General features: G+C 45.7%; 1 protein-coding gene across 1 annotated transcript; it reads right to left on the reverse strand.

The window, feature by feature from the left end:
• Positions 1-1238: 1238 nt before the first annotated feature.
• LOC122686663 (WD repeat-containing protein 49-like) lies at positions 1239-48995 on the reverse strand. The gene is made up of 20 exons (XM_043891865.1): positions 48960-48995; positions 45133-45194; positions 42849-42954; positions 37745-37896; positions 35710-35812; positions 32695-32801; positions 32534-32613; positions 31246-31300; positions 30481-30526; positions 28613-28672; positions 26024-26189; positions 19135-19227; positions 17710-17771; positions 16907-17048; positions 15095-15134; positions 14391-14476; positions 12500-12687; positions 10424-10515; positions 4725-4799; positions 1239-1278 (listed from the first exon to the last, which is right to left on the reverse strand). Exons 1-20 carry the CDS (start codon positions 48993-48995, stop codon positions 1239-1241), a joined length of 1791 nt encoding a protein of 596 aa, XP_043747800.1.
• Positions 48996-71865: the final 22870 nt, after the last annotated feature.

Genomic DNA, 71865 nt, shown 5'->3' on the forward strand with positions numbered 1-71865 from the left:
TGAGGTGGCCAAAGTAGTGGACTTTCAGCTTCAGCATCAGTCCTTCCAATGAACACCCAGGACTGATCTCCTTTAGGAGGGACTGGTTGGATCTCTTTGCAGTCCAAGGGACTCTCAAGAGTCTTCTCCAACACCATAGTTCAAATGCATCAATTCTTCTGTGCTCAGCTTTCTTCACAGTCCAACTCTCACGTCATACAAGACCACTGGAAAAACCATAGCCTTGACTAGACGGACCTTTGTTGACAAAGTAATGTCTCTGCTTTTTAATATGCTATCTAGGTTGGTCATAACTTTCCTTCCAAGGAGTAAGCGTCTTTTAATTTCACGGCTGCAGTCACCATCTGCAGTGATTTTGGAGCCCAAAAAATGAAGTCTGACACTACTTCCACTGTTTCCCCATCTATTTCCCATGAAGTGATGGGACCAGCTGCCATGATCTTAGTTTTCTGAATGTTGAGCTTTAAGCCAACTTTTTCACTCTCCTCTTTCACTTTCATCAAGAGGCTTTTTAGTTCCTCTTCACTTTATGCCATAAGGGTGGTGTCATCTGCATATCTGAGGTTACTGATATTTCTCCTGGCAATCTTGATTCCAGCTTGTGCTTCTTCTAGCCCAGCGTTTCTCATGATGTACTCTGCATATAAGTTAAATAAGCAGGGTGACAATATACAGCCTTGATGTACTCCTTTTCCTATTTGGAACTAGTCTGTTGGTCCATGTCCAGTTCTAACTGTTGCTTCCTGACCTGCATATAGGTTTCTCAAGAGGTGGGTCAGGTGTCTGGTATTCCCATCTCTTTCAGAATTTTCCAGTTTATTGTGATCCACACAGTCAAAGGCTTTGGCGTAGTCAATAAAGCAGAAATAGATGTTTTTCTGGAACTCTCTTGCTTTTTCGATGATCCAGCGGATGTTGGCAATTTGATCTCTGGTTCCTCTGCCTTTTCTAAAACCAGCTTGAACATCTGAAAGTTCACAGTTCACGTATTGCTGAAGCCTTGCTTGGAGAATTTTGAGCATTATTTTACTAGCACGTGAGATGAGTGCAATTGTGTGATAGGCCCCTATTTTCTACCAAATAGGGGTAGAAAAAACAAACAGCTTGTGTCCTGAGGCTTAGCCAAGAAGTGCTCCTTTGGGTTGTCCAGACAAGAGGAGAGAAGACAGTCTAATCCTGTGATACCACTGATTAGTGACCAGGATCCTGACTAGACTTCATCACTGACGGCAGGTCACTCACACCAGGGCCGTCAGGCTCACAAACTCGGGGTCAGATCTGAGAAGGAGGAGGCAAGACCCCACTCAGGAGCCAGGACAGAGAAAAGTCAGATGTTCACTCCTTTGTTTCATGACTTTGCCTTGTTTTCTTCCAACAAGGCCAGACCAATTGGAAGCGGCATCTGGAAGTATCTGGAATCCTGTTCGGCTTGATTTATAAGATGGGTTTCACTACGAACACCACTGACTTTGTATAACGGCGTTATTTCCTCATGGGATTAGTTAACAGAGGCCACACAGCCCTCAGCGAAACAACGTTAACACTGAGCTCTCAGTTGAAAACAGTACCAGGCAGGCAGGCTAGGACCCTGAGGATTGAACTCTAAATGCTTTGGTTCAAGAAATCAAGGATTAAAAATGAATATTCCATTAAAATAGAAATCCAGTTTAAAGGTTTATGAAAAGTAGGGTGGAAAAAAAGGTCTGGACAAGTTAGGCTGATTGCTCAAAGATCTAGAAACAGAGTGGGGAAACCTGTCTGCTCCCTGACTCCCTTTTTAACAGCTGAAGAAATTAAGGCAGAAGGATGAAGTCATAGTTTGCTCTGGCCCATTAGCAAGTTGATGCCAGAGCTGGGACTGGGTCCCCTCTGTGCCTCTGGAGCCTGGATTCAGTGTGAAGGAGAAAACTCAGGATTCAAACCCAGGTCAGGAAGGAAGGAAAGAGAAGCAGGACGAGGGAAGGCGTAGGCAGATAGACAGAAACAGTCTCATAGTCTGAGACAATGGAACCTGATCACAGACTTTAAGGGACATGCCGAGGACTGTCTGTGTACCCAATGTCCTCTTCTTGTCTTTCTGGGTAACGGTGACCACAGGGCCTTTTCATCCCTATGGCTCTATTTTTTTTTTTTTTTTGGCCCAGTGGCATGTGGGATCTTAATTCCCTGACCAGGGATTGAACGCTTGTCTCCTGCATTGGAAGCTCAAAGTCTTAACTGCTGAACCCCTGGGGCAGCCCCAGAAGAGCCATTATAAAGGAACCAGCCCAAGACTTCAGTTGGCTAGGCCGAAGTAAGTGCGGACCTGGGGATCTGCCAGCAAATGCCTTTGCTAGGAATCTGGGCCTTGGAACCTGAGAGAACTCGAAGTCTGTCTCTCTGTGAAGCTAAGGCTGCAGATTAAGCCTGGAGATTGTTGTGGCCGTGTTTCCTGCAACGTGGAGGGAACTGGTCTGCAGAGAGAAGACAGGCAGCACTGCAGGGGCGAGAGCTGGAAGGACAGTCCTGATGGGGTTTTTTAATTTCTGGTCATAGTTTTTCCCGAAGTTTTAGGAGTCAATACATTTTTTTTTTTTTTGCCTAAGTTTGTTTAGCTTGGATTTCCTTGTGGGTAAGTCCTCCCTGGTGTGAAGGTTCTCCACTAGCACCAGCTGGAGGGGCCCAGGTCTGGGTTCCTGGCTGGTTGGGTCAGAAAGATCATGGGGGAAAGCAGGCAATTTAACTGGTAGCAGAGCAGCCGGCAATTCAGACACATGTGAACTGTCTGTCATGGTGGGGGTGGAGGCAGGGCCGGGACTCCTAAAAAGTGTCCAGTGAGGATCCAGTAATCTTGGCAAGGATGGTCTGTCAAGGAGGATTGAAGTCCCTGGGGTCTTGAGGTGTGGGGTTAGAGGAGTCCGATAAATGAATAGGAAGTCAGGGCAATCTCACCCCTGGTATTTGGGGGATCCAGGACAAGAGTACAGATGGAGATGCAGTTTTTAAATGTTAAGTGTCAAGTTAACAAACTGTGAAATAAAATATTTAGCACATGGTGAGTATTCAGTCTTTCTACCTTGGCCATTCTGTAAAGCCCCAGAAGACCAGTTTGGGTATAGAATTCTTGGGGTCCTCATAGTTCCACGGTGGATATGGCAATGCAGGGACAGCCGGCCCCTGGCTTTCAGCCCTTGGCTGGCTCTCCTCTCTGCACCATGAGGACCTCAGCATGAATATGCAGGCACCCCCAGCCAGAATGTCCAATATCTGTCTGCACCCAGCAAACACTGCCCCTCAGCCACCTTGAGAACTTGGGACCGTGTAGTCCTCTGTGGATGGACAGGTACCGGGGAAGCTGCTCAGGCTCTGAACGTGGACTCGGCCACCTAGGCACGAGATCTCGAGTTCCCGAGATCTGCAGCATGGTCTAGAAGGGGGTGCAGGCTCTGGGGGGACGCTTCTCCTTCGTCCTATAGAAGCCAGGTCCAGTGAAATGGGCCTGGCTAGCACCGTCCTGCCCCTCTGAGAAGGATATGGTCGTGGGCTGACCCAAGGCAGTGAGTTGGTCCTAGAACACGCTGGATCGGGGAGGCGGGCAGGAGACTGCCCAGCTGCGCAGTTGTGGGCTCTCTGCCACGAGGTCTTTGTAAAACGATGGCTCTGAGTCAGAGGTAGAGGTTAATAATCCACTGTTTGGGGCCAAATTTAGGTTTGAATTTTGAGGGCTTTTATCTCTTTGCTGTGTGATTTTGGGCAAAGTATTTAATTTCTCTGAGGATTGATTTTCTCATCTGTAGAGTGCGGACATACCCTCTCCAGGCGGCTTTGAGGATTAAATGATGTCCATGAAGAGATCAGCATAATAAGTGCTCTGTAACCGGCAGCAGCTGTGTTGTTATTCTTTTTCTACCATTGTTGAGATGGCTTACAGCTCTGAAGTGACTGCTCTAGGGCTATGCTTGGAAAGGAGAGACCCATTGGCCCTCTGATGTTATTCCCTCTTCTCTGAGAGTCACTGCTGTTGACAGTCAGGAGCCTGGGCTCTGATTTCCTTGTATCATTTACTTAACTGTGAACCAGTGGCAAGTCACTTTGCTTCCTGGAGCCTCAGTGTCCCTGTTGGAAAAATGGGACAATAACAGCATCTGTTCCTGGTAGTGCTATTAGGAGTGAGTGAGATGATCCATCTAAGATCTTAACCAAGGTTTGCCTGGCACAAAGCAGGCTTTCAAAGCTTTTCTTAATCAATGCCTCCTTTCTCTCTCCTGCTGTCCTCAGCCCGGCCGTGGGCAGCTGCTGTTGTGATATGTGGGGTTCTAGGGGAGCTGTTTCAGGACCCATCTGTCCTGGACAATCTTCACTCCATGGAATAACGGCTTCTGAGGAAGGAAAACCTCAAATCTGATTTGTTTGCTTAAATCCAAGCTCTAATTGCTTTGGGAAAAGGCCCATGTTGGCTGAAATAATTTCTTGTTTTGTTCTTTTTTGGCCCCTGTCGGGCAAAACTTAATCTCAGTCAGACTTCTTGATTAACTGGGGAAGAAGAATTTGCCAAGGAAAGAAAAGAGCAGGCTGGTTTCTTCAGAACTCAAACGAGGAAACTGCTATGTGATCAGTACTCTTTCTGGACAGCTTCACTTCCTTCTTTTTCTTGTGTAAGAAAATCTAAGTTAAACAAATCTGCACCAAGGATGGACAAATCCGGCTTCTCTGGGAGTGCTGATGGGCAGGGGACCTGGTGGCACCGGAGGCTCTGGTAGATGCTGGGGGTCCCCAGCGCAGGTGTGCCCCGGGGAGGCTCGCTCTGCTCCAAGGGCGGCCTGGAGGAGAAGCAGGTGAGTTCAGATTCCTCAGGCACCTGGGGGCTCACTGCTGCCCCCTGCTTCCATGCAAGCCCTTGGTCGAGCACCATGGGCCCCATCATCAAAGCATGTTGCCCACTTGCAAAGACATGTAAACACTGATCCTTTCTACTTGACCCTCCATCACGGGTCTTTCCTCCTGTTTATCTCTGAACACATTGAAAAGCCATCTACTTCTGCCCCTCAAACACCTTCCTTTCATTTCCAGGTCCCTGCCACCGTCACCTTCGCCCAGCTCTGTGCCAACCAAGTTCAGAGCTCCCAGAAGCTCCTCTTTCTGTCTTGCCTGGGGCCTGGCCTCATGCTCCTCCTTTATTTCTCTCTCTTTCTCTCTAATTTTTACTTGGGGTAAAATATGCTTCCCTGGCGGCTCAGATGGTAAAAAAGTCTACCTCCAATGCCAGAGACCTGGATCCAATCCCTGGGGTGGGAAGATACCCCGAAGAAGGGAATGGCAACCCACTCCAGTATTCTGGCCATGAGAATCCCATGGACAGAGGAGCCTGGTGGGCCACAGTCCATGGGGTTGCAGAGTTGGACATGATTGAGCGACTAACACAACACAGAACATAGAATTTACCATCTTAGCCACCTTAAGTGCATAGCTCTGTGGCATTAAGTGCTTTTACATTGTCATGCAACCATCACCACTGTCCGTCTCTGGAACACTTGTCATCTTGCAAAATTGAAACTCTGTAGTCAGTAAAAAAGAATCCACCCTTCTCCTCCCCACCAGCCCCTGGCAACCACCATTCCACTTTTTCACTTTCTGAGAGTTTGACCACTCTAGAAATCTTGTGTAAGTGAAATTACACAGCATTTGTCCTTCTATAACTGGCTTATCTCCCTGAGCACAATGTCCTCATGGTCCATCTATGTTGTAGCAGCTCTTCCTTCTCTTAGGGTTTCCTTTGGAGTGGCTGCATCCTGCCTGTCTTTTGGATCTGAGTGTGAACTCCTTTCTTCCGGGAGGCCTCCTCGACCTCTGCCACTGGTGCTCCCACAACGCTTTGCACCCTCCTTCAGGGAGATCCAGGCAGAGTAGGGGCAGAGCCCAGAGACCCCTCTGCCCTCCCGAGCATAGATCCTCAGGGCACAGGCTCCTCTGCATTCCTGGCCATATCCCAGGGTCCCATCACAGCCCCGTGCCCCGCAGAGCAGAGCGGAGCACAACAAACAGTGCAGAGTGAATGCTGAAAACACTTTTCCTAAAATATTCACTGACAATTTCTCACAAATCTTGAGACCAAATTAGCACATACTTGACCCATCAGGGGCACGGGGAATCTTAGCCAGCACAGGGTTTGTTTCTAAGGCACAACTCAACATCCGCTCACCGATTCTCTGGCCTTTCCCTCAGCTCTGCTCTGTCAGCACCCACGGCTTCTTGGGGAGCCCAGTGGTGTCTCCAGCCCTGAGCTCCGGGCACAGTCCCCGTCACCCACTCGCCTCCTGGTATGTGTTTGCAGAGGTGGTCTCCCTGTCTGCCCTGCCTGGCCTCATGTCACCCTGCACAGCCTGGCCGCCTCTCTACCCCTGGTCACTCCAGGAGCCCCGGCCCTGGTGGTCTCAGCGAGTAACACTGACGGCGTCACTCGGGCCTGCCCTCTGGGGAGGAGTCCTCGTTCCACAGTAACCTGCCCATTGCCAACAGCTGCTACTTCCTTCTTTCCTATGCTCACACAGAAGCCCTTCTCCAGGGCCTGGTCCTTTCATGTGGGGGAGCGGACAGACGGTGGGGGCATGTTCCTGCCTTCCCACTGACCAGTGCTTTGACTTTAGGCAAATCACAATTCGTCCCGAAGGCTTGGTCTCCTCATCTGTAGGTGGAGATAACAAGGAGTATGTACCACACAGACGTCGAGAATGACCTTAACGATTGCCGAGGGGAAGGATGGGAGGAAGGGATAGTTAGGTAGTTTGGGATGGACATGTATACACTGCTGTATTTAAAATGGATAACCAGGGGCTTCCCTGGTGGTTCAATGTAAAGAATCTGCCTGCCGATGCAGGACACATGGATTCAATCCCTGATCCAGGAAGATCCCACATGTCACGGAGCAGTTAATTCTGTGCGCCACAACTATTGAGCCTGCGCTCTAGAGCCTGGGAGCCGCAGCTCCTGAGCCCACGCGTCACAGCTACAGAAGCCTGTACACCCTGGAGCCCGTGTTCTGCACCAAGAGAAGCCCCCTCAGTGAGAAGCCCACGCACCACGAGAGACTAGCCCTGACTCGCCACAACTAGAAAAAGCCCACGCATAACCACAAAGACCCAGCACAGCCAAAAATAAAATGAAAAACTAAAATGAAGTAAAATAAAGTGGATAACCAATAAGGATCAACTGTATAGCACAAGGAACTCTGCTCAGTGTTATGTGGCAGTCTGGATGGGAGGGGAGCTTAGGGGAGAATGGATACCTGTATGACTGCGTCCCTTTGCTATTCACTTGAAACTATCACAACACTGTTTGTTAATTGGCTATACTCCAATACAAAATAAAATTAAAGATAAAGAGGAGTACGTCCCCAGAAGCCTGTGAGGATAAAGCCTAGTCATGCAGCGGTTCCCCACCTTGCCGTCAGTTATGGGCCTGGTGGAAGACTCCGGACAGTGGTTGACAATGAATGAGGCTGGTGCTATTGGAGGAGGTTGGGCTGCACTGAGGTGGAGGTGCTGCAGGTGAGGTAACACTAACCTGGGAGGCTAACCATGAGGACATCACCTGCCTCCTCCCACGTTCTCCTTCCCTGGCCTCTGTGCTGTGGCCAAGCTCTCCAGGGAAAGCACCCATCTGATTTCTAGGGACTCCTTGCTGCTCAGGGGATCACGTGTGGTGGACACTCTGCTGACTGAACTGATGGACTGACCGACTCTGTAAACACCCTGCCAAATGCCCACAGAATGCTCTAGACACTCATGTCTGCTAGATGGTACTTCTGCTCCCAAAGGCTGGGGGTTGAGTCGAGTACTTAACAAGAATCAGCTGTGTTTGCTCTCAAACTTGTGAATGCCAGTTGTACATTTTATTGTGATCATAAACTTATTTAAACAAAATGAAAATCGATGAGATTAGTGTGAGAGAACTTTGTGAAAACTAAGATGAATACTTGGAAAAGATTAGATGAAGGGTCATGTTGAATTGAGGATAGATGAGACAACTGTTAAAGCTTGGGGGAAATTATAAAAAGAAAGAACTAGAAGTCTAGTGCTCTCTCATTGCTTTGCAAATATCTTTAAGTTCTAGCTCTACTTTAAAAAAAGCAGAAACTGAAAACGATAAATAATGCATTTATGGCAGACTGTGCTGAACTTGCCTCTTATGCGAAGAAAAAGCCTTGGCCCTACATCAAAAGATTGGGGATGAATGTACATTCTACTCTTGCAAATTGAAGTAAAATGTTTACAGGATGTATATATCATGTTTTAATGGCCCCTTGCTTTAAAATCTGTATTTTTAAATTAACCCAACAAGCACTGGTGTTGATCCAGCTGGGTGAGAGGGTTTCTGCCGTTCAGCCTCCTGTTTGGGGCCCTCCAAGCAGCCCCATTCTGGCCTCATTCACTGCACACATCTCCCACTTTCCCTTCCACTCATTTAGCCCCTCACTGAAGATTGACTGAGAATCAGCACCAGCTCTGGGTTCAGAGCCGACTTCTCGTGCTGCCTCTACCTGGAGAGGGTGGAAGCAGGAGAGTATGACAGTGTTTCTGGTCCCTCCTGCGTGGGAGCTGCTTGTCTATGGTGCTGTGGAGTCTTTCCCCACCCGACATCCCACCGCACTTTCAGTGCTTTGGATAGAATTGGGCCCCACCCCAAATTTACATGTTGAAGCCCTGTCCCCCAGTGAGATGGTATTTGGAGGTGGGGGGCCTTTGGGAGGTAATTAGGGTTGGTGAGGTCGTGAGGCTGGGGCCCTTCTGATAGAATTCGTGGCTTCACAGGAGGAGGAGGGGATGGAGGTTGCTCTGTCTCCACCCTGTGAGGACACAGAGAAAGTGCCAGCCTGCTGGCCAGGAAGAAGGCCCTCCTGTGCCTGGAACTGAATTGGCAGTGACCATGACCTTGGCCTTCCAGCCTCCAGGACTGTGAGAAGTAAATGTCTGTTTCTTGAGCCACCTAGTCTCTGGTATTTTGTCACGGCAGCCAGGGCAGGCTAACACTCTGAGACCACTAAGACCACAGCAGGTCCTGGGAAGGTATGTAGAAGATGGCAATGATCCTATTGCCACCATTGAGGAAGATGCTGTCGATGATGCCACACCCTCAAACCCCCGAGGATCCCCCTTCCTTCCCAGTCTCAGACTCCAACACACCATCAACACTCACCATCTCATGAGACCACAGACCCACTGGGAGATCTGCAGATGTACAATCAGGGAGTTGATATGTCTCACCTGAGGTCACACTGTTTTTAAAGACAGACCTGTGACTATAACCAAAGCCCATGACACATTCTGATAAGCTGAGTGGTCTCCCAAATAAAACTTTAAATTCACGACTCTCTGCTGTGAAATGCATGATGAATGATGTTTCTATGCATGATACCCTCTGACTCTGATAGCATATAAAGCATTTAACTATTTGACCTCCCAGAACAGAGATTTCTAGTTGGATACCCTAATCCTCTCCTGCCTTCCTCCTTAGTTACAGAACTCCCAGCCTCTCCTGCAGGGAGATGTGGCCATGTGACTAAGTTCTGGCCACCAAGACATGAGCAGAAGTGTTCAGGACATCCTGGAAAAGTCTGTAAAGGGGGTTGATCTGACTAGAACGTGCACCCTCTCTGTTGGGGACCCCTGATTCGCACACCCCTGTTTCTTCCCGCTGCCTGGAGTGTGGATGGAAGCAGGAGGCCCCAGCAGCTGTCTGGACCATATGGCACTGTGAACCTGGAAGCCAGAGCTGAGAGGAGGCAGAAGCATACAGAAGGGGCCTGGGCTCATGACCATGGAGCCGCTGCACCGAGAAAGTGGGAACGTTGAGGTGGGGGGCAGGGGTCATCCCTCATGCAGGTGCATGACCTAGATCTTAGCCCCGTGATGAGAGGAGAGGCAGGGAACACTGAAGGGATCATTTCTATAGTTGCCTTGGTGATGGGACCTCAAGAAGCCTGGTGTGGGGCCCGGGGAACTGGAGTGAGGTATTATTCACTCACATTACTTCTCTTTAGAAGCTAGGCTCCAGTTTGGGGAGAAGGTGGTGCCCCAGGCTCTCTCAGCTTTGGAAGCCCAGGCCCAGACCCCCCACCCTCTCAGGGGCTGCACGGAGTCCCCAAGGAAGGAACAGTGAGATGGTCCAGCCTCACGCAGCCTGGTGGGCAGTAACGATAGCCACAGAGCTCAAGACAAAGACGCTGTGAGGTAGCCCTGACTGCATGTGATGGCCAGACAACACACGGACTTCTGAGAGTGTCCTGAGCTGAGCAGGCAGGACATCAAACTGGTGAGATTTGAGTTGTGACCTCACTGTACTCACAGGCTGTGGGGCTTAGGGACAGATGACTCATGATGATGACAGAGTGGCCTGGATCCCTCAGCCAGGAAAGGCTGCCTTTTATTTCACCTTCAGCCTGGCTCACCTGTCACTGCCGAATCCATCCCCTCCACAGGAGTCTTCCTTCACTTCAAGGATGCAGTCTCCTGGAGAGCGAGGATCAGAGGTCTTTTCAGGCTGGAAGGAGACAGAGCAGATATGGGAAGAGGAACCCAGGATCACACTGTGATGGGGAGCAAGTTTAACTCCAGTTACATGGAGTTTCTGTGTTAGAACAAGACCCTGGCTGGCTGAATCCATGAGATAACAAGAACATTTTCCCCTGAGCTTTCACTCAACTCTCAAAATCATTTGTTATGTTTTCCAGGTGAATTGCTTTCTGCATTCAGTCAATTTATTTTAGTTTGTGGTTGTGTTTGATAGGCTGGTATGCTGGAAAAATCACTCCAGACATCCAGAATCCAATCAAAACATACGTGCAGAGAAACACGTGTTAAGGGCTGAAATGAAACTGGAAAATCAGCCAACCCCACTCCTCATTTTATAAATCAGTGGAAGTGATTCCTGGAGCTCACACAGCTAATGAAGGCGAACTTCAGAGCAGACCTTAGTTAACCCTAACTCATAAACAGTGCTTCAAACACTTTGCTTCTTGGGTTTTTTTTGGGGGGTGGGGCTTTGTTTTTTGCTTGAGTATGCCTCGAGGCATAGGGGATCTTAGCTCCCCAACCAGGCCAGGGATCAAACCAGTGCTCCCTGCAGTGGAAGTGTGGAGTCCTAAGCACTGGGCTGCCAGGGAAGTCCCCTCCAGATATACTATGTAAGAGTGCCTCAGGTTCTTTGTGTGTGTGTGTTCATTTTTCTTGGAAAGAATTTACAGGGTGTTTCCTGAGGCATTTGGAGTCAAGTTGGACAGAACTACAAATGTTGAAGCAGCTTTCCCTACACAAGATCAAGGTCACTCCTGAAGTCTGTTGCTTGACCCTCTTTCACATCATAGGAGTTAGGTATTTGGATTGTGTTGCACTGGGTATCCTTCCTTTCCCCCCTCCCCTTCTCCTGCTTCCTCCTCCTCCTCCACCCTCCTCTCTCCTTCTGCCTGATCCTTCCTGCATCACAGTATGATTTTCTCCGATCCTGGCTCTTGTGCTGATCAGCATATTTCCCTCATTTGCTTCTTCCTTCCTCTCTTCCCACCCCCTCTGTGCTTTTAGTTTCCAAGTTGTGGGCCTATCTAAATTAATGAACTCATTTGTTTTCTCTATACCAAATGCACAGCAAAATGACTGTACTTCTAAACAGGCCGATAGTACCATGTAGACACATTCTGAGCCTCCCTGGAGCTATGAAAACACCATGTTAAGCTCATGAGAACAACATGGGGAAATGAAGGAGCCCCTGACAAGACAGAAGGCTTTCTTGATCAGTGCTTGCCTGGTCCCTCTATTTCCCATGCTGAGTGTGTCTCTATGAGGACATCAGTGACGAGGATCCATTGTGTGATCAGTATTCTAAGAGGCTGCAGATACAAAATCCTAGACATTATTTTGTGGGCAGAGCAGGTGTTCTGCCTTGAGTTGTAACATAACCAGTGAGCAATAGTTCATGAAATGACCTTTTTTTTCAGTTTATTAAAGGGCAAGCATTTCCTGAAAATTCATATATTTCACTGAGCTCTAAATCAAGACTGCATCTACCAGGGTCTTTTCACCATCTCTTGCTCTGACACTGACTTTCATGGACCCAGGCACTAAACCCATTATTCCTTGCTTTCACTCAGGAAGCCCTGTGATAAAATGTATTTCCTAATGGGGACCGTGTGCTGTGGGCTGCAATTTCAGCGTCTGTCTCTCTGATGTGGCATGGGGTCAAGCATGGTGCTGAGTCTCTCTGTGTTCCAAGGCCACAGACAAAAACCTTTTTGCTAATGAGAGACAGGGACAGTCAAGTGATGCTGGGAGATCAGCTCCAACTACCCCCGGATGAACCAATAAGCCCCCTGGCCCTGGTCAGTAGTAGGATCTTAGGATATGCTTTTATTCCTGAGTTGACTTGGTTCTCTGGGCCATGCCTTGACCTCTTCAGGGTGCAGTTTATGACCAGTGCCAATCTGCCTGGAGCTATGAGCAAGCCCAGGTGAACTGTATGTGCCAGGACCAACCTCAGCACTGGCCTTGCCCTCCACCACCTTGTCTTGCTCTTCTCCTCTGCACGTGGCAGAAACACCTCCTTCTAGCACTGGGTGAGCAGGCATGCTCTGGGGGTCTGTCAGGATTTCATGGGGCACTCTAGGGTGGCTCCAGGAGGCAGGAGTGAAAATATCCCAGGGGCTGCTCTGCCCAAAGGTCCCTGGAAAAGTAAATTGGTAAACAGTAAGCATAAGATGGGAGGTCATCTGTCTTCTCTTAACTCTTGTTAGGTCCACTTAATCAAATTCAGTTCTGGTCCTGTAGTTTCATAAGAAACAATTCCAGGAAAATTGGCCCTGGAGGTTCCAGTCCAGAAACACCTCCTACAGAATGTATCACAATGGGGCACAAGCAGCTCAGTATGTACTAAGAACCTGCGCAACAAATCCAAAACAGTTCTGGTACCTTCTTCAAGAAACATCAGCTAGGGAGACAAGAGAGCCTGCTGAAACAGGTAGAGTCCCTCTGAGCAGTAACTTGAGTTAATCTTATCACCACAGCCCACTCAGGCCAGACCTTTCCCATCTCACAGCTCCCTAGTCCTGAATCTTTCCTGTAAAACATCATAACATGTTTCTGTACCAAATTCACTGCCACCAGTCTATCAGAGTTCTCTAAATTTAAATGTATCTAATTTTGATACATTTTGTGAAAGTAAACTGATTTTAAGGTATACACTGAATTTGGTACCCTTCCCCCCAATGCTTATGTTGAAGCCCCAAACCCTAGTGTGACTGTATTAAAACAAGTCTTTTAAAGGAATAATTGTGGTGCTGGAGAAGAGTCTTGAGAGTCCCTTGGACTTCAAGGAGATCAAACCAGTAAATCCTAAAGGAAATCAACCCTGAATATTCATTGGAAGGACAGATGCTGAAGCTGAAGCTCCAATACTCTGTCCACCAGATGTGGAGAGCTGACTCATTGGAAAAGACCCTGATGTTGGGAAAGACTGAGGGCAAGAAGAGAAGGGGGTGGCAGAAGATGAGATGGTTAGATAGCATCACTGACTCAATGGACATGAATCTGAGCAAACTCGGGGAGATGGTGGAGGACAGAGGAGCCTGGCGTGCTGCAGTCCATGGGGCCATAAAGAGTCAGAAACGACTTAGCGACTGAACAACAGCAAAGGTTAAATGAGGTTCTAAGAGTAGGACCCTGATCCAATAGGAACAGTGTTCTTATAAGGAGAGACACCAGAGTGTTCACATTTTCTCTCTCTCTCTTCCTCTCGCTCCAGGCCATAAAGTGAAAGTGAAAGTCACTCAGTCATGTCTGACTCTTTATGACCCCATGGACTATACAGTCCATGGAATTCTTTAGGCCAGAGTACTGGACTGGGGAGCCTTTCCCTTCCCCAGGGGATCTTCCAAACCCAAGGACCGAACCCAGGTCTCCTGCATTGCAGGTGGATTCTTTACCAGCTGAGCCACCAGGGAAGCCCAAGAATATTGGAGTGGGTAGCCTATCCCTTCTCCAGCAGATCTTCCCAACTCAGAAATCGAACTGGTGTCTCGTGCATTGCAGGTGGATTATTTACCAACTGAGCTATCAGGGAAGCCCCTGGGCCATAAAAAGACTCAGCAAAAGTTGTCCATAAAAGGAGCCCATCTGCAAGCCAGGAAAAGCCCCCTAAGCAGCACCTGACCATTCTGGGACCCTGATCTCAGACTTCCAGTCTCCAGGTTGGCACACACGTGACAAACAAAATTCTGTGGCTTAAGCTGCCCAGTCTATGGTAGGTAGTTCATCATGTCAGCCTAATCTGACTAACACCCTAGACCTCAGAGAATTCATGACCCGATGGAGGCTTCAACTGAGGCCCCAAACTGGGACTGAACTGGTGGCCAGGTGGACGGTCCTTACCGCTGAAAGCCCCATCCCTTCTCCACAGGCGCATGATGCGGTCCAGGGAGGATGAGAGCAGAACCTCTTCTTCTATCAGCTCCAAACTAGTGAGATGAAAGGGCAAGGGAGATGTGCTGAGGCTGCCCCAGCAAGAAAGAGCCATTGGCTCAATGCATCAATACCCCTTTAATTACAGCTGGAATATAGAAGCCAGGTTCCTCCCCTGGATTATTCTCGGTACCACCCTCTCCTTGCCTCCTACCATGCCACACCCCCTTCAGATTCCCCAACTCCAGTCCCAAGATAGCAGACAAGATATACTGGAAACATCTTATGGACTGTGGGAACTGATGGGTCTATGGGAACACCAAGAGGTTGGAAAGAAACTTCTGTCCAGGGTCCAGGCCCCATACCACCACTGACTTCTTTTAACTCCAGAAAAAAATCTTAAACATATTAAGCATCTACACTTACACTAAAACACCAGATCAATTCAAGGAAAACAATCATCATTTATAAGAAAAATGACTTCAGATCTCTTCCTATTTACTCTGTATAGGGAACATAAACATCCCTTTCTCACAGCAGCAGCAGAATTATAACACTGCTCTCGTCTTCTGATTAATTCAGAAGGCTTCTGAGAGAATCCATTTACTCAAAGCTGTGAAAAGTAATTTGACAACTTTTATACATTCTTAAACTCTAAAATGGATGGTACTCACGGTGTCACCATGCTGACATGGGCCCTCCAGAATGTCACATCTAAATCAGAGGAAAGAGCACATCTGAGTCAGTGGGAGACGTACACCCTGATGCTAGGTGCTGTCCAACAGTCACTCCAGGGTGGGGTCGGATCTGGATGAGAGTCCAGCAGGGAGAGAGGTACTGGTGTAACAAGTCGTTGGTCTTGCTACATTAATCTGATACAAGTTGATCAAGCCTCTACTATGTGCAAGGCCCTATGCCAGCTCCAAAGGTATATAAAATGGGGCCGTTCGAGGTCCTCACCCTATGGTTTCCTTTAGCGCTTAGGGTTTGGTAAGCATGCAGGAGTGGGAAAGTAATCAAAAATAATTTTTAATATAGCCTGGTGAAAGATACGTTCCCAGAACTCGGAGTAAAGACCAATGCAAGGCCTATCACTCTTCTAAATTCCAATTTCTCACACTTCAGCATTTAAACTTCCCCTATGGTGGAACAGGAAAAAGCGAATAAGGGGAGGTAGGTGAATATTTGCCTCTAAATTGGCTTTACAGAAATATATTTAATGAAATATTATATATCCATTCAAATATGCTAAAAAAAAAACCCCTAAATATGCTTATATGTAAAGCTGGCCAAGATACAAAGGAAAAAATGAGTCCTGAAAGTGATGTATTGTGGGTGTGTGTGTATGTGCGCTTGTATATATTATATATATATATGCATAGAAACTTTCTGGGAGGAAATTGAAATTCATTAACAGTGTTGCTAGGATGCAGAAAAGTCAGGCTGGGTGATGGAGGAGGTCAGAGAAAAACTACTGCTTTTCATTTTATATTCTATCATGCTGCTTGATTTTTTTCCTAAACATGAGCATTTCTACAACTGTATGAAAGGCTTTTTAACACTTTAAACATATTCTGTTATTACCAAAGCATTATATCTCCAGAAAAATTAGAAAAGACAGATTTTTAAAAAGAAGAAAATAAAAGCATAACTAAAACTTCAATGTGGGCTTCCCTTGTGGTTCAGCTGGTAAAGAATATGCCTGCAGTGTGGGACACCTGGGTACAATCCCTGGGTTGGAAGATTCCCTGGAGAAGGGAAAGGCTACCCACTCTAGTACTTCTGCCTGGAGAATTCTGTGGACTGTATAGTCCATGGGGTCACAAAGAGTCGGACACGACTGAGTGATTTTCACTTTTCAAAACCTCATACAAAGGATAAGGATTTGTTACATCCTTGATGTATATTTTTCCAGACTTTCAATCTTCCATGTATGTCTTCGTTTTAACAAGGGTTGCATTATTGCTTTGTGACCTAATTTTTCACTGAAAAATTTTATCATGAACAGTCTCCCTATAAATACATTTTCATATATGGCATCCTTACATCATAACTCAATGATATTTTAATATGTTATATTTTATACCATCCCATATTTAATTATTCCCCTTACACTGGACAGTTGGGTTTCTCTATTATTTTCTTCTGCCTCTCTTATAAACAATATGCTGATTCACACAGCCTTATAATTAAGTCTTTGTTTATGCTTCTTACTCTTTTTTTTGGCCAAATCCTTAGAAGTAGAATTGCTGGTTCAAAGTTTTAATGCACATTGTCCACTTGCCCTTCATGCTCTTCAGACAGGATCTGCCAACTCACCCTCCATCCAAGAGCGTGAGTCCCATTTCCCTCTCACCTTGTCAATATTGAATACTTTCATGAAAACATTTTTCTCTAGAAAAATATTAAATTTTATTTAATCTAATATTTAACTAAAACTGAAGCTATGCTCATCACAGCGTCTCACGTGGACAGCTCATGCCCACTCGTGGGAGGTTGCAGCTCCTGTCCCTGCAGGCCGTGCTCCTCGACGTCACAGACGTGCACAAAGCCGCGCTGGTCAGCCACGTAGGCACAGGCATCTCCCGCTGTCACCACCGTGCTGCTGACCTGGGCTTTGTCCCTGGACTGAAGACACGTACACACAGGGATCATTACACACACACACACACACACACACACACAGGGTCCATCACAGACAGACACACAGATACATGCACACACACACACAGAGGGCCCATTCCATACACACACGCACACACACACGCATAGAGTCCATCACACATACACACACACACACACACACACAGGGTCCATCACAGACAGACAGACAGACACACACAGGGTCCATCACACACATACAGACACACAGACACACACAGGGTCCATCACAGACAGACAGACAGACACGCACACACAAGGTCCATCACATACATACAGACACACAGACACACACACAGGGTCCATCACAGACAGACAGACACACACACAGGGTCCATCACAGACAGACGCACAGACACACACAGGGTCCATCATAGACAGACAGACACGCACACACAGGGTCCATCACAGACATACAGACACACAGACACACACACAGGGTCCATCACAGACAGACACAGACACACAGCGCCCATCAGCGGTAAAGCTTACCTGTCAGACAATAGCAAGTGAAACGCATTCTCCTTAATGAGAGAGACACCAGTTTTTTGACACAGGTGAGTGTCAAAAAACAAACCAACCCAGACATGAGATATGGGACTTATTTCCAACCCGCTGTCCAACTTACAGGAGCAAAGTTTGCAATGGGACGGGCTCCACTGAACAGCCTCCAGAAGGTGACAGAACCTGGGAGGAGGGAAGCAGAAGAGGGCACTTGGGTGTTGGTGCTTTGCAGTTCCGGAGCTCCCAGGCGGAGTCTGGGAGTCTCTGTTGAGAGGCACTGCAGTCTCAGGACTCCAGGGCGGCGCCTGGGTTGCTTGGCTCAATCTGACCAGCTACGGAGGGGAGGTGTGGAAGTTTGTGCTATGGCGACAATTAACGTGTGTGCATATGTGTGCACGCAGGCACTTGTGTGTATAGGCACGTCTTTTAAACACACTGTGAGACTTGTCTAGTTGAAGGAATTCTCTGGGACCTCTTCTGGCCTGTCAGTCACAATTCTTGAGTCTTTTGCCGGTGGGTGTTCACAGCAAGCCCTTGAAGTGGCAACCCCATGCATAACTTGTCGCCTCAGGAGCTCCCTAAATCACAGACTGTGGGATCCTCCTCTTCTCTCAGGGGAGGGGGTCTTGTGCTGCTGACAGGTAAAGCAGAAGCGAGGGATGCCCAGGGTGGAGGGCGCCTGGTGCCAACAGGCCAGAAGCTTCGGGGCTGGGCCAAGGTCGGGCATCGGGAGGAGGCGGTCCCCTGGAGAGTAGCAGCAGAGCGGGGAGGCAGTCTCCTTCTCTAGCGAGGAGACTACAAACAACCACATGCCCTGGGACTTGGACTCTTGCAATCAGAATAACACAGGTGGCTGCTTCTAACTCACTGTTTAAAATAAAATTCCTGTGCTTTGGAGCAGGACACTGGCCCACTCCTTACAGTTTACTGAAGCCAGAGGTCCTGTCATCTATGTGACATCACCAAGCTAGTTAGTGGTGGAGGCGGCCTCGGGAAACGTCCTCTACCCCAGGAGTCCCCAGCCTCCGGGATCTAATGCCTGATGATCTGAGATGGAGCTGATGTAACAATAATAGAAATAAACTGCCCAATAGATCATCCCGAAACCATCTCCTACCTCCCGGTCTGTGGAAAAATTGTCTTCCACAAAACCGGTCCCTGGTGCCAAAACAGGCTGGGTATGACTGCATCCCTGCAGGCTGACCCCCGTTACATGACTCTCAGCTCTTCTGTCAGGCCTCCCGTGGGTGCTGTGGCAGTCTGCCCCTCCCTGGCTAAATAAACATTTGATGTTTATTTAACCTCACTACACAACATCCTGTGAGCCCTATGTCCCTTCAGGAATCACCAGGGGCCTCTGGGGAGGCAGCAGGCAGGGAGACTCAACTGGGAGGAAGCTGCCCTTCCCCAGCTGGCAGGCTGGGCTGAGTCAGCCAGGGAGTGCCTGGGGAGTCCCGAGTGCCTGGGGGTCCTTCCTGTTGGGACCCGGGCCTGCGGTGGCCACTTCTTAGACACGAGCCAACGGCCAGTGAGGGCTCCATCCTTACCTCGGGGCCCGTTGCCATCAGGGAAGCGGAGGCTGATTCCAAGTTGGCTGCCCGAGTCTTGAGGAAGGCGAGGCAGGACACACTTCTTTCTGGGCCTGGAGACAAGGAGAGGGTTTTGGTTGTGCTCCCCATGCAGCTCCCAGCTCTCCTCTCGTCCTCTCAGACGAGAGTGTCAGAGCTGCCCCTGGACGTGGGTTGAAGTGATCGAGGCGTACAAAGGAGCACAGATGGCCTCGCTGGTTGGGAAGCAGCCCAGCCTGGCTTGGGGGTAAAGTCAGATGTGAAGGTAATCCAGGGCACCCCTGCATTGCCCCAGGACCCTAGGGCTTTTGCAGAGAGTCAGGGGTGGGGAACTTGGTTAGGGCTTGAGGGAGGGGCTGAGAGAGATGGTAGGGCAGTCAGGGGCTTTGCCTGGAACTCTACGGGTATGTCCCAGGAGGTCCCCACTCTCTAGAATTCCTGGATGGGAATTAGTTGCTGTTCAGTCACTCAGTCATGTCTGACTCTTTGAGACCCCCATGGACTGCATCACACCAGCCTCCTCTGTCCTCCACTGTCTCCCAGGGTGTTGGAATAACTTCTAAAGCCACCTCCCTACTTCCTTACCATCCACTCCTCCTGCTGGACTTGAAGCACCATCAACACAGGGCTTACATTTGTCTTTTCCCCCACTTATCTCCAGTCTCTCCAAGAGCTTAGCACATAGAACTCAAAGTTTGCTCTTGCATAAAAATCCTGCAGACCTACTTAGATGCAAACCTCCAAGAGCCACAAAGGACATAGCTGTTTGGGTGTGAGGAGATGGGCAAGGAGCTTCTTCATCTCACCCTCCTTGAGTCTGTGGGCACCAGGGTGACTTGCCTCGACTGGAGGTGAAAGGAAAGTTCTCATGTTAACAATGGGGTAGGTGCTGGAGTGAAATAAAGAGGTGCTGCTGCCTTGCATCAGCGCTATGGGGACACCCACGACCCAGGCTAGTCATTGTTCAACAGCGTTTGTTTGGGCCTGACTCTGAGCTCGGCGTTGTCTTGTGCACTTGGGAAGCCACAGAGGACGTGGCAGACTCAGGCCCTGCCCTCAGGTGGACCATGATCACAAGTTGGATTACCCACCTAGAACACATTCTGTGCCGGACCTGGAGCTAAGCCTGTCTCAACACCACTGTATTCAGCGATCACAACAATCCTAGTTAGACTTTATCTCTTGATTTTATCAAGCAGTGAGAGTATAGTTTAGAAAGAACCGCATTGCCTGAGGTCATACAGCTGAGGGGCTGACATTCAAACCCAGATGTGTTTGTATCCAAAGCCCATGCCCTTGCTATCGGGCTCTGTGTTTGTCCTTAGGGGGCTGAGGGTTGTCCTTGAGGGACTGAAGGTTGTCCCTGGGGGGCTGAAGGTTCTCAGAGACAGATGGAGGGCCACCCACATGGTGTCCTCCCTGGTGCCTGGGACACACAGTCAGTGATTGGGCTAAGGGTCACCTTACTTCAGGTTATCTGGCTCTTGGGGAATTGACATACGGGGTGGTGGGGGGGGGTGGTGAAAAATGATGAGTAGGGGGAGGGGAGCAAGGATAACCCCCCCTAACTTGCTCACTTCGTCTTGGGTGGGGGGCTGCAGAGTCCTGGGAAATGGGTGCATGTACTGCCTCCCCACTTACCCATGTGTGGTCTCGGGGAGCGTTGCACTTCCCTAAACCTGTTTTCTTCACCTGTGATAGGGAGACAATACTTCCTGTTTCACAGAGTTTCAGTGAAGATTAAATTAGAGACTCTATGGGAATCATGCTCCATGGCTTTGCAGTGGAGGCTGAATGGAGATACTGAATCTAAGGTACTCAGAGCACAGGGACCCTCAGCAAATGGTAACCGTTATAATGGCTGTTAGTTAAGTCTCTAGCGCTCAGTTTCCTCATCTGTGAAAATGGGTCCAAGAGCACCTATCTCTCTGGGGCAATGTGAGCACTAAGTGAGATAAAACATTAAAAGCACTCAGGAAAATTACATATAAAATCAAATATGTCATTTATATAATCATTAACATATTGTTATTATGTTCATTATAATTCTATTATTAAACACTTTAAATATTATTTTATTAAAAATTATATTAAATGTTGTTTTGTTATAATAAATATTATTACTTACAAATGAAGTAAATATTATTAGTTTCCCTAAGTAAAAAACCTTAGTCTCTTAGAACCAATAAATGAATTCCTCAAAGAAGCAGGATACAAAGTCAACACACAAAAAATCAGTTGTGTTTGTATACATGACCAAGGAATAATCTGAAAAGTAAATAAAGAAAAAAATTCTATTTTCAATAGCATTAAGAGTAACACACAGGAATTTACCTAGGAGGTGAAATACTTGCAAAATGAAAACTACAAGACACTGTTGAAAGAAATTAAGACATAAATAAACGGAGACACATCCCATGTTCATAAATTGGAAGAAAATATTGTTAAAATGAGAGTACTACACCAAATGATCTACGGATTCAGCACAATTTCTATCAAAATCCCAAAGACACTTTTGGCAGAAATAGAAAAACTCATTTTAAAATTCACATGGAATTTCAAGAGACCTCCAAATAGCCAAAACAATCTTGAAAAAGAAGAATAAAACTGGGGGGACTCATAATTCCTGATTTCAAAACTGAATGTACAAAAAGTACAGTCATCAAAACAGTGTGGTACTGGTATAAAAACAGATGGGTAGAAAAATGGAATAGAATAGAGAGCCCAAAAATAAACCCCCATGTTTTTGGTCAAATGATTTTTGACAAGGGTGTCAAGACCTTTTTCAGTGGGGAAAAGACAGTCTTTCCGCTAATGGTACCAAGAAAACTGGATATCCACCTGCAAAATAATAAGTCTGGACCCTTATCTAATGCCAAGTATGAAAATTAACTCAAAATGGATGAAGAACCATAAATGGAAGACCTACAACAAGGTAATTCTTAGAAGAAAACATAGGAGAAAAGCCTCATGACATTGGATATGGAAATGATTTTTTGGATATGACACCAAAAAAAAAATAGGTAACAAAAGAAAAATGTAGACAGATTGGACTTCACAAAAACTGATCTTTTTGTGCATCAAAAGATACCATCCGTAGAGTAAAAAGACAGCCTACAGAATGGGAGAGAATACCTGCAGATCATTTGTCTGGTGATGAACTAATATCCAGAGTATATAGAAGACTTCTAAGAAGCAACAACAAGAAAATCAGATTCAAAAATGGGCAGCGGGGGAGGGTTTCCCTGGTGGTCTGGTGATTAAGAATTTGCCTTGCAATGCAGGGGACGTGGGTTCAAGCCCTGGTTGGGGAACTAAGATCCCACATGCCTTGAAGCAATAAGCCTGCACACGCCGTAACTACTGAAGTCTGTGCACTCTGGAGCCCGTGTGCCATGACTAGAGAGTCTGTGTGCCGCAATGAAAGATCATGCATGATGACGCTAAGACCCAATGCAGCCAAATAAATAAATTAAATCTATTTTTTTAAAAAGGGCAAAAAAAACTTGAACAGACATCTTTCCAAAAAAGATATAAAATAGCCATAAGCAGGTGAAAGGACGAGACCACAATGAGGTACCACCTCACATCCTTTAGGATGACTGTTACCCAAGAAATAGTGGAGAAATTGGAGCCCTGGACACTGTTGGTGGGAATGTGGAATGGCAAGGCCAATGTGGGAAAACAGTATGGTGGTTCCTCAGAATATCAAAAATAGAATGACCATGTGATCCAGCTGTTCAGCTCCAGGTTTTCTGCCTGCAATGTGGGAGACCTGGGTTCGATCCCTGGGTGGGAAGATCCCCTGGAGAAGGGAACAGCTGGATACCCACTCCAGTATTCTGGTCTGGAGAATTCCATGGACTGTATAGTTTATGGGGTTGTCAAGAGTCAGATACGACTGAGCATCTTTCACTTTCACTTCACTTCTTTTCCCAGCAATTCTACTTCTGGGAATATACCCCCAAAAACTGAAAGCAAGATCTTGAAGAGATTCTTGTACAACAATGTTCACAGCAATGTTATTCACAATAGCTAAAATGTAGAAGCAACCCAACTATCCATCAATGGATGAATGGACAAGCAAACTGTGGCATATACAAATGGTGGAATATTATTTAGTCTTTAAAAGCAAGGAAACAGCAATATGCTACAACATGGATGAACTTTGAGGACATTATGCTAACGGAAATAAGCCAGTCACAAAAAGACAAATACTGTATGATTCTCTTTCCATGAGTAATCAAAATCATAAAGAGAGAAAGTATAATGGTAGCTGCCAGGGGTTGAAGAGAAGGGAGAAGAGAAGGGTTAAAGAGAGGGTTGAAGAGAAGGGAAACCTTTAGTTTCAAGAAAATTTATGGGGAAGGATGGAGAGTATGATTGCACAACAATATGAATGTATTTAAAACCACTGAACTGTACACTTAAAAATAGTTAAGATTAGGTATATATTGTATTATGTATATTCTGTGTGTGTGCTCGGTCACTTCAGTTGTGTCCAACTCTCTGCGACCCCATGGACTGTAGCCTGCCAGGCTCATCTGTCCATGGGATTCTCCAGGCAAGAATACTGGAGTGGGTTGTCATGCCCTCCTCCAGGGGATCTTCCTGACCCAGGGATCAAACCCATGTCTCTTACATCTCCCGCATTGGCAGGTGGGGTCTTTACCACTAACACCACTTGGGAAGCCCATGTGTATTCTACCACAATAAGAAAAAAAGAAGAAGAAGAAAAAGCCTTCCAGAGAGCTCACAAATTTCGTGGATTTTAGCCTGGTTGAAATCTCTTGGTCTCTCTCTTTCACTCTCAAATTCTTTCTCTTTGATGTGGGAGAACACATAACAATTCTCAATATGCATAAGGGAGAAGGAAGCTAAAATGTAGAAAAGTTGGCAGAAAGAATGTGTTTTCAGCTCATCAGCTTTGCTCACACAATTGCCTTTCTCTCTTAGCTCCCCTTTCCACTGAGAATGACTTCAGAAAAATTGTCCAGATGGTTTTCCAAATAAGACGGCAGTCTCTTAACCAATCCCATGTGAAAAGGACCACCCTGCTTTGTTTTGACCTTCAGGCTGAGCCAGTGCCGCTATTTTCTGGAAGGCCAGAGGAACTTTCACATCTTTCCACCTAATTTGTGCATTTTTTTTTTCACCGTTGAAATGTGAATAATTAGGAACTAGGGCTGGCTTTTGCATTTTTGGAGAGAAGGGGAGTTTTTCAAAAACCAATGCCCACATAACTTGAAGCAATAAATGCTGCTGCAAAGAGGGTTTTAAATTAGAACTGCTGGCTGAAAGGTCAACACTGCATTCTTGGCCAGTGACTTAATTCTCAATTTAATGCAATGAAAATAAACCTTTAGAAGGAAATGCCACCACTTTTTCCCCAAAGATTTTTTAAACTCTTAGGCATTCTCAGAAACAGCTTCACAGAAGGGTCTTTTTTTATATGCAGCAAAGGGGCTAGAAATAGACAGGATCATAAATCTACAGGTAAGAATTTCTTTTTAATCTCATGGCATCCAAAGGTTTCAGTTTCTAACCACTGCCCTCCGGAGTGTCTCTCAAGCACAGCAGGCAGACTGCATTGCCTTATCCTCATTTTACCTGTTGAGCATCACATCTTGTGCCTGAATCTAGACTGTGAGTCTGTTGGTGTGTACAGCACCAGGTCTCACATCTCTCTCTAGCCTCTGGTACACATCGCCCACGGGCTCCCATGTGAGCCGTGGGAGCAGCCCACACATATTTTCTGATCCAAGGAGTCACTGGAGATTTTCCTTGGCTACTAGGTCATCACATGTCTAAAGCAGGGATCATAGTGTGAGGCTCATGGCTCTCTAAGGGTGGGCTGGTTTGGCTTCTGGAGATGCAGGAACTCCCCAGTTTTATGCAAAAATGCCCAGCACTTCTGTCTGTGTCTCCCCTGCTGGGGCCCAGGGGTGCGAGGAGTGGGACCTCTGGCTGTTGGCTGATGAGCACCTGCAGATGGCCACTTGGGAAGGATGAAGCTGGACTCTGGACGTGGGGAGAGAGCAGTGGTAAGAAGCTGCCTGTGTGGTTCTGGGTTCCTGCCACTTTTACGGTCCAGCACCACCAGCAATGGAACTGATAGATAAGTGGACCTCCCCACGTGTGTTTTCCACATGACTCAGAACTCCTGGGGAGAGAGGGATGCGATTACCAGCCCAAGACCTAGCACTGGGCCTGGCACATAGCAGGAACTTGTCTGTATTCTTTGAATGAATAAGTGAGTGAACGGACCCATGATCACATTAGCAGACAACAGAGAGAGAGCCTTGGAGAACGAGGACCAGTGCAGAAGAATTGGGAAGAGTGCAGTGGGATGGTGGGGAGTTTTGTAGCATACAAGTAATGGGGCTTCCCAGGTGGCGCTAGTGGTAAAGAACCCACCTGCCAATGCAGGAGACGAAATAGGTGCTGGTTCGATCCCTGAGTTGGGAAGATCCTCTGGAGAAGGGCATGGCAACCCACTCCAGTATTCTTGCCTGGAGAATCCCATGGACAGAGGTGATTCGTGGGCTACCGTCCATGGGGTCGCAAAGAGTCGGACGTGACTGAAGCACATAATTGACTTACAACGTTATGTTAGTTTCAGGTGTGTGTGAGACGGGCTCTGATGGACAGGTGCCTGGGGACGTGTGCTGAGCTAGCTGAACTCTCGTGCTCCCCCCACCCCTCCAGCCCTCCCCAGGTCTGAAAATCTCCATCTCACAAGTTAAGACCTGAAACCAGGCCACTCCCTTATAACTGGGAAGCATTCCAGAGATGAGCTCCCTTTAGACAACGTGCCAGGAGCCTGAGCCTGCCGGGCCCACGCAGAGTGGCCATGGAGGCCGCCCCTACCTTCTCTATCTTCTGTGCCATCAGAGGAGCTGGGGGAATTCAGCTTGCGGTACACGTGGCCTGAGATGACATTCCAGATGATAATCTCCCCATCGTAACTGGAGGTGGCGAGGAGAGAAGGTGGACAATGAGCCACACAGAGAATGTCTTCCTTGTGCCCATGGTTCTAGGAAAGATAGAGGGGAACAGAGTGAGAAACCCAGTCTCCAGTCTCCCACAGCTCACTTGCCTGCATTTGATGCCTGGGCAGAGGAGGAAGAGGGGTTCCTCCTGTGGTTACCCCTGGAACCTGGTGGCCCAGCCCAGGGGGTCAGGGCAACCCTCACAGATCAGCCAGAGAGGAGCTGCATCCTCCCGAGTCAGTTTCATCACCTTCCCTGGGGAAGTGCGACTTCTATCAGCTTCCTCACCGCCTCCAGTGCAAGCAAGGAGGCTCTTTGCAAGGAGCCCTCTTTGGGGCTGAAATGTTCATGGGAATGTGACAATGGAATCCAAGCACTGACCAAGGGGCTCTGGCCTCCCATGAGCCCCAGGTCTAACTTCCAGGGTGTAGAGTTCCTCAGCTCAGTTCCTCCAGGGCTCCCCTCTGCCCCCCAGTGTGGCCTACAAGTGTCCTTAAGAATTGGAATTACCTACTCTCCTTGAAAGGAGGATTTGGGTATATGCGTGCTTAAGAAAGATAAGAAACACAACAAAAATGTTTTTGTTTTTCAGACCAGAGCTGCAGAGCTCAAAGAGTGCCTGACTATTCTCCAGTTGAATGTTGAAAGTTAAACCTTTCTCCCTGGGGTGCAGTTCCCTCTGAAGAGAACTTCTCCTGGGGCTGTGAAGGATATTCTTTCTCTCTTGTCGCCAGGTGCTTCCCGCAGAGGGTCCCTTGAGGACCTCTCTGTTATCGGCTAAGATGTCCCTTCTGCCTGAAAGCAGCTGGGAAGGTGGTGGGAAGGACAATTGGAGAGAGAGTCAATGACTTCCTCCTCCCGACAGTCTGCCTCCAAATCTCACCTCCTTCTGAGGTCTGTGAGCACTGATGTCTGGAGGTTCTCCCTCCACGGTCCCCACTACTTGTGGAATGCAGTTTACATGCCTTGGATGGCTTTCAGGCTCTGATTTAACTTCCAGCCTCATTTCCCTCCTATACCTGAATCTCCAGCCCCTCAGACTCTTCACAGTCCTTCCAGATAATATGCTTCTCCTGCTTCCAGACAGGCCTCTCCCCATCTCCCCCATCCAGACTGCCTTTTCCTGCTTGGCCTCCCAGAAAAATCCTAGTAATCTTTTAATATCTTCCATGATGTTAAAGCAAAATTGGTAGTTCCCATTGCTGGGTTTCTCTAGTATTTCATACATTATTACATCATCTGTCACATCGTATAAGGATTACTTTCTTAGTTTATCTCCTTTCCAGTCTGTGAGACTCTGGGCTGGGAATCACACTTTATTCATGTTTGTGTCCTGTGTGCCTACCCACAAAGGATGGCACTGTGTCAGTGCTTGATAAGTAGGGGTTGAAAGAACTGATAACTGAATGAATAAATATTTGGATGAACTAATACTTCCCTGACCCTTGCATGATTTCTGCCCTTACAATGGCTAGGGACATTTTCTGCAGACTCTGTTCTTTCACTTAACAATCACTCATCTGCAAACTTCATAAAGGCAGGGACCATGTGACGACCACTTTGCTCATCATTGCAAGCTCAGTGGCCAGCACAGGCCGGGCACATGTTGGTTGAATGAAAGCCTATTATTAATATAAGCTAGGCACTGAGCTACATCCTGGGGATACAATGGAGAAAGCAGCCGAGGTCTGTCTTCATGACTTTGTATTCTAGTGACTTGTGGCTTTTCGAATGTTTACAGGGCATCACGTGGGGTTGGCTGGTAGGAAATGCTTGTGCACAGTGAGCTTCCTTTGTTAATACTTGTCTTCATGGCTTGACATCCAGGCATTTTTTAAAATTTATTTTTATTTCGAGGATAACTGTTTTACAAAGTTGTATCGGTTTTTGATATACTACAACAATGTGAGTCCAGACAGCTTTGAGGGAGATCATTTGGCTCTGGGAAGCTGTAGAAGGTTGGGGGCAGGTTAAGTGCTAATAAGAATTATAAGACGTTCCCTGGCTCTGGGTCCCTAACGAGCCATGGGGCAGCAGGAATGTCATTGCTTAGGTTCCCTGGCTGCCCAAGGATGGCACGGTGAATGCTTATGGTTTTGCACTGGAGCAGAAGCAGGAAGTGGATGCTTCCTTGGAGAAAGTCACCCCCAGCAGTCCTGGACTGCCATTCTTGCACAATAGGACTCCAGGCTGAATTCAAGGAGAGCTGTGCGGACTTGCTCCTGGGCCTCATGCCCCAAACTGAGCACAGGCCATCACTCCGCCTGGAGCAGAAGCAGCTGCCTAGAGCTCAGGGCTCCTGGCTCTACCTGGACCCAATCATGAATCCCACCACACTGGAGGCTCTTGAGATGCTGTGACCACCCTAGGCAGGCCCAGGGGACTCAGGGTGAGCCTCTGGAGGGAATGACATCCCCATCAAGTGCCACTGTTTGGGTTGAGAGTCGGACAGTGGACCAGGGCTCACCAAGTCATCTTGCCAGTGTGGCTGTGGCTTCCGGAAGTGATGAAAGTCACACGGTGTGTCCTGCATCCAAAGCCAGACAGGAGACGTTGTACCAGCAGTAAAATGAGCTGCCAACACACTCACAGCTTCAGAGAGAGGTGCTGGCACATTTTACAACCCTACCCCTCGCTCCACCAGTGATGTAGATTTTTGAAATGTCAAAGCAAATTCCCCTAGTGCTAGTGGGAATAAAAAGCAATCCACTCCTGACGTTTGGGTGATTGCATTTCAGCAAATCATATGCCGACTGACAAGCTCTCCTTGGATGGTCTGCATAGCTTGACCTCCATAATAAGACCCATAGCTGTTGCATGAGCTAAAACAAAAGCCATCAGCCCAGGAATCTATAAAACCAAAGGGTGAATTCAATGCCAAGACCTCTCAGGTAGTCATGTTGCAGATCATCTGAGGATGCTAGGCTTAGGCTGTGAAATACACCATACTTTCAAATGAATAAAGAACTTACTATGTTTAAAGACTTTGGAAATACAGAACCATCAGCATAGCAAGCAAGGGAAATAAAATGCCACAGGTAGATTTAAAATGCCGTTTTAAGTCAGAATTTTCATCTTCCCCTATCTTTTAATTCCCTTTCCCAACTGTAAGTCATAAAAAAGAATTTTTTCCCACAGAGATGCTTATAGATGGCATTTATTTCCTTTTCTCACTTAGAGAGGGACTGGGGCACAAAGAAAGAAATGATAACCCACTCCAGCATTCTTGCCTGGAGAATTCCATGGACAGAGGAGCCTGGCAGGATACAGTCCATGGGGTTGCAAAGAGTCGGACACGATTGACTTACTAACACTTTCACAGGGAATAAAGACAAGATGGGAGAGAGAAGGAAGAATTTAAAGAGCCAGAGAGTTGAGAGTCTGGTTAATCTTCAGTTAGGGGTGAGGGTATTAGAGCTGAAGCTGGAAGCCCCTGCGTGGGGAGGGGAACACAGCCACCTGCACAAAGGAAGAGAAGACCAGCAGGGTGCGAGGAGCTGCAGATGTCAGGGCGAGGCTGGTTTGGATCCCCGGAGATGCCCTCTCTGCCCCTGAGAGCTTTTATACCCAGTACTCTGTGATACCGTGATTTATAATAAGAAATATCTGTTTGGGCTTTGCCCACATCCTGGCACACAGTTGCTAAAACCTTGCAGTTTCTTGAGCGATGAGACCATGGTAGCTCCTTGCCCTTTCCCATACCTCACTGTCTCGTCTCTTTCATCTGTCTGTCCCAGAGTTATATCCGTTTGTAGTAAAATGATAATCCATTAAGTAAAGTGTTTCTCTAAGTTCTGTGTGATGCTCGAGAAAATTAAAATAATTCAAGGAGGGGGTTGTTGGACCTTCTAGTCTATAGTCAGTTGGACAGGACTTGCAAATGGAGTCTGAAGTGGAGGGCCGGGAGTCCTGTGTCTTGGAAGAGTGAACTCTGCCCCATGGAATCTGATGCTCTCCCCCAGCAGACAGGGTCAGAACTGTAGGGTACCAGCTGGTGTTGGAGAATGGCTTGCTGGGAAAAGCCCCACACATCAGAACTGGGTGTAGTGTCATTACGCTTCTTCCCATAGAAAAGAATTAAAGAAACTGAACGAGAAAAACTGAAGTTTTTTAAAGGGAAGGAGGGAGGAAAGATGGGGAGAAAAGGGGGAGAGAAGGAAGGAGGAAACACTTTTTTCTGTATCATTGCTTGGCTTATACCAGATAGAGGTATAAAGAATTTCTCCAAAATCTGTTTTTAGAGAGAAAAGATTCAGCAGTGGGTGGGGGGTGGGGAGATGCATATCAGTTGGATGCAGGGTTTTGAAACATCGGAATTCTGTACATTTCACTTACAAAGTACACATCTATTCTTCTCTCCCATCCAACCCCTATGATACACCTAGAACAATAACAGATGGTTACATTTTGATACTTAAGCTTAACATTTGCTTAATTTCTACGTGGAATCAGCACTGTGGCTTGATTTTGCCATGTCATGTGATAAATGAAGAGAGCAAGAAAGTCACCTCTTCTGTTTTTTTATGAAGAGCAAGATAAAAGATGATTTGGCAAATGAGGGTCAGTTTTTTAACTGGCTCTTAAAGGATTAGGGACAGAAACAGGATACTCTGTTGTTCCCAAGGTCTGTTCCATGAGCAGCTGCCCTTCTGAGGATTACTCGGTCTGGAGAGCCTGGCTGAACCATGGAGGCAAGGACACAAATAGAAATGGATCAAGTACTGCTTTTTAACACTTTCATGTTCAGGAGGGAATCCATTGATTTTTATTCTTTGACTTGTGGCTGCTGAATTTAGCTACTCTAGTTTGTGATTTATTCCTTGATAAAGCATTTGGTGGAAGATGCACTGTTTCCTATCTCTACCTCTAAACCAGTATCAAAATGTGAAGAGAATTGTTTCCAATATTCTGGAAGAGACGAGTTGCCTAAATTACCATCAGGGAGCAACCACAGTTTGGGGAATTCTTTGACACATTTCCTTCTGGAAAATTCCCTTTACTATCTTTAGTATCCTTCCCTAGGACAAAGTTTGTGTCAAAAAGGATACCAACCAAATATTCAAAGTTGTCTCTCTTATATTCAAGCTGAATGTAACTCACTTATTTTGGTTCACTTCCAAGTAGGTGCAATCACAGACTTCACCTTGCTCTCCATCTAGAAAGATAATATTATCAACTTAGAGTCCAAGTACATATAAGAGTATAAATGAAGTCCAAGTAAATAAGATAAAAATTTTTTTCTTTACTAGCTCCTGAATCAGTTTACACATGTTGGCTTAATCCAACTGATGACTGGGGAAACTTCAGCACTTACTTTCTGGTTTTCAGACCACAGTTACGTGTCTTTCCAAGCCATCAAAACACAGCTGATGCCACTCTCACTGCCCTAAAAGGTGGATTCAGCCCTGGCTCAGCCATGGGAAGAGGCTCACCTCCTGCAGACTGCCTGACACTTATTGACAGTGAACCAGCAACAAACTCGTGAAGTCACAGGCAAAAGTAGGAACCACATACACATTGCGCTGAGCAATTTTTATCCTATTTACTTGGACTTTGTTTATATCCTCCGATAGTTGAAGAACGTTTGCCTCTGACTTTCCTCCTAGTTTCACAGGCCAGAATTGCGGAAATTTTACCAGGAATAGACCCAGCACGTGAACAAAGGGAATAAGCAACCTTGAAAAAAAGATCACAATGGCACATAAAAAAGACTTGCTTTTAGTTCATCTAAGTTCATCTAGACTTTGTGATGTTTGACTTATGTGATATTTACACTTTTTAGAAAAATTAAATATTTTAAAGATTTTTTGGGGGTGTGGGGGAGGTGCTTTCCTCATAGCTCATGGATAAAGAATCTGCCTGCAATGAAGGAGACCTGGGTTCAATTCCTGAGTTGAGAAGATCCCCTGGAGAAGGGAATGACAACCCACTCCAGTATGCTTGCCTGGGAAATCCCATAGACAGAGGAGCCTGGCTGTTTTTAAAGCATTTGTTGAATTTGTTACAATATTGCTTCTGTTTCATGTTTTGGTTTTTTAGTTGTGAGGCATGTGGGATTTAAGACTCCTGACAAGGGATTGAAACCTATACCCCCTGCAATGGAAGGCAAAGTCTTAACTGCTAGACTGCCAGGGAAGTCCCAGGTTAAACTTTTTAAAGAATCCAGGTCTATTTCAGGCAGTGAAGGAACAAATGCACAGGCTATAGATGGGAGCACAAACATATGTGAAGTATGTCCCTCCTGCCCAGTAGTTTAAAGTCAGTGGCGACGAAATACCAGAGAGAAAGGATATAACATTGCTACATGCATCCTAGATTCTGTCTCATTTGATTTCTCCTGCATTTGCCCCAAATGCCTAATGTGTGTCATTATTTTATGGGGACTCACCATGTTTCAGAGTGTGCAGACAATGTCCACTGTTGTAGCTCCATATTTTTAGACAACTGTCTCTGCCCCCAGTAACCAGCCTAAAAAGCAGAACCCTCCATCAGGACAGAAGTCAGGGGTCATCCTGCCTAACAGTAGAAGATGCTGAGGAAAGCACATACCTTCTTCCACTGGAGTCAAAGGTCAGACAGGTGATTTCAGCAGTGCCAGGAGCCTCAGTAAATTCAGACAACAGTCTTCCCATTTCAAAGTCCCATACTTTCACCACCTGTAACAGGAAGTTGAAAAAAGCAGCCTGGAGGCACTGGCTATCAAATTAGAGATAATTTACATTTAGAGGTCTAGTGTCACAGATATGAAAGATGAGCATTTACTCTGAAGGTTTCTGTACTTTTAATACAAGTTGGCTTACCTGAGTGTGTTTGTTAGCTAGGGCTGCCTTAACAAAATACCATAGACTGGGGCCATAAACAAGAGACATGTATCTTCTCACAGTGCAAGATCAAGTTGCCAGCAGGGTTTGGTCTCTTCCGAGGCTTCTTGGCTTGTGGACGGACACCTTCTCACTGAGTCCTCATGTGGTCTTTTCTCTGTGCCTCTGAACCCAAGCATCTCTTTATGTGTACAAATTTCTTCTCATTATAAGAACGCCAGTCAGATTGGATTAGTGCCCACCCTCACAGTCTCAGTTTAACTTGATGACCTCTCTAAAGACTGTCTCCAAATACAACCATATTCTGAGGTACTGAGCATTAGGACTTCAACATATGAATTTGAGGGGAACACAATTCAGTCCATAGTACTGACTGAGAAGATCAGAAAATTTAGTAGCATTGGATAAAAATTTCCTGACCATGTAACTCAAGAGAAGACAGGTGTGAATTGAATTTTGAGCAGCCAAATTTATTTACCACCAAAGCAAAGCTGAATAGGAGAGATGACACATTTTCTGGGAAGGATATATAAACACTCAGCTTTAAAGCTTTGCTCAGTCCAGCTTGTTCCAGTCTTGCAGTTACTTTCTTTTCACCCCATCTCTTGAGCACTCTTCGAATGAAAATCATCTTTAAAAATTTTTTTAAAAATTTTTTGGCTGTGCCATGGCATGGTGAGATCTTAGTTCCCAGACCAGGGATTGAACCTGCGCCCCTGGCAGTGGAAGCAGAGTCCTAGCCACTGGACCACCAAGGAAGTCCCCAAAATTGTTATTCTGATAAACTTTGGTATTACATGTAACTATGCATGTGTTAAGTTGCAGTTCACAAGTAATGTATTGTAAACATTTCATTGAACTCTATTAATCTTCATTGTGCAGCTTATAAGCATTTTGAAGGTGTCAAAATTTAGTGGTCCCTAGTGCTCAGTTTATACAAATGAATGAATACAATGTGATATGGTGGTATTCATAAATTCAGGCCTTATCAAGATCTTGGGCAGTGGAGTCTAGATGTCAAGGATTGTGATAATAGGCATGACTATGCTACAAAGATTTCACACAGCAACAGATTTGCAAGGTGAGCAAACACTTAAATCAATAATTTAATTCAGTAAGTATAGGGGTGTTTATTACCAGCATGTGCCTAATACAGTTATAATTATAGAGTATTTATATCTCAGTTCAACCTCTACTTACCACCCACCACTGGGGGAGACTTGCATAACAATGTAATGCCACTGAGGGAGGCAGGCTGTGTTAGCACAGAATTAGGAGCCCAAACGCTAATGGAGCCGTTCATTCTGCCTGGATGTGGGAGGGGATCTAGGACTGTTACAGGGGCTGGTATCTGAGTTGTGCTTTAAAGAATAAGAAGGGTTTTGACAGATAAAGAAGGAAAGAAGAGGGAAACATAGGTGCTCTGATTCCTGCCCTCAAAGGCCTGAAGAAACTGTTTAGAGGTGAGGCTTGCACGCATGAAACCGAGCAGAACACCATACAGAAGGCTTGGTGGGTGATCAGGAAGAGGGAGGTGCCCGCACAAGTCAGGGTGGAGAAGGCAGTTTCCCTGGTGGAGACAGGACTTGAGTTGGACCTTGAACGGTTGCTTATGTGTGTGTAGGAAAAGAGCAGGAAGCAGGAAATTCCAGGGTGGAGATGGGAAAAGTTTGCACAGAGCCAGGGGGCAGGAATGTGCAGAACCCTAAGAAGGGAGATAAGGCTGACTTCCTTGGAGTCAGAGGTGATTCTGCTAAATCTGGAGGATAAATGCTTCTCTATAAGTTTGAACCCAAACTATACAGGAACCCACTTTCTTTGAGATGAACTGAGACTGAGTCATCATAAAAATTTTTTGACCAAGAGATCAGGTAATCTACTTCTTTTGGTACTTAATAAGACCATGGTGACCACTCATCTCTGGAGCAGAAGCCTGACAAAAAGAGATGCTGGGAGTGCAGCTGAAGTGAGTGTGAACAGGAAGAGGACGTGTCCGGGCTATGATGCTCCTGATGCTGTAAATCCTAAAGACAGGGTGCACCAGGCTCTGGCAGGAATGAGGGAAGAGGTCACAGGCACACGTCCAAGGACACTCATGTGCAATGCTAGAGCCCAGGTCAATAACAAAGGAAGTGATTGAACTAACAGTAGAAGATTTCAGGACATTTCAGCAGCACCAGTGTACTTGGGATGTGCCCTCCAATTGCCTCAAGGACAGAAAAACATGAGTTGTGGGGTGTCTGTGTTTCCCTGCTCTTGTTCCTTGTTCAAGGAGCAATGATTACTGATTATGGCCCCTCCTGTGGGCCAGACACTGTGCAGGTCCTCCAGGGTGGGGCCAGTGGGGTCCTCAGGAGCCCTGCTGAGAGGGGAAGTAGATGGCAAGCTCTGAACCCTCATTCCCAGATTAGACTCACAGTGGGTTAGGGGCACATTGATCATCCTATACCACACAAGAGCATTGCTATGAAGTCGTAACCATTCCATAAGACCAGACAGGCTGTCCTTCCAAATAGCTCACACTGCAAGCCCCTGCAGAATCTATGGGCTCTTCCATCCACGTGAGCATTCACGGAAGAGTGTCCAAACACTACAGGTGGTCAGCAGAGCAGAACTGAACCTCTCGTTTTTCACTTCTAGAGACAGATTGTCCCCAGGACATTCTGTTCCCTGTGAAGGTGAGGACAGTGGGGCCACACTTGCAAACACATCATTGCTAAACAGACTACCACTTGACACTTACAGATGCTTCTGAGCAGCTGATCACCTGCCTGAATGTGGAGTTGTACCGGCAGCATACAACAGGTTCCTTGTGGGAAACCACCGGGTGAGGCTTGTGGGGAGAACTTGTTCATGAAAAACAGAGAGAGAGAAAGAGGATGAAAACTTGAACTGAGTGTATAACATGCATACCCAGGACGACACATCGATCGCTTGATTAAGAGGGTAGTCTTACACTCAAATGATGGGTCTGTGACCTTGGGCAAGTCACTTAGCTGCTCAAAACTCTACTTTTAAGATCTATTAAATAGGGATAATGGTATCTACTTTAAAGCATTGTTTTGAGAATTAAATGAGAAACCATATAGATAGTCATCCCTCAGTATCTGTGGTGGGGGGGTTGGTTTGAGGACCCCCAAGCACACCAAAATTCACGGGTTCTTGAGTTCCTTATGTAAAATGGCATAATATTTGCATATGACCTATGCACATTCTTTCATATACTTTAAAACATCTCCAAATTACTTATAAAAACTAATACAATTTAAATGGTACGTATATAGTTGCCATATGTGGCAAATTCAACTTTGGGGGTCCTTTCGTTTTTTGGAAACTTCTGGAATTAAAATAATTTTTTTTCTTCCCTCTCCAGTTGGTTGACTGTGCTGATGCAGCACCCATGGACAAAGAGGGCCGACGTGATGTCCTTAGCACAGGACCTCACATAACCGGATGGGTGTGCAATGAGGAGCAGCCACTAACCGTGAGAACTGTGAGATACCATGTCTCCTTGATGGGGCAAGAAGGAGTGTGATTTCACGAGACTGCAGGGTGGACCTTCTTTCCTATTAATTCACATCTTCCCGCAAACAAACACAAACTGTATCGTCCCATTCTGAGTCCCCATGCCTGAATGGCAGTGCTTTTCCCTCAAGGCCAGGCCAGGTCCCGGGAGGCCCTGCAGAGTGCCTCCCACTGGCACCCAGGGGCAGAGAGCTCACCTGTGCCCTTGGACTTTGCCTCTTAAGCCACCCAATCCCTCTGCACTCATCGCCTCATCTGTAAAATGGAATCCTTTATAGAAACTTTGTGAGGAAGAGGTGTGGGGAAGGAGGTAAAAGGCTGGCATGCAGTGGACACTGAAGAACCAAATGTTGGTTACCAGCCTTCATTCCCTCAGTGCCCTGAGATGGTCAGCCCCAAGCCTGGGCCACTCACAGGGAATCGGGGGACCCGAAACCTAAGACCTAGTGCCGGAAGAGTCTCAGTGTGGGCAGAGCTCGACTTGGCATAAGGATGATTAGAACTTTTGGGAGCAGAGTCGCCGCACATCACAGATGAGACCACAGGAGGCTGTTGGCTGACCTGGTCAACATCACAAGCTCCCCAGAGATGGAGCGAGGGACGGCAGACAGTATCTGGCATTCAAGTGTTGGCGCTAGAGAAGAGGCTATTTTTGCCGTGAGGTGGAATTTCAGACACTTTGCTCCAAAAAAAATCAACCCAGCAGGCTGTTTGTTCTACACAGTGATACCATGTAGAACAAACAGCAGTTTGGCTGAGAGATGCTCCCGTTTTTCAGCTGGTCGTTTTGGCCTCTTGAGTGAAGAGCCTGCCTTCCAGGCCTGGCTGGAGTGATGACCCAGCAGCGTCCTCTGTGTCCTCGAGTGGCCGCTCTGCTTGAGGGACGGGGGCTTCAGGTATGGGCACTGCTGGACTGTGGGGCTGCAAGGAGGCTGATGCCTCAGGACTGAGTAAGCAGCCTCGGGGTTTCCAGGACAGCTTCCTATGGGGGTGGGCTGGTGGGTGGAATAGGCTCAAGGGGTGGATTTCAGTCTTCAGGATGATATAAGGAGGTGGTGTCAGAGTTACCCGTGGGCATGTTAGGGAGAGCTCACCAGATATACACTGTGCTCTAGGGTGTGGGGCATACAGCCGGGGGCTCACACAGAGTCCTTAGCTCTGGATTGTTAGGTAGAAGGTCCTATGCAACTGCACTGGGCTCTGCAGGACCTTCTGGAGAGCTGACTGCCAGGGCTCAGAGGACACCCTCCTACCTCAGCCTCAGGTGCAGGGGTGCTAGGATATCAGCGGCCACACGCAGGGCTCCGGGACCGGGGAGATAGAGGCAGGCCCCGGGCTCACCCCGAATGCCGCTGGCTTTGGAGGACGCAGTGAACAAGCAGCTGTTGGTCTCCAGATCCCAGATCTGAGGAGGAAGTGAGAAAAAAGTGATCAGGGCTCTTGATTAGCCTGTTTTGCTGGGTTTCCAAAGCCGTCACCTGTTGGGGGTTCTCTTAGGCTTGTGCAAAGTTCACGCATTGCCCCTCCTCCCACCTCCCCCAAAGGAAAAGTAGTTGTCTGTAAAGGAAGCAGGAAGTGGGGACTGAGTTCCTGAGCCCTTCTGCCAGGATGAAGCTGCCTGGCAACTGTGGCTAAGTGCTCTACTTTCCCACCAGGAGAAGCTTCTCTTCCATAGACATAGCTTCCTCCGTGGGGGCTCACAGTATGGGTCTGATCTGTGGCCCAGAGCTACTGCTGCCCCCAAGATATGCCCCCATTTCTTCCTATAGGTCCCTAAAACCCATCCCTGGAGGACACAGGCAAGAAACCTCAGGGTGACTATTGGTTGACAGCATAATCCCCCATCCCTGGGTTGGAGTCCCAGCTGTACTGCCTAATCACTGTGTGGTGTTGGACAAATAACTACACTTGCTTTCCCTCAGTTTATTCATCTGTAAAATGGGGAGAATAATAGTAGCATTTACCTTATAGAATTGTTTTAAGGAATCTAAACATTTAATAAAAGATGGAGTGCTAGAAAATGGTACAATATGGCTAGAATAATACTATTATTGTTCACCACTAATTCTTTTTGCCTGCACTGTGTGGCACACGGGATCTTGGTTCCCAGACCAGGGATTGAACTATCATCTCCTGCAATGGAAACAGGGAGTCTTAATGGCTGGACTGCCAGAAAAGTCCTGACAGCCCTGTTCTTGAAGGGAGAAAAAGTGCCCCTCACCAGAAGCACTGGTGCTGGGTTGTTACACTAGACAGAAATAAACTTACATTGTTTCAACCTATGGAAAATAAGTGTTCATCTGTTACAGTGGCAAGCCTTACCTTAACTAACACACCATGCTATCTTCCTTCCAAGAAATAGCTTTCTTTCCACCCTAATTCTTGTTGACATAAAACAGCTCTTTTTGTGGTGTGCAATATTAAATGCACAAAAAATAACAAGTGAAAATGGAAATCTGAATCTGTCACTTTGCTCTTCTTTAGAGAATGCCAGAAACTAGCAGACTCCTGAAACATTTTGTGGGTCCCCATGATTTACAGACATGAAATATTTGGGCTAAAAAAAAAATCAACCAAAGAATGAAGACTATCTGATCAGGCATGCTAGAAATTTAGCTGTTTGCTTCCTAGTTGATTAGTTTTTATTTGATAGGAATAATATATTCTGAAATAAATTACACACCCTATTTCCAAGATAGGATTTCAATATATTTTAAACACACTTTGGGAAGTGATTCAATATGCCTGAATCATCACAGGCAAGATGCTAATCTTGTCATCATGAGTTTAGATTGGAAGAAAATGGAGAGGCCTAGGAAAAGAAATAGGATAGAAGACGTGTCCTCACATACAGAATTATGATTATCTGATGGTACCAAGTTTTGAAAAAAAAAAGTGAATTAAAAATATGAAGTCTCCAACTTTGCGGCCTTGGAGAATGCCTTTGGATGGATTTGGTTTTCAAAATAAATCAAAAACTAAAGTCTATAAATCTTACCATTTTAATCAGCTTTTCTTGGAGGACTGAATTGAGTTTGAGTCCTGGTTGTATCCCTGACTGTGATCTCAACACCTAATTCTATATAAATATGCTCTTCATTGCCATGAGATGCACGCTAAGCTCACTACACGGGAGCCAAGCTGGACCCCACAAACAGTAAAATCCCAGAGTGTCACAGGGCCCTTGTTCTCAGTCTTTAGGGCTTTTCTCTCTTTTGCCCACTTTGGCTCCCTTTATGAGACTTCCCTGGTGGTTCAGCAGGTAAGGAATTTGCCTGCAGTGTAGGAGACATAGGAGATGCGGGCTTGATCCTCGGGCCAGAAGATCCCCTGGAGAAGGAAATGGCAACCCTCTCCAGTACTCTTGCCTGAAAAATCCCATGGCTAGAGGAGCCTGGCAGGCTGTAGTCCAAAGGGTTGCAAAGAGTTGGATGCAACTAAGCATGCAAGCATGCTCCCTTTATGATCTCATCTACTTGATGGCTTAAAATTCCATCTAAATGCTGATTCCCAAATTCGTATCTCCAGCCCTGACATCTCCCCTCGCTCAGGACGACTGTCTCCAGCACATCCACAACTGGGCTCCTGACATTACGCTCCTCTCACCCACCACCTTCCTCAGCACAGACCTAAAATCTTGGTGTCATCCTTGACTCCTCACTCCCTCTCTTCTTTAAAAAAAGATCACAGCCTTATTGACATTTAATTCACATACTACAAAATTTGCATTTTAAAGCTTACTATTCAGTGGTTTTTAGCATATTTACAGAGTTGTGCAACCATCGCCACTAATTTCAAAAAAATTTCATTCCTCCAAAAGGAAACCCCATACCCATTAACTGCTACCCCCTATTCCCATCTCACCCCACCCCCTGACAAGCACTAAGCTAATTTCTGTCACTGAATTTGCCTACTCTGGACGTTTCATATAAATGGAATTACACAGTACACAGCCCTTTGCGACTGGCTTTCACTCAACACTTAGAGCTTCTCATGTTTTATGTGTTGTACCATATGATAGTGCTTCATTTCTATTTTTTTGTTGCTAAATAATATTCCATTGTATGGATGATCAGATTTTGTTTATCCATTCCTCGGTTCATGGACATTTGGTTTATTTCTACTTTTTGGCTGTCATGAATGCTGCTATGAATATCCATATGTAAGTATTTTTGTGAACAGATGTTTTCAATTCTCTTGGGTATAAACCCAGGAGTGGAAATGCTAGGTCATATGTTAACTTTCTGGTTAACATTTAAAGAACTACCAAAATGTTTTCCAAAGTGGCTGCACCATTTAAATTCCCACCAGCAATCCACAAGGGTTCCAATTTCTCCACTTCCTTGCCAACATTTGTTATCATCTAGCTTTTAATGTTAGCCATCCTAATGGGCGTGGCTTGAATTTTCATAGTGACTAATGATGTTGAGCATCTCATCCTGTGTTTATTGGTCGTTTGAATATTTTCTTTGAAGGACTTTCTGTCCAAGTCATTTGCCCATATATTTATTTATTTATTTTTTCTTTGCCTATTTAAAAATAAGCTATTTGTGCTTTTTTTTAAATTTTTTTTTCCATTAATTTTTATTAGTTGGAGGCTAATTACTTTACAATATTGCAGTGGTTTTTGCCACACATGGACATGAATCAGCCATGGATTTACATATGTTCCCCATCCCGATCCCCACTATTTGTGCTTCTATTGTTGAGCATTGAGTTCTTTGTATTCTAGGTGCAAGTCCCTCATCAGATATATGGTTTAAGGTATTTTATCTCATCCTGTAGGTTGTATAATCACTTTCTTAATACTGTCCTTTAAAAGCACAAGTTTTTATTTTTGAGGAAATCAACTCATTTTTTTCCCCTTTTAGTCTCTAATGCTTTTGATGCCATATCTAAGAAATCATTGCCTAGCCCAAGGTCATGAAGATTTACTCCCATGTTTTCGTCTAAGAGTTTTGTAGATGTAGCTCTTTTTACATTTAGGTCTATGATCCATTTTGAGTTAACCTTTCTGTACAGTGTGAAGTAAGAGATTTAAGTCCAAAATCAAAGTGTCGAAAGATGTGGATTCTTCAATGACCTTTCTCCTGGGCTTGCAGAAGACCATCTTCCTGCTGTGTCCTTGCAAGGCTGCCTCTCAGTCTAAGTGTCCTGATTCCCTCTTCTTATAAGGACATCAGTCACACGAGATTAGGGCCCACCAATATGACCTCATTTAACCTTCAGTATTTCTTTATAGGGGCTTCCCTGGTGGCTCAGTGGTCAGGAGTCTGCCTGCCAATGCAGGGGATGCAAGAGACTTGGGTTCAATCCCTGGGTTGGGAAGATCCCTTGGAGAAGGAAATGGTGACCCACTCCAGTATTCTTGCCTGAGAAATCCCACAGGCAGAGGAGCCTGGTGGGCTACAGTCTATGGGGTTTCAAGAGTTGGACATGACTTAGTGACCAAGCAAAAACCCAGCAATTTCTTTATAGGCCCTATCTGTAAATACAACCATATTCTAAAGTACTGGAGGTTAACACTTCGACATATGAATTCTGAAGAGACACAATTCAGCTCAGCGTCTATCAATCATTTATTATGTGAGGGGTCAGTGAGCTGGTTTATGCATCTGCAGTGAATCTGATCTCTGTTCTGAGGTTCCAGCAACTCACATTGCTCTAAACGTCCATCCTCTGGCCCTGTGACAGTCCAGAAAAGAAGGTGGATGAGCCATGGAAACTTGTCATATTCACTGGAAAAGCATATGAGGTGATGGATGAAACAAATCAGTGAGGCTTTTCTTCTTTTTTAACTAAAAAAATAGTGTATTCCAGAGATAATAGAGTGACTGGGCTTTAGAGGCAGACAGGACCCTGGGTATTAAAAGAGGTATGAAGGCAAACAAAACGAAGGTAGGGATGTAGCTACCTCTGCCAGGGCCAGAAAGGTTTAAATTCTAAGCCTTAGAGAAAGCATTTCAGAAAGGGCCCACTTGCTCTATGTGTACTGCAAGATAAGATGATCACCTCTAGTGGCAAAGGACTGCTGACTCCTTCTGTCCCCAGCTCCCCCTCTCCATCCCCAACCTGCATTCTCACAAGGAATCTCTGGATGGGATGTAAGCAGAAGGCTCAGCGCTATAATGTTTACTCATCCCAACAAAACAGCAGGTATAGAAAGTTCTCGGAGAGGCTGCCCTTCGCCTGCTTGCCTAATTCTCCCTTTCAAAAGCAGATCCATGGAAGCAAATGCCATCTGAGCATCTGCTAATCAGAGGCCCCAAAGGCTCCAGAGAGAGGAATGAAAACATGAAAGGAACACCTTCTCTGTCTGAAACCGCGTTGGATAACACATCGAAACAGGGCAAAGACCTTAATAGTGTTGTCGGTGGACATGGAAAATATCTTGTTATCCTCAGCAGACACATGGATGTAAATCACTGGAGCTGTGTGGCTTCTCAGCATACCTGTTGGTTCTCTAGAATGGAAAAAGAACAGATGAACACCAGGCAGTTCTAGCTGAGGCTTCTAAATAAAAATGCAAGACTAAACTTGGCCCGGATCTGGCAGCTCTACTCAGCCTGAGGAGGGTTATGTCTCCCTCTGAAACGACACGCATATATATCTTGTGTGATAAAAGGAGTGAAGCAGATAATACGCAGTTACAGCAACACAACTCGGTGTGAGATGAAGCCCTGGGCTTTGTTTTCTCCCAGGGCTGACAATATCGCTATTAAAGGAATAAGCTCGGAAGAGCAGAGGGTGGGGTTGGAAGAGACTCCACGCAGGTTGTTGCTTTATGCAGTATTCAGATCTGGTGTGAAGTCTTTCTAATAAGAGTTTATTTTAAGGAGTTCTGAGGGATTGCAGGGCCCTGAAGGGTGCAGGGCTGCGTGTGCTGTGGGAGGAGAAGGGACACAGGGCTGAGGTTGATGGGGAGAGAACAGTGTCTTTTTATAACCACGTCACTGGGAAGTAAGCAAATTTTTCTATCTTCTGACAAACAGGAGGCTAAGGTAATAGAAGTGGATAGAAAAATCATGTTTCTTTTTTCCTCCCTTCCTCCTTCCTCCCTTCCTTCTATTTCTTTCCTTCTTATTAGGCATCAGACATTGCACTGAGTGCCCTGCTTGGATGGTCTCATTTGCGATCTGTACTGCTAATCTACAGAAGACTCCCAAGAGTTCCGTGGGCAGCAAGGAGATCAAACCAGTCAATTCTAAAGGAAATCAACCCCAAATATTCTTTGGAAGGACTGATGCTGAAGCTCCAGTACTTTGGCCACTTGATGCGAAGAGCCGACTCATTGGAAAAGACCTTGATGATGGGAAAGACAGAGGGCAGGAAGAGAAGGGGATGACAGAAGATGAGAAGGTTGGATGGCATCACCAACTCAATGGACATGAGTTTGAGCAAATTATGGGAGACAGTGTAGGGCAGGGAAGCCTAGTGGGCAACAGTCCATGGGAATGCAGTCCATACGACTTAGCTCACTGAACAACAACTACTACTGCTGCTAACCCAGGAGTGGATATTCTTGTTATTGCTGAAGAGGGACTGGAGGCTGCAGCCCTTGCTCAGGATCATTCAGCTAGAAAGGGACAGAGGCGGGACAGAGGCTGGATTCATGAGCTCACTTCCTTGGAGCACTGCCCAGCAGCTGAGGGGGCAGGGGTCACCTGGCAGGACCTCACTGATGTCTGTGCAGAGGCTCAGCAGTAACCTAGGCTTTCTGTAGGTGACTGGTTCTTACTCCAAACCCCATATCAACTCCCCATTTTCCTCCTCTCCTTCCTTCTTCAACACTTGTCAACAGAAATGACACAGCTTTTAGCAACCAAGTTGCATTTGAATCCTAATTCTGCCATTAGTACCTCAAAATTACTTAGCTCCTCTGAGCTTCAGTTTCTTCCTTGGTAAATGGAGTTGATGTGAGGGTTAGAGAGAATGAATATGGGGCACAGGGCCCGGTACCAAGTAGGTGCTCAGTAAAGTGACGATTTCTGTTATTTCCAAGAAAGCATTACTGAGACTCATTCTGCAGGGACCCACATGAAGGTGGGGGTCACTCTCAGGAGTATGATAATTACACACTGAAGGGGTGATGGCAACAGGCTGCTCTTCTGATTAAACAGCTTGCTACCCTGGCTACCCCAGTTTCAGGCTTTCCAGAAGAATCCCTGTTTTCTTAGGTCAATTCTGCTATATTTCAGGGGTGGTGGAGTCCTTAAATTAGACGTGGCTACACAACTCCAGCAGAGAAGTGAGGGTAAGCTTAGGGCCACCTGAGTGAGGCGCACAGAAGGGACACTGATTGCAGATCAAAATCCTTAATCACTCTCTACAACTGATCATCATCCATCGTAGGGAAGACAGCAATCTGATCAAAGAAAATCCTTCCAGTTGTGAGTGAATGATGGTTTTATACGATCTCTATGTCTTTGCAAGCTATTTGCATTTTAAATGAGTTGCTTATTAACCCCCCAAAATGACTTTGTAAGAGCCACAAGCAGAAATTTCCTGGGTTGTGTGTCTGGGAGATCAGTTTTGGACAGGGGCTCTTAAAGTAAAGGGGAATTTTAGTGATCCTCAGTCCTGCTCTGCTGTACTTATGAGGTCAAGGGCACCCTTGGCCGGAGAGAGAAAGAAAACTTACCCAGGCAGATAAGGATTCCAGACTCTAATTATCTGGTCCATTCCACCTGTCAATAGCAAATTCTTTCCCTTGCAGAACATAAATGCCTTGACTCCTTTGTGGATGCAGAAAACCATTTGATCACATCCTGCTCGCCTTTGGGGCAAACCGAGGAATACTTGGTCTTTTCTTGCTTTGACATTTTCCCCAACACCCTTTATCTCTTTCATCTTTTGCTTGACATTTGTTGTTCCCATAGTGCACCCTAAAAATATTCACAGAAAAGCAAAACAGTTTCTCAACATGATCAGTCAATTTTTGGACAAGTTACTAGTTTTTAAAGATCTCAGGCTCATTTTCAGTGATGACAGTGTTTTCTTCTTTTTTACCCCAGGTGTTAAACCCTAGATAGTCTGAAGAATGAAAATGATATTGTAAGAAAAGCAAGGTTTCCCCAAATCTCTACTGAGTGCCAGGCATTGGGTCAGAGCCTCCCCATACATGATCTTGTTTGAGCCTCAAAGAAACTCAGTGGGGTAAGCACTTTTACCGCTACCTTACAGGTGAGAAAACTTACACATAGAGAGGTTAAACACTTGTCTTCAAGAAAACATTGGAGCCAAGGAAGCACCATCTGACTCCTAGATCAGGGCTTCCAGGTTTCATCAACTAACCAGCCAATTTCATTTACAACTATTCTGACAGATATTTGAGTCAAATGACTCAAATGACTTTTGGGCTTATGAATCTACAGAACAATAGAATGAAATAGGAGCATCACACTGGAGCATCACACAGAAGCGTCACACAGAAATGATCACGGGCCTTCCTGTAGGCTTTATACATTGGTTTTGAGACAGGCTGGGACCTAGGACCCTTGACTAGAGTTCTTGCATCTAAACAAAAGTCTCTTCGAGCAACAAAAATACAAGAAACTATACAAGACTAAAAATAACTTATGTGCGTGTGTGCTAAGTTGGTGCATGTGTACTAAGTCACTTCAGTCGTGTCCGACTCTGCGATCCCATGGACTGTAGCCCACCAGGCTCCTCTGTCCCTGGGATTCTCCATGCAAGAATACTGGAATGGGTTGTCATGCCCTCCTCCAAGGGATCTTCCCAACCCAGGGACTGAATCTGTGTCTCCTGTGGCTTCTGCATTGCAGGCGGATTTTTTTTATCACTGAGCCACCAGGAAAGCCCAAAATAACTACATGAAAGCCCAATTGGGGCAATTATGAACTATAAGATACAAAAAGGCTGCAAACCAACCGCCGTTTCTGAGATGGGGAGAGCAAAAGTAGGGTACTGTGCATGAGCTTGCATACAGCACTACCAAGGGGGTGGGCAGGTCACCTAAGGCACCCTTCCTGCCCGACCTGCCCATCTGCCCCCACCCTCACCACGTTTAAGGAACCAGCTTGCCCCGTCTTGGGGAGCGAGCAAGGCACCTGTGACTTGTTTTTGCTTCCTCCTGCTGCTGCTGCTGCTAAGTCGATTCAGTCGTGTCCGACTCTGTGCGACCCCATAGACGGCAGCCCACCAGGCTCCTTTGTCCCTGGGATTCTCCAGGCAAGAGCACTGGAGTGGGTTGCCATTTCCTTCTCCAATGCGTGAAAGTGAAAAGTGAAAGGGAAGTCGCTTAGTCGTGTCCAACTCTTAGCGACCCCATGGACTGCAGCCCACCAGGCTCCTCCGTCCACGGGATTTTGCAGGCAAGAGTCCTGGAGTGGGGTGCCATTGCCTTCTCCGCTGCTTCCTCCTGCTGTAGCATCAATCCCAATAAAGGCTTGCCTGTATTCCTCATCTGGCTTCTTATCAATTCCTACTGATGAAAGAGTCTTAGGACCCGAGAGGGTGAATAGTCTCACCAGAAGATGATCATGAAGGAGATCCGAAATACACTCACCAGTGCCTCTCCCATCCACCTGTCTGACTTCCCCCTTGACCTCTGCCTCATCCAAGGAGCCTGAGGGACCTTGGAGGAGGAACGTGGGAGAACAACTGTCTTCACCCCCCTCCCCAACCCCCTCCCAATCCCTCTACCCCCAAGTAAGAATCCTCTTTCATCATCTGTGACTTCAGCAACTGGCTGAAGGATTATCGGCTTGGTCTGGGCCTTGTGCCTGCTATCACAAATTACAACTCAGCTTTCTTCCAGGACTCGGAGAAGAACACGCTACTCAGGAAAGTTCCCTCAAGGCGACTGGAGGCTTCCACCTCCCGGGTGTGGTGCTACTGCAACTCAGAGGACCCTCATGAGGCAGCCCTGCCCATTTTCCCATAGAAGTGGGAAATCTCCATTTTTCACTGGATATTGCCAGAATCTTACATGTTGGTGACCAGTTTTAAAACATGCTTTAACTCTGTCTGTGGCTGTTTCTCAGGGCCTCTGGGTTAGGGCGTGTTGTACAAGAGAGAGCGGGCGGGTGTCACAGTTGGGGGAAGGGAGCCCTCCTCTTTCCACTTCAGAGCTTCTCTTCTTCAGAGTCCCGTGGCTGTTCTCCATTCCCTGAATTCCAATAGGGAAGCAGAGTCATTTCTGAACCGGGGTCTCTGACATCCACATTATTTGAGGCTATATAACCCGAGTCCAGAGTCATCCCTGGCTGGTTTATAGACAGTGAGTTGAGGTGAAGACCCTGCCCCCCATGGCTCCTCCCCACAGTGGCCAAGGGCTGGGTCGGGTGGTCCCTGTGGCCCCATCCTTCCTTTCTCCTGTAGCACGCAGCAGGGAAGGTAAACAGGATTGAACTTGCAGCTCTTTCATCTGCCAGGCAGAGGGGAGGGGAAGACAAGTGCTGAGTGTAGATAATTACTTCAGATGACAGTGTGAGCCTGCGTTATCTGAGCACTTGAAATGTCAAAGCATTGCAGCAAACCCTCCACAAACACCAGTTCAACACTCTCACCCCTCTTGTTGTGAGCAGAGATCTGAAACATCTAAGCAGGTGTGTCACTTTATTTTTAATTTTTTTAAGCGAAGGGAGAGCAGCCAGTTCATTTGCATGATCTCTAGTGGTTCTTTTCCAACCAAGCCAGAAAGAGATACATGTTTAAGTGGTTGTCATGGAAACCAGAGAGCATTGCTCTCCCCCAAGGTCTGAAAGAAGGATGATGAAAAGTTTAAGCAGTCACCATGGAAACTGAGAGCAGATTCAAGGAGGGCTCAGATCTCAGCACACTAAATAGCAGCTAAGTCTTCAGGTGCTGGGGTCCTGGTGAATTCTGGCTGTCACTGCAGCTGCTGGTATCAGGGCTGACCCATAGGCCACTTTCATGGTCATGGGCTTAGAGCCTCCCAGGGGGTCAGCACTGAGGGGATTGTGTCCTCCGCAAAGCTCAGATCCTTATTCGTCCTGTTCGGAGGTGGCCTCTCCTGCGTATCCCTCCCTGGACTTCATTCCCTCCACTCCATCTGTTCCTTCAGTGTGGCAGGAGCCCACAGATCAGCCGTCACTAGGTGGAACCTAACGCTGCTCCGGTTTGAGTTCGAGGCCCAGCCTGGTCTGTCTATGGCCTTGCCCAGGACATGTCCCCTTTCATGTTCATGAATAATGAAAACAAGCAAGCAATTCCTGCCTTCCTTCGCTGCAAGGGAGCAAATGCACTTGAAAGCGCTTCCTGTGCCTCACGCCGAGCCTCTGTGCTGGGTTGGTCTCTTCTGTTAAGGTTTTTCCCTCTTGCTGGAGGCGATCCTGTCTGGGGACAGCTGGCTGACCTGAAGCTGAGTTTTGAAGTTCAGGAGTATGTAAAGGGCAGTCCCTTAGGGGCTGCGGAAAGGGACAGACCAGAAATAGAAGCTAGAATTGAGTTGAAGGGGACTGTGGGACGGTGTGAACCGTCTACTTTCTTCCTGATGGGGTTACTGTCCCTAAGGACCATTTAGGGGTGGGGTAGGACGTGTCCTATAGCACAGCGGAAGAGTGTGTGAGTGTGTGTGTGAGTGTGTGGGACACATACATATCCGGCTGAGCAGTGACACAGGTGTAGGACACTGTGGGGATGTGTCGGGGGGCGTGGGTGGGGAGACGGGAGGAGAGGGCACAGGTGGAAATGCCTGACAAGCTCGTCACTACAGACTCAGCTTTCCTGGTGTGTATGGCCTCGAGCACTGCTTTGGGAGAGAGATGGATCTGTTACGTACTCTGACTTCATAAAGAAATCCATTCAATAAATATTATTGAGCACCTACTTATGTGCCATGTGCTATTCTAAGTGTTTTGGACAAAACAGTGAATAACACAGACAAAACTCCTGCCTTCAAGCCTCTTGTCTTCTGATGAAGACAGACCACAAGCAACAAACATAACAGATAAATCATATAGTATATTCGGAGGTGATTAAATGCATGGATTTAAACAAGGGCAGAACAAGGTAAGAAACATAGGGAATGCTGAGGGCAGTGACTGGGCTGTTCCGTTATAAAATAATGTGGACAAGATGGCCTGAGAAGTTTGAGCAAAGACCTCGAAGAGCTGAGGGAGTGAGCAATGCAGACATTTGAGGGGGAATTTTCTAGGCACAGAGAAGAAACAGTAAAAAGATCCTAAATAAATTCAAGAAGATTGTATGACTAGCACAGAGAGACTGAGGGAAGGAAGTGGACCAGGCCAGAGATGTAAGGGCTGGGCTGGCACACAGGCTCCGGAGGACTTGGCTTTTACTGAGTGAGCTGGGTGCCCACTGCAGGATGTGCACAGATCAGACTTTTCGTTTTACAGGATATCTCTGGCCGATGTGTGGAGAATAGACTACAGGGGCAGGATGGAAACAGTGGCCCAGGGAAGAGAAGTCAGTGACTTTCATGAGATGGTAGTAGTTGGGCTGGGGACAAGCGGCCAAATTCCGGGTGTATAATGAAGGTGGGATCAACAGGTCAGAATGGGTTGTGTGAGAGAGAGAGAGGAGTCAAGCGTGACTGCTAGATTCTGGCCAGAGCAACTGGAAGGATAAACTTAGAGCCAACTGAGATGAGCTTGACGGCCTGAGGAGGATGATCTAGATTCAGGTTTGGGCTTAACTTTGATGTCTGTGAAATACCCTAGTTGGGGAGATCCTTTAGACATAGCAAATACCAAACTGAAATTCACGGGGGATGTGCATTTGGGATTTGATAACATCACTAAGAGAGTGATGCAGATGTGAAAGAGAAAAGAACTGAGGATCAAATTCTAGGGCCTCCAACATTAGGCCCTCGACATTACATCATGGAGGGAGCAAGTAAGGGAGTCAGAGAAGTCATCCAGCAAAGAGCTGGATGGAAGGGAAACCAAGAGAGGCTGGATCTCTCAAGCCAAAACACCAGGGGGTTTCCCTGGTAGTACAGTGGCTAAGACTCCACACTCCCAATGCAGAGGGCCTGGGTTCAATCCCCGGTCAGGAAACTAATCCCACATGCTTGCAACTAAGAGCTGGTGCAGCCAAATAAATAAATCATATTTTTTAAGAAGGCATACAGGAAGGAAGCTGAGTGACCTGCAGCTTCAAGTGTTAAGAGAACAAATGGGATGAGGACGGGTCACTGACTCAGCAACAAGAGGGGCATTGGTGGCCCTTACAAAGGTGCTTTTGGTGACATGGCAGGGACAAAGCCAGGCTCGAGTGGGTTTTAGAAATACTGAAAGGACAGGGAAAAGAGAGGGCAAGTAGAAACAATGCTTCCCAGGAGTTTTGCTCCAAAGTTTTGCCCACATTCTCATCCCAGTCCCATCTCAGGCACATCATAAGTGCCCAAAACACACAGAAACTCTGACAATGTGGACAGGGGATCGAGGTGAAGTAATTCTTTCTGCACTAGTGTTATCTAGGTCTCGACACTTCACACTGGTTTAGAGCTGTCAGCAACTGCAGCGGCCCCTGCTTTCCATGACGTGAGAAGGAGGAGAGAGGATGGACAGGGGTCTCACAGGAGAATGAGGGTCTTCAGATCTGCGCTGGACAGACCCTTGTGTCCAACTTCCTTTTTGAACTGGAGAGGGAAGCAAGGCCTGAGGTCACAGCTCTGTGAGTGGCAGAGCTGGGGCTGGAACCCAGAGACCCTCCTTCTGATTCATTGAATTTTGTTCTGCCATAACAAACACTGAATTCTGAGCAGTTTCTGAAGGCTGACTTTCAGTTTTTTAAGATTCATATCCATTACTGTTCTAGAAAATCATAATTTCCTAGTTCCCAGAAAGTCTAATGAAAATTCCCAAGAAACTTCTTATAGCACATCTCTTGCTAACACTTTGGTGATTTAAATGTCAGTGAATCAGAAATTGATAAAGGGAGCTTTCCTTGAAAGATAATATGAGTTCCAAGGCTGTGAATCAGAGGTGGATGGAGTTCCTGTCAGATTCCTGTCAAGAAGAAGCAAGAAGGTGTTTCACAGGCGGCAGAGACCTTGGACATGACTCATTACTGATTCTCCAAGATGTTCAGTGGCCACTGGAACAAGATTCTACAGGAAAGGAGGAGGAAAAAAACCCCTAAGATCTCAGTTTTTGCACAGCTCAGAAATGCTCAGGCACAGCTCAGCTGAAAGGCTTCATAAAAGAAAGACTCATCATGACGTGGGTGGCTGACTTTTGAGTCGCTGAAGATGGTGTTAAATATTTTATCCATTACAAATGCATTGCTTGGTGAAATCAGGCCCTTAAAATCCTGGAGCGGGGCCAGGGATGGATCTAGGAGGAAGAGGGAGAGGGCATTTAGGATGGTCAAGAGGAAAAGGTGAAGATCATTGCAGCAAATGAAAGACGATCTCATGTAGAAATTCTACTGCCGCTGCCCAGGTATACAGGGACCCCACTCAGAGATCACAGAGATCAAAGGCAGCCTCTGCCAGCTAACACTTTCTCACCACCCTAGGGTGAATGATGAGGATTCAGAGATTTATTTTGCTCCAAGTTCACAATCTCCTTTGGAAATGTCGTTATTTTTGTTCAGTCACTAAGTTGTGTCCTACTCTTTGCAACCCCATGAACTGCAGCACACCAGGCTTCCCTGTCCTTTTGAAATGAGGCTGTCCCAAAACAAGTCCCAGGACCTGAGGGACAGGGCCTTACCAGTCCAAGTCTAGGGAATGAAAGGTGGAATACTGGCACTGGGGTCAGGAAAACTGAAGTAAAGGCACAATTCCACCTCTTCCAGCTAAGTGACCTGATAAGCAAACTTCTCTAAACTTATGTATCCTCATTTGTAAAATGGGAGTGCACACAGGTATACCTCACCTCTTACTGTGAAGATCAAATAATAAATACATGTGAGTGGTTCTTGACCTTGGCAAATTAAAGTCACTGGGAAGTATCTAAAAAACACTGGTGCCTCAGCCACAGTCCTTGGACAGTGCTTTTAACCTTGGCCACATATTAGAATCACCGGGAGAACTTTTAGAAGTCCCAATGCCCAGGAACTTCCTGGTGGTCAGGTGGTTAAGAATCCACCTTCCAATGCTTCCCTGATAGCTCAGTTGGTAAAGAATCCACCTGCGATGCAGGGGACACCGGTTCAATTCCTGGGTTGGGCAGATCCTCTGGAGAAGGAATAGGCTACCCACTTCAGTCTTCTTGGGCTTCCCTTGTGGCTCAGCTGGTAAAGAATCCACCTGCAATGCGGAAGACCAGGGTTCGATCCCTGGGTTGGGAAGATCCCCTGGAGAAGGGAATGGCTATGCACTCCAGTATTCTGGCCTGGAAAATTTCATGGACTGTATAGTCCATGGGGTCACAAAGAGTAGGACACAACTGAGTGACTTTCACTTCACTTCCAATGCAGGGGATGTAGGTTTGATCCCTGGTTGTAAAACTAAGATCCCACATGCCTCAGGGCAACTAAAGCCTGCATATTGCAACTGGAGAAGGCTGCGTGTTGCAACTGAGACCAGCATAGCCCACCCGCCCCCACAAAAGCCCCAGTGCCCAGGCTTCACCCCAGGCCAGTTAAGTCAGAATCTCTGAAGGCAAGACCTAGGTAGTAATCAGATTTGATAAAGTACCCCAGAAGATCCCTAAGGGCAGCCAAGACTTAGAACCACTGATAAATGTGAAAATTCTTTATAAGTTAGTAAGTGCCAAACACATGTAAGGAATCATCACCAGTATCACCTTGATAAATTAAATACGATGACAGTGACACTGAATTAGTGGACAAGGCTTTTCAACATGCTTTCAAGAGCTTCACAAAATAAGAATGAAGTTTAACAAAGTAAGTGTGAAGAATTAAGAAGATTTTCAAGTGCCAAGTTACTAGAAAAATTATTTTAAATAGAGTAAAATAGAAAAAACAAAAAATTAAGTAAAAAAAATATACTATTGTGATTAAAGGATACCTCTTGGACTTGACATGTGCACAAGTGCCCTGCAGCTCTTTTCAAGGGCAGACAAAAAAAGAAAATCCCTGAACAATACCTGAGGACAAGTTACTTATTCTGTGCTTTAGTTTACTCACCTGTGAGATGAGGCTTGTAGTGGGATCTACTCACAAGGTTATGGTAAAGAATCTGCCTGCCAATGCAGGAGATATAAGAAACTTGGGTTCGATCCCCTGGAGGAGGAAATGGCACACCACTCCAGTATTCTTGCCAGGAGAATCCCTTGGACAGAGGAGCCTGGCAGTCTACAGCCCATGGGGTTGAAAAGAGTCAGACATGACTGAGGGTCTGAGCACTGAGCAGCGAGCACATGATGGAGATTAAATAAAAGAATGCATGGAAGGAGCTTAGTGCGGGGCCTGGCAGTAAGTGTTCTAGTTAGAATGCCCCTGGACCAGTCAGAGGCCACATCTACTTTAGACCATGAGCTGGTCTCTGGGGAATGGTCCATGTGAAGAGACTGGCTCCCAGGTCAAACCTAAATCAGCCGATCTCCTGGAGTCCATCCAGCGCCAGGACATACATCCTCTGGTTGGCCCAGACAAAATGACTCCCACGTGAAGAGCACCGGCTCATCAGATTCCTACTCCAAAGACCCCAGATCAGTCTGGTCAAGTCCACGTCCAGACTGCCGTGCATCTGGGCCTGGAAGAGGGACAGGTGAATAGGGACTGGGGTTCTCCTTTCTCTGAATCTACTTGATCAAAGGCCAGCTTCTGGAAAAATCCAAAGGCCTTCAAGTACTGGGTCTTCCTCTTGCCATTGCTGACAGTTGTTATATCAAGCGTGCCTTTTGAATTCTTAAAATATTCCAAATCCTACTTCATACAAATGCCCTCAAGACCACTGTTTTATGTCGACACCACCGTATATTTAATATCATGTAGCACCTTAGGGCCGCTCAGATGGTATGGCCTGAGATTGCCTGAAGCGGATTTTGCTTTTATTTCAACCCAACAAATACAAATATGGATCAAGCTCTGGGTGTGAGTGAAGGCTGGGATAGGCCTGCCCACCCTCCCTCTGCCTCCCCGGCAGCCGAGAGTGAGGCTTATAAAACTCAGCAGTGGGAGGATGTCCCATTTTGAGCTGCACTGGGAGTTATTATTCAAGTGTGGGATGCCTGCTGCAATGTAGAAATTCTAAAGGTAGGAGACAGCCAAGGGTCTGACACAATAAAAGGGAACATGGCAAACTTCGGCCAAGTGCAAGCAGTACCTATGACTACAGCAGTGGGCTCGTGGTTGGAGCTTGAAATGACAGCTTTGATAGAATTGTAGTAGTTCAGCTAGAAATGAAAAAAAGAAAAGAAATGTTAATTAGAAGATCACACACCAGGTCAAGTATGAGTCTATAACGGTATCTAAGGTATTCATTCTATCGACACACATTTCAAGAGGGAGAAAGGAACCTCTTGCTCACAGGACAGGTGCGTCTTTACAAAACCACATTTGAGTGTGGGCGGCGTGGTGGGTGACAAGCTCGCAGGGCGCTCACTTGCCTTTATACTCGCTCAAGACTAGTACAGTTCAGTTCAGTTCAGTTGCTCAGTCCTGTCTGACTCTTTGCAACCCCATGAATCGCAGCATGCCAGGCCTCCCTGTCCATCACCAACTCCCAGAGTTTACTCAAACTCATGCCCATCGAGTCGGTGATGCCATTCAGCCATCTCATCCTCTGTCGTCCCCTTCTCCTCCTGCCCCCAACCACTCCCAGCATCAGGGTCTTTTCCAACGAGTCAACTCTTCGCGTAAGGTGGCCAAAGTATTGGAGTTTCAGCTTCAGCATCAGTCCTTCCAATGAACATTCAGGCAGGACTGATCTCTTTTAGGATGGACTGGTTGGATCTCCTTGCAGTCCAAGGGACTCTCAAGAGTCTTCTCCAACACCACAGTTCAAAAGCATCAACTTTTTGGTGCTCAGCTTTCTTCACAGTCCAACTCTCACATCCATACATGACCACTGGAAAAACCATAGCCCTGACCAGATGGACCTTTGTTGGCAAAGTAATGTCTCTGCTTTTTAATATGCTATCTAGGTTGGTCATCACTTTCCTTCAAAGAAATAAGCGTCTTTTAATTTCATGGCTGCAGTCACTATCTGCAGTGATTTTGGAGCCCCCCAAAATAAAGTCTGACACTGTTCCCACTGTCTCCCCATCTATTTCCCATGAGGTGATGGGACCAGATGCCATGATCTTAGTTTTCTGAATATTAAGCTTTAAGCCAACTTTTTCACTCCCTCTTTACAGGAACAAGCAATTCCTGCATATCCTGTCTGATAGACTGTGCCCAAGTTTCTACTACCTCATTTAGATATTTCCAAGAAAATCAGAATGCTCCCTGCATAGCCGCAGGGGTTTCATAGAGACAGCAGCATATTCTTCACTGTAAATCAGATTTGAGTTGGAAGCTATGCTGTGTCCTACTGGGAAGGGTAATGACCTCTTTCCTCAGCCTTTGGAAATGAAGCACTGGGCTCAGTGGCAGGTGCTCTGAGGATGGGGAGGCAGAGCTTTTGGGCAGGACCCTGAATGGGGGTTGGGGTGGGGAGGGTGGGGCCACTCTTGCTGGGGGGCAAGGAAACAGGTTGGGAGGGATTTGAGGAGTTCCTCTCCTCTTAGGCCACCTTCTCCACCTGCAGAAGTCCTACTAAGGGCAAAGTATTAGTCACTCAGTTGTGTCCGACTCTTTACCATCCCATGGACTATAGCCCTCTGGGCTCCTCTGTCCATGGAATTCTCCAGGCAAGAATACTGGAGTGGGTAGCCATTCCCTTCTTCGGGGGATTTTCCTGATCCAGGGATCGAACCCAGGTCCCCTGAATTGTAGGCACATTCTGTACCACTGAGCCACCAGGAAAGCCCTCAGGTAAACGGTACCTCAAACAAATTGAAGGAAAAAAGAACCTGGTTCCAACTGCTTTCGAGAAACACATTGAATTACACTACAACTTTGCGTGTGCTTGTTCAGTCAGATTACTGTTTTCCTTTTTGTACCTAGCTTTCTTAATTCACATTTCCTTTCTACTGTGGGTTGGTGTTCTAGTTTCTTCTCTTTGTGTTTGCAACTTTGTTGGTTTAATCTTTTAGACAAGATTTTCCAGGTCCAATTTTTCTTCCCCTTTAATTTTCCTTTTCACTTAGCACATGTTTGATTCTTTTCCATTCACCTAATAACATTCCCTACCTTTCTTTTCTTGCATCAGTCTTCTTTATTAGACATCTTCACTACCTAGTTTCAACCTGCTGTGTTTATAAAGAGACGAGGGATCTTTATCCTCCCCCAGTGGAGGATCCCCATCAATCCCGAAGGACCACTGCTCTCTCTTCTGCATGTCCACTCTGTGCTTGGCTTCTGGGCTTTTTCTTTTTTTTCAATTTAAAGTGTATAATTTAATGTTTTGTTAGTATATTCAGAGTTGTGCACCATCACCATTTTCAATATTAAAATGTTTTCATCACTTCAAAAAGAAATGCCAGAATGGACTTCCCTGAAGGTCCAGTGGCTCATAATCTGCCTGCCAATGCAGGGTATCTGGGTTTGACCCCTGCTGGGCAACTAAGCCTGTGTACCACAACTACTGAAGCCCACACCCTAGAGCCCGTGCTCTGCAACAAGAGAAGCCACCGCAATGAGAAGCCCACACACCACAATGAAGAGTAGCCCCGTTTGCAGCAACTAGAGGAAGCCTGTGTGCAGCAATGAAGACCCAGGCAAAAAAGTTTAAAAAAAAAGAAAAAGAAACACCCTTAACATTAACGGTCACTCCCTATTTTCCCACTATTTCCTCATCCCTATTCTTGTCTGGAGAATTCCATGGACAGAGGAGTCTGGTGGGCGACGGTCCATGGGGTCGCAAAGAGTCAGACAAGACTGAAGCGACTTAGCAGCAGCAGGCAACCACTAATTTGCTTTTCTGTCCCCATGGATTTTCCTTTTCTGGACATTTAATATAAATGCAATCATATAATTTGGGATCTTTTTGACTTGGTATAATGTTCTGAATGTCATTCATGTTACAGCTTGTATCACGACTTCATTCTTCTTATGGTCAAATAATATTTCCTTGTACGGACATACCAGATTTTGTTTATCTGTTCACCAGTTGATGGACATTTGGATTGTTTCTACTTTTTGATTACTGTGAATAATGCTGTGAACATTCAGGAACAAGTTTTTGTGTGGACACATTCTTCATTTTTCTTGGTTAGACTGGGCTGTCTTAACATAAAGGACAAAGTCTTGCTTTTTTACACACTTGGGAAACACTAACTTTGCTTCTCAGAGCCAGGAGAAATCTCAGGGAACAACTCTCAAGTCTATAGTCACACTGTGGGTCCTCAGACACTTGAGCCATTTGGGTGAGTCTCACTCCGACAAGATGAAGGAGAACAGCCTACTGTCTTCAGACCCATAGGGTATCTTGGGTGGAAACTCCCAGAACAAACATGCAAGCAAGTTCAAATTGATGATTTTCACCCACTTCTAAAAACCATTCTTTGTGCCATTCTGGGTATATCATGTGACATTTATTTTTGTTTTTAGCTAAGTTAATAAAGTTACCTCAGGACCAGTGATGACTTATTAAAGAATACACATTCTATTATTTGATTGCTTGTGTGACATCCCTGGAGAAAGACGTAGGGTGGCACATTACAAGTTACTTTTGCTTCTTCTTTTTACCTGAGTAACCCAGTCCCCGTGCACTTGCCAGGGGATATAGTTTACATTTGGAGAGTTCACAGCATTATTAAGGTTAATGTTTGGCATGTTCTCAACTTCAGGCAGCTTCTTCCAAGTTCTAAGGAGAAAACAAAAATCTCAAAAGAATAGGAATGAATGTTCCCCCTCATTCTGCTATTATGATTTCAAGCAAATGGACTGCCCTAGAGCCTCAGTTTCTTCATATGCAGAATGGGAATCATGAGCAGACTCCACACAAAGTTTACACTGTTGAACAAAGTGTGTATAAATAAATTTTAGATCCTTAAAAATATAAAAAGAATGAATGTCCCTCCCATGTCCTGCTGACTCCATCCAGGAGCTTTTTCATAGGCTAGCCTTCTGATCAGGAATGACCCTCCTCTCCTTGGCTCATAAATTCTTCTCATTCACTGTGACCTCAATAACTCCTTCATGGGAAACTCTCTCTAGGCCAGACCATTTGATCGCTCCATTTTCTGGATTCCAGGAGAGTTGAGCATGGAAGTGATGCTTGATGTGTGCTGCTCTTATTTTCTCATCCGTGTATGTACAATTCAGGATGCTTCCTTAGGAGCCCCACTAGGCTCAGTAGAGAGCAGGGACTTCATTGGGTACCTCTGTGTGTTCTAGTCAGGATTTGAACAGCTTTTAAGAAGATACTGAGGTCAAGGTCCATCTCAAAAAGAAGTGGGCCTTGCTCATCTTCCCATCATATATGGGAAGAACTTAGTGGTGGTATCAGTGGTCTCATATGTTACAAGAGCTCTGTGATCATTGGTTAATTCAAACGAATGCTCTGAGGGACATACCATCCTTCCTGCAGCCAAAGCAGCTGGTATAACAGGAATGATTAACTGTGGAGGACCCATGATTGTCTACCTAACAGACACTCTCTTCCCTTTCCTCTGCCAACAAAACCATGGTAGAGGGCTTCCTTGGTGGCTCAGTGGTAAAGAATCCACTTGCCAATGCAGGAGACATGGTTCAATCCCTGGTCTGGGAAGATCCATATGCCGTGGAGTAACTAAGCCCATGAGCCACAACTACTAAGCCCATGTGCAGCAACTAATGAAGCCCAAGTACCCTAGACACCATGCTCCACAACAAGAGGAACCACCACAATGAGAAGCCCATGCACTGCAACTAAAGAGTAGCTGAAAAAAGAGAAAGCCTGCACAGCAATGAAGACCCAGTGCAGCCAAGGAAAAAAAAAAAAAAAAAGCCAAGACAGAGAGCCCTTGATTTCAGGGATGTCCTGTGACTCAGTTCTGGCCAATGAGATCAGGTGAAATCAACTGAGGCGCTCTGGGGAGATATTTTGCTCCTTCATAAAACGTGAAAATAATGTGAGATAGTTTGTTTTTCTTTCTCACTTTTCCCTCTCCCTTGGATGGTATTGTTCTTTCTGATTTTAAACACAGTTTAAATGTGAGATATTTGGAGCCACAGCAGCCATTCTGAGACCATGAGGCCATGGGCTGAAGGACAAAAAGCCAGGGTACTAAAGATGGTGAAGTGATATGATGGAGACTGGAGGTGTGTGATGACACCATTGATAAGCTAAACCAGTGCAGCAATCATCTATATACTGATATTTCTTTAATGAAAGAAAGATAACTCCTTCATCCTGTTAGTTGTTTTTTATGTTTCTATAATAGCAAGTATTTATCAACTTCTTATTATGTGTCAAGCGCTTTATATATATCAACTCACTTACTCCTTTACTTTATAAGATAGTCACTATTACTATTCCCTTTTTAAGGCTCTATTATTATTCCTTCAGAGGGAGGAAACTGAGGCACAGAAAGATATTAAATAATTTGCCAAAGTCAGCAAGTGGCAGCAACAGGATTCAAGCCCAGGCAGCCTGGATTGCAGTTTGAAGCATATTTAGTGGATAACTCTACACAACAGTCTATAATTGATGTTCTCACAGTTTAACAAGCCCCAGAATTGTGGAACTATTTAGAGCTTAGAGGTGTTATTCAGATGACCTTGAAAATGTTAAAGTAGATGTAACCTGGAATGGTGACCTATGTACCACTGAAAACTGTAGGCAAGATGTTTTAATACATATTGCTAGCAATTACAGAAGTGCATTGACTTTCCCAAAGCAGTACGAATCCTGTTTTTTTTCCTCTAGTGTTTTATTATTATTATAGGTTATGTCATAGTAAAGTTCTCTCAGCACTTTTTAATTGCTAGTATGACAGTATAGTTTTTCATTTAAATTGCTCATTACTTTTGAATATTTTCCAAGTATTAAACTTGAAAATTTCAGTACACTCAAAAGCTATATCTTGGACTTCCCTGGTGGTCCAGTGGTAAAGAAATCCACCTACCAGTGCAGGGGACACCGGTTCGATCCCTGGTCTGGGAAGACTGCACATGCCAAGGGGTAACTAAGACCTGTGCCATGACTACTGAGCCGGGGCTCTAGAGTCTGTGAGTCGCAACTACTGAAGCCTGCACACTCTAGAACCTGTGCCCTGCAGCAAGAGAATCCACTGCAACGGGAAGCCTGTGTACTGCAACAAAGAGGAGCCCCGACTCTCCATACCTAGAGAAAACCTGCGGGCAGCAACGAAGACCCAGTGCAGCCAAAAATAAACAAAATTTTAAAAAGCTATTTTTGGGGAATCTCTTGCAACATAGCAGTCCTATCAAAACAACAGGAGACCTTCTAAACTGGTGATCACTGAGCAGTCCCTCCCAGTTTGGTTATAATCCTTGCTGGGCTGCCTCAGGAGCGCTCAGGGGCAGTCTTCGTGAACATTCACTTCCTCTCCAAATGAACTTCTGTCGGGGTTCATTCTGAACTTCTTCTTCATGTCTTGGACACATCTCTTCATCTGTCTTTGCCTGATGAAGCTCTTTATTTCTGAGTTTTCTCAAACTTTCCATCCAAGCCCCCTTATCCCCTACACTCTTAAGCCAAGAGTCAGAGAATTATAGATTGAGTAGATTTCAATCCCCACACTTCAGAGCTCCCAAGACCCATTACCCATCTGTGTTTGCTTTCAGATTACAGGCACTTTAGAAACCAATCCTGAGTACTCGATAATCTCCTTTTTGCCCATGGTACTGTCTTTCTAAGATTTATGTTACAGTTTAGATTCACTTGGCTTCTATAACAAACTCTGATCTCACTGGTTAATGGAACTTCTCTCTTTAAAAAGCCGCTATCGAAAAGCAGTTAACGAAGTCTGCTATTGTTACTTTAAGAAGTGCCTGCTCTCCAACAGTAAAGTGAATAATAAGTATGTCTCCTCAGCCTGAATGTTTCTTTGTGGTACCTTGAATATCCTGCAACTTGTTTTTACTGTCAATTAATCTTCTCTCATTTAAATTTCCCTCAAATAAGAACTTTTCTGACCCACTTCCATTAACCGCTCCATAATACCATTCATCATCAATGTTACCTTTCTCTGGATACATTTATTTCTGTGGAGGAATTTTCATGACAGAAAAATAGGTCAGAAGAGAAAAATTGGCCAAATTTACAGACTTAGATTAAGGAGATGGTGATGGTACTCAGTAACCAAAGGTAACTGACTTAAAACATGCATTCATACCTCAAGAGATAAAACTTTAGGAAAAATCTTTAAATTCTTAGGAATTACTGCTTGGAAACATGAATTCAGTCTCCTGTGTGTGAATTAACTGATGAGGACAAAGTCTTTAAAACAAAAACTTGATTGTGATTTATTTTTCATTCTGTTAATAGTTTTAGAATTATCCACTAATATCTTCTTAATTTAGATAAGAATCATGTATTTTAAAAAAATCTCCACCAAGCATAAAGCAGATAGATATCCTGGGATACTTATGACACAAGCTGTTCCTTTTTGAAGGCATCTACAGGGGGAGATTTAAATAGTCTTTGCTCTATCAGTTTTTCATCTACTCTGAAATTGGTTTGGTTAGATCGGAATAACAGTTCTGCGTGGTGCTGCCTTTATGATTTTGAGTACATTTGTGTCATCAGTCAATTGTTCACCTTGAACTTCATCTTTCAGCTTGTCAAAAAATAATCTAACACTTATCCAACCACCAGCATGAATTGCCAAAGAAGCCTGGAGGAGGCTGTCATTGCAACTGGAACCTCAAGACTCTTGCCCCCAATCCAGGTCACCTGAGAAGTGGTGAAGTGTGGCACCTTTCCACACTTCACAAGGGCACAACATCCTGGCTCCATGTCTGTGGAAGACTTATGACATGTGGGACTAACTCCTAGCAGTACTTGTGTGTGTGTGTGTGTGTGTGTGTGTGTGTGTGTGGTGGGGGGAGGGGAGCTGTCTATCCATTATAGGGCAAAGCTCCAACAAATTCATTCCCTTTCATCCAAATGCAACTGAGGGATACTATGAACTGTCCTGCTGTGACTCTTTAGAAGGCATAATTCCTGGAATCATTACCAGTATTTTTCTTTTCCATTCCTCCCCCAAAAGTGTCTTTGTGTTACATCTTTGAGCAAACGAATAAACACCTCTACTCAAAGCAAAGTGCCAGGTAAATGTCAGGTGAATGCCACCCTGGGGAAGGTTTAGTGACTCAGGACTCTGTTCTCACTGTACCGGGTTCAATGATCTTTTCTAAGACTTGAATAAATTCAGAGAAATACTGTTAAATTTATTGATAACACAAAACAGAGAGAGAGAGAACACCAATCTACTGGGTGGTATTATCAGTATTTAAAATTATTTTAACCAAATAGAATTAGGATGCAAAAGAAAATCAATAAAATGAAATTTAGCAAGAATGAAAGCCCTGGGTTTAGGTTTAAACCTCAATTTATAAAGAAAGGATGAGGAGAGTCTTCTCTGGTGGTCCAGTGGCTAATACACTATGTTTCCAGTGGAGGGAGCCCAGGTTCAATCCCTGGTCAGGGAACTAGATCCCCACATGCTGCAACTAAGAGTGTGTATGCCGCAACTAAGACCAGGTACAGCTAAGTAAATAATAAATGTTAAAAAAAAAAAAAAAGAGAGAGAGAGAAAGGATGAGGAATACATGGCTTGAAAGTGGGAGATAATATGCTAGTGAGTAAAGTGTTGGTGGGCTGTGTGATGCCTTTCTCCAGAAGAGAGGCCAGGATGACATGATATCTTGAAATGAAGTCATATAAAGGATGGTTGAGAAAACTAGAACAGTTTACCTGAGAGAGGGGAAAATCTAGTCATTCTCAAATATTTGAAAATGTGGATTTTGGGGGGGAAGTTATGTTTTTATGTTTTGCTTGTTTTTCCTTGCCTTTAAAAAATTATTTTTATTTTTATTTAAGTTGTATACTCGGTGATAAAGAATCCGCCTGCAATGCAGAAGATGCAGCAGGAGTCAAAGGTTTGATCTCTGGGTCAGGAAGATCCCCTGGAGAAGGAAATGGCAACCCACTCCAGTATCCTTGCCTGGAAAATCCCATGGACAGAGGAGCCTGGGGGGCTACAGTCCATGGGGTTGCAAAAGAGTCGGACATGACTTAGCAACTCAACAACAAAGTTATATGCAGTTGTTTGAAGAATCAAATAGTTCTGCAAGTTTAAGAAGCCTGACCACTTTCTTCATTTCCATCCCTGAAAACCTCCACATTTCTTTCTTTTAGGTGACTATTTGCTATCTATTCCATGTCTCTAAATAGCATGCTTACTGTGCTTCTTGGTTTTTCCATTTGGGATATTATCTTATGACTCTGGACTTTCATTTGCCTAGATTTCTGAGCACTTAGCATTCGTATTTACCAACCATCTTAATCTTTTCTCAAGATACTTGGTTCCATCAGATATTCATTCCATTGGTTTCATCTTCTGAAGGGCCCTGGCCACCATTATGCCTGGTACACAGTTGCCATCTCAGGTCTGGATGGGGAGGAAATGTAATTTTTCTCAAATTCTTCTAGGTTCTTGGCTGAGACCTTTCCCCTAATAAAGGACAGAATAGCAGGAGAAAACCAAACAAGAACATGTATATATGGGAGATAGTCAGGAAAACTGAATAACTCCCCCAAATGGCCCAAGCCATCACCTTAAATACCATCTTCAGCTAAACGTAAAGAAGATGTGTGTGAGGGAGCCAGTTATGGGAGATTATCAGGCAAAGCACAGTAAACAATGGTAAGGTCGTTAGACAGATTTAAGTCATCATCTTCTCTACTCATACGAGTTTATAGAGATTTGGTCATCCTCCCCTTCAGTACAGAGAGGTTGTTGTTGTCTAGTCACTAAGTCATGTCTGACTCTTGCAACCCCATGGACTGCAGCATGCCAGGAAGACACCCCTATACATGGAGATTCCCTTTATAAATGTAAAATGCTCTTCCAAAAAGGTAACTTCTATTTGGCTTTCAGAGGTCCACCTGTGTCTGCTGTTTCCTAAAAATAATCAACCTGAAATAATCCTTATGGCAAAAAGGCATATTTGGAGTAATGTACTCTGCTGCCCTTCAGGTCCTTCCTTCCCCATCATCCTGAGGATGCTATTTGCTATTCTGCTTCATTGCATCTCCTGTTTTCCTATCCCAGGTCTTCTTTTCAGTTTTCCCCTTCACTTTACAGAGAAAATCCTTCATTGGTTTTCTGAGAAGGATACCTATATGGGAAGTACTTTTTGAAACTTTACATCTTTGCAGATGACTTTATTCTACCCTTAAATTTCAGTAATAGTTTACCAGGATATAGAATGCCACACTGGAGACAATTTTACTTCCATTTTTGAAGGAATTGCTGTTTTGCTTTCTAGCTCCTAGTTCTGCTGTGGTGAAGTTCAAATCCATTAGGACTCAGGATCACTGAGTCCTGATCCTCTGCATGGTGAGCTGACTTGTCTCCTCTGGACACTTCTAAAATCTTCTCTTTGCTCTCAATGTTTTCGAAAATGTTCTTAAACTATTGGATTATTTTCTTCCCTCCCTTTTCTCTTTTTGTGTGCATAGTATTTGAATATTGTACTTCCCAGACTGGTCGTATGGTTTTTGTTAATCTTATCTCTTTATTTCACTTTTTTTCTGTTTTTTTTTTTTTGTTGTTGTTGTTGTTCTGCTTTCTGGGAGAATATTATCTTCCAACCATTTTATTAAGTTAAATATTTAAAATCACAATTTTAATTTCCAAGAATTCTTTTTTTCCCTCTGAATTTTCCTCTGTACTGGCATCTTCTTATTTAATGGGTTCCATCTTGTCTCTCCAAAGATAATAATGGCATTTTATTGTTGTCTCCTGCCTAGAAGGGAAAAGTACGACTGTCAGCGATCTGGGAGGCAGTGCTGCTAATTCTTGGGCCTGGGGGGTGAGGATGTGGGTTCTGTCTTATGAAATGAATTGACTCTCAGTTTTTCCCACAGTTGATCTCAAGGATTTAGTGTTTTGGGGCTTCCTAAGTCACTTGCCATTTGCTTTATCTGCTTTCCAACTTGCAAATTTTATTGCTGCCGTTTTCCTCTCATTCACCCCATCCTTGTGGGACTGTGCCTTCAGGACAAAAAAAATCCCTTTCCATGGTTGAGACCAGTGTTATTAAGGAGGGAATTAAAGTAGGTGCATGAATTCAGCCTACTCTGCTTCCTGGATGTGTGGAAGGCCTATTTGGAGTCTTCTAAGGGACTGCTTTCTAATATCTGGAAATAATCCACACTCATTTAGGGGCTGTCTTGTGAGGCAGGGGCTCCCCTTTCCTGGAACTTGTTGTTGAAAAGTGGAAAGTTTTGTTGCTCAGTCATGTCTGACTCTTTGCAACCCCATGGACTGTAGCCTGCCAAGCTCCTGAGTCCATGGGGTTCTCCAGGCAAGAATACTGGAGTGGGTAGCCATTCCCTTCTCTAGGGGATCTTCTTGACCCAGGGATGGAACCCGGGTCTCCTGCAATGCAGGCAGGTTCTTTATCACTGAGCAACCAGGCCAGTTTGGAAGTCTGCCTCTTTGGGATGTGGCAGAGAGGCTTCTGCTTCTCTGGGTGGTCACAAGTCAGATAAGGTGCCTCCCTGGGACCTTCCCACTCATTTAAAACTCTGATTACATTATGCTTATTCTAAGCTGGGAGTAATGTTCATATCCAGATATCTCTGAGAAAACGTGCTATCGTTTTTGTTCCATTTTCCAGTATAGCCCACTGTGTATTTTGTGGAGGAAGAGTTTTGGTGAAGAGGTGACACCTGGGGGAAAGTTTGTGTCTTCTAGTTCTGTCATCAAAAGATTACAGGTGATGAGAAGTCAGTCTCTAGTAATTGTCAACTGCTTCCTGGGCCTGCCTAAAACAGCAGATGGTGGGAAAGAAATCCACTTCTGGTCTAGCACATACACTCAGCATTTTCCAGCATTTCTCAAGATAAATATGGAGACCCTAAAGCCCAAACCAAACTAGAAAGGGACAACACCTGAAAACAAGAGGCACTGATACTTCGGTATTGTGGAAAGACCTTCATGTTCTAAAAGGATTCTCCTCAGTATTTGCTAACAGAAATCAATCATTTTCAGCTGAACGATGTATCTGACAGTGGCTGGCAGGGAAAGATGAGTTAAGGAACTTAAAAGTTATAGCATGAGCCACTGCTAATTGAACAGCATAACAAGAAAGTAAAGCATGTCTGAAATTATATTGGTCAATGGGCAAATTAGGTGCAGTTTATAAAAACTGTTCTTATATGCAACTTTCCAGCCATCAGTCATCATCAGTCATCATGTGTAACTGATGTGCAAACATGCTCTCAAGTTCAGCCATATCCTCCATGGAGAAGTTAATGAGTTAATGTCTTACAGTCAGTTTTCAAGCATTTCTATTGTTTAACTAATTTTAAACAAAACCCAAGAATTCAAGATTTGATGAAAGAGCCAGCATCCATCCACCCATCCATCTGTTAGGTAGTTAGAATAGGAAAAAAGGGTCCAAAATGGCGGTGGTTAAAAGACAAAGAAGGGAAAAGCCCGTGAAAATAGAACAAAGGAAGGTCCGAGGACCGGAGTGAGGACCTCAGGTAAAACAAACAGCACTCCTGGCTAGCCCAATTTACACAGGGCAGGCCCAGGGGGAGCAGAAAAAACATATGAAAAGAGGAGCCAAAATTGGGTCAGGGCCTCTCTTCTTTTTGCGTTGAGTCAGCATTCCCTCACGCCTCGAGGATGTGTTTTCCTTTACTTTCTAAATAAAACTGAGCTGTAACATGGAGCTGTAACACTGCTCCGTCCAAGGGCTGTAACACTGGTCTATCCATTGCTTCCAATTTCTGTTGCGACAAGACAGATCCGAGGAAATTACACACTCCCCCAACACATCCATTCAACCATCCATCCACGTCTACTAGGGACTCAAAAATAAGAGTTCTATTCTCAGTCCTGTAGAAGTTCCCAGTCTGGTGAGAGAGACAGATTGGGGACAGAATATTCTGACTCAGGGCTATAATCCCAATCATTGAAGCACACATAGACTGCTTTGGGGATGTGTGGTTCCAAGAAGAGAGAAAAGCTCCCCTGAGAAGATGCTTAGTGAAGGCCCAGAAGGGCACTGTCTTCAAGCAGGGAAAACCACCTACACAGGTGCCTGGTTCCATGAAAGATGAGATGCTTGTTAGAAGGCCATCTGCCACCAGAACATGGCAGGGCTAGGGGGCTGAAAGTGCCAGTAAGAGACAAATCTGGAAAAAGAAGTGAGGTCCCCATCCTGATGTGTGAACAGACAAGAGTTTAGATTTTATCTGAAATTGAGGGGAGTCACTGAAGGATTCTGAGCAAGACAGAGACAACATGGCCTCTCACAGCCTCTGCTGCTACCCCTGGTCTGTCACCATCATCACCAGAGTGACTGTTCAGTATGGAAGTCAGAGCATGTCAGCCACTGCTCAAAACCCTGCAGTAGACCTGCCTGCTACAAGCCCCATGTGACCAACCTCCCCTAGCTCTTTGAACTCATGCCTTCCCCTCTCACCCTGTATCCATTCTGCTTCCAGTACCCTGGCCCATGCTTCTCCTTAAACCTTCCAAGTCATTTCCCCGTGGAGCACTTCTCTGGCTATTGTGTCTGTAGGAATGCTCTCCCTTCAGATATGCATGGGACTCACTGCCTCCCCTGCTTTGAGTGAATACCAACCTCTCTATAAGGCCTATCCTGGCCACACTGTTTAAAACCACACACACATACTCGGTACTCTCAACCCTCTGTACCTTGCTTCTTTTTTCCTCTTTTCCACAGCATTTATTACTTTCCAAGGTATCATATAAAATGTTATGTTTATTGTCTTTCTCCTCCTGTTAAACTGTCTATGGGCAGATGTCTTTGTTTTGTATACCTAGCACCTAGAATGAATACAGAATGAATAGAAATTAGATTTGCTTTTTTTTTTTTTTTACAAAACCCCCCTATGAAAATAGGGAGGTTGATGTACACAGGTGTGATATTAGGGCTCAGGAGGCCAGTTAGGGGTTTGCTGTGATGACAACAACAATTTGAATGGGGCAGTGACTGTGGGGAGAGAAAGCAGGGTCCCCATTAGAGTTATTAAGGGAACAGAGTTGTCAGGACCTGGTGACCAATTATTTGGATGTGGGAGCTAGATGGTACCAACATTGGGTCTGGAGGAAGGGGAAGACATGCTAATTTTTGGTGGATGACAAAGACACAGTGAGGTTACCTTCAGTTCTTTGTGGGACCAGTCTTATTATATTGCCCAGTACATATTGATTTTATAATTTATTTCTTTCCTGTGTATTTGCAACCCCATGGACTATAGCCTGCCAGGCTCCTCTGACCACGGGATTCCCCAGGCAAGAATACTGGAGTGGGTTGCCAGTTCCTTCTCTAAGGGATCCTCCTGACCCAGGGATCAAACCTGTGTCTCCTACATTGGCAGGTGAATTCTTTACCATCTGGGAAGCCCCGTCTATATACAGCCTATATAAAAATACATTCAATTTACCTAAAAGTTTTACCAAAAGCAAAATAATTGATTACAATAATTTATGGCTTATCCTATAGCCATTGACCATCCTTAGGATCTTATTTGAGGTTTTAAAAACAGTCTAATCTGAGGTACATCTAAGTTTCTTTCCCATTTTCCACTGTCCATTTTCACACTGACAACCAGAGACAAGGTCTCTATAGCATCATACCTCAGATGCCTCCTGACTTTCCTCTAAATGATGATGTCCTTAACTAGTTTACTTTAGACCTGTAATCCAATCCTTAGGGAAACCACTCGACTGTTTTTAAATGGCTCTGGCTTCTTTCCTGTTCCTCAAAGCAGTAACCTCCTCTCACGATAAACTGCACCCACTTGCTGGAAACTCAGCAACTTTGTTCTTCCCTTTCCCCACAGCCCCCAGATGGCCACCAGCTGGCCTGAGCTATTTCTTGCATCCTAATCCCTTTATCCGTCCTCTTGGTTTTCTTTTTGATCTCCTTGTCTCTCCCTTCCTCCTGCTAGCAGCCACCACAATCTACTCCTCTTTGGAAGCGCCTATTTTTCTAAGAGAACTTGAGGACTCTTTTTAGAGCATCACCTCTTTTTTCTTCTGCTTTTGTATTGTGAGGAGACCAGCTAAAGGGCTGTGTGGGAGGAAAGCTGTCTCTGGGAGCAGGACAAAGTCTCCCATGAGAAAGAGGTCAGGACAGACTGTCTCCTGAACGAGGCCCCTGGGGGACAAAGGGACCAGCAGGTCCCAGAAGTCACACCTGGGCCCGTGGGCGGTGCTGGTCACTCTTGAAGGGCACAGCAGGGAGTGTCCCCTTGCTGACTTTCTCATGGGCACCGTTTGACCTCATTTCAGGGGATTTCTGTCCCCTTCCCCAGGACAGGAGAGGGTCACACCATATTCTCAGTTGTCCTTAAACAACTTTTAAATGACTGCTATTGATTTGTTAAGATGACAACTGGAAGACGGTTTGAAATGACAAGCTGAAGACATGAAGCTGCGGGGTCTGTGTCTTTGTGTTTGTTGGGCCTGTGAGCTTCCATCTTCATGGGTCTGGGGAGTGTTTCTGTGAGGTGAGCCTGAGAGTGTGTCTGTGAAGATGGTGTGGTAGTGCAGGGAGAGAGGTGGACATGCTTGTGTGTCTGAGCTGTGTCTGTGTGTGTGTGTGTGTGTGGACAAGGCTGTGTGTGCATGTGCCTCAGGTCTGGAAGTGTGGCTGTCCATGAGCAGGGGGTCTGGGCAGGGTGCCATGTGTGGTATTGGAGGCGACTGTGCTGGGCCTGTCAAGTGTAGAGGGCAGAGGGCTTTCTAGGAATTCCTGAGTGTCTGCTTGGGAGATTGTGGGATGAAATTACAGACTGTGTGGGAAATCTGTGGGAGACCTGTCGAGGGCTGTTGACTTGGGTTTGGGGGTATATTTTGAAGTGTTTGTGGAATATGTGTGGGTGTCTACAAAGTCTCTGTGTGGTGACAGCGGGAAATGTATGGCAAAATGTGAGTGTGACTACTGATATCTATAGACCGTCTATGGGGTGAACATGAAGGTGTCTCTGAAGGTTTGGGGGGAGCTGTGGGAATGTGTCAGGGGTCCGCTAGAACGTCTGTCTGTGTGACAGTGTTGGTGGAGGGCCTGCTGGTGTCTGGGGACGTCTGCAGATCTCTGCGCGCCTGCTCTGCATCTGGATTCACCACACTGGAGAGTGTGATGGCCTCTAAATGTTCCGCCAGGACTATTCTCACCTCTAAGCTTCTCTGTCCCCATTGTCACTGTGACAGGTGAACGGAGGTACCTTCTCAAGGCCCCCAGCCACCAACAGTGACAGCGCAGTTGATCTAGAGTGGCGTCTTCCTTGAGTGATTAAGGGTGTGGTATGACTTCCCCCCTGAGATGGACCTGGGGTGTGGCCTCCCCGCTGAGAGGGACCTGGGGTATGACCTCTCCCTTGTGAGGAACCTAAGGTGTGAGCTCAGTCAGATCAGCCTGGTGATTCACTTTCCTTGCTCTCCTTCTGGATATTCCTGAATGACCTCATTCAAACCTCAGAACCCCTTCTGAGAGGAGAGAGGGTGCAGGCAGTACCATCTGGATTATGGATGAAGACATTGAGGCAGCCGTGGGGTCTGGCAAAGGCCAAGCCAGGGGGACAGAGCTTGGGATGGTGTGTCTCACCACCCCACTCTCCTCTCTTGAAGCCAGGTCTTGAGCTCCTGCTGGGTGACAGGCACCATCCTCTCTGAAGATTTTATGGTTAAAATGTCCATCCTTTATGGTTAAAAAAGTCCATGGACTTTTTTCCATGACTAGTTTTGGTTTCACTGCTCTGGCCTCTGAACCCAGCAGAATGATCTGATATATCCTCAGGAAACATTTCTTGAATGAATGAATAAATCTCCCCACTTTGGAGGTCCATAGTGGTATCCACGAGAGGGGAACGTCAGAGAAGAGCAGACAAATGAGTACAGTAGAGGGTGGGAAAGAGAAAATTAGAAAGAAGAAAAAGCAAAGCCAAACCCTAAGCTATCTTAAGAGCATTTTTCTGGGTTTATTCTCTTACCCCATGGCAACAGTTACATAAAGAGATTATGTCCTTGCTTTAAAAAAACGTGTTATTCCCCTTCATTTAGAAATTAGACTTAAATGTCAATATTTACCTTAATAGTTCACCGACAGAAGTCAAAAACAGAATGCTCACACATCCCTGCAACACAGTTTAAAAAAGAGAAGAAAAATAAATTCCCTTCAGAAGTAAAAAGCCAACACATTCCATTTATTTCCCACACACTAAAAGCTTGTGGTTCTCTCA

Source organism: Cervus elaphus, chromosome 30 (assembly GCF_910594005.1).
Source record: "Cervus elaphus chromosome 30, mCerEla1.1, whole genome shotgun sequence".
NCBI classification, from domain to species: domain Eukaryota; kingdom Metazoa; phylum Chordata; class Mammalia; order Artiodactyla; family Cervidae; genus Cervus; species Cervus elaphus.

Coding starts and splice junctions, on each gene's coding strand:
- LOC122686663 (XM_043891865.1), bottom strand. CDS start 48,995: ATGGTCCTTAGGGACAGTAACCCCATCAGGAAGAAA. Junction 26,190..28,612: donor CACACTGGCAAGATGACTTG/GTGAGCCCTGGT, acceptor TATCTTTCCTAG/AACCATGGGCACAAGGAAGA. Junction 4,800..10,423: donor GATGGATTCGGCAGTGACAG/GTGAGCCAGGCT, acceptor CTTCTCCTCCAG/GCCGCCCTTGGAGCAGAGCG.